We start from the raw sequence: 71,249 nt of genomic DNA, 5'->3' as shown, positions 1-71,249 counted from the left end.
AGTGATGGTCAAGCGTCAACATACTAGCCATACAGTGTACACAGAAAATATTATGGGTTAAGGTACTCCAGTTCAATATATGGATACACTGTGATATCTGAATAATCAATGGTGTCTGCATATATTTGCTTTAAAAAATAACAGCATCAAATATGCTAAAAAAAATAGATGTCTAGATTTCGCTGTTATTGCAAACCGATACTTTTTGACGCATGTATTTACTCTGGTGGAGCAGAATGCTTACGGGATACTGGGCAAATGGGCTAAAATTTCTCAGTAATGTGAATCCAAGTAGATTTAGTCCCAGTTTCTACACTTAAAAATGTTTATGCATCACTAATTATGTACACCAAAATACTGCCCATGTTAAATTCCCATACATCAGTCCATCCCTGATTCGTTACGTTCAAAAAAGACTGCATTCATCGTTCTAGTGTTCCCACACACATATGTAGTATTACTCAATTGCAAGCTGTAATGTGACTTTTACACTGCATGGCTGATAACAAACTCTTTTTTTTTTTATATATTAAAAAAATGCTTTCAAAAATGGGGCGCAGATGTGTTGCTGTTTAGATTGTGACTGATTAGCAAAAACATGCTAGACAGATAAACAACACACAGGAGACCTTCTAAATATCTCATACTACATTTCTCTTAATACCCACAAACAGAAATGATTTGTTTTTGGAGACAATGAGTCTTTTCAGCGGTACATTTCTTAACATGACTAACCAGCTTTAAAACACCAAACACCTACCCACTGGGGCAGTGATTCAGAAGCGCCGTGTTGAATAAAAAAATAAACATAACAAAATAAAAAAACTCACACTTCTGTCAATGTGAAAAGCAGGACATACACTTGTTCCCCTTTTCACACTGACTTAAGCATCGGTACTCTTTGCACTGCAACATTACCCACTATTCTTTTGGGTTTCCCTTTAACTGTGACAATGCTCACTACAAAACAGAGGGTGATAAGTTACCAGAAGCAGTCTGCTCTGAAGCGCACCACAAAGTTTCCACAGCGACTTTGTTGCTTTTGCTTATTTTGAAATCTAATAAATCTCTACTGTCAATAATCCCTGAAAAGCTGCCACCGGGTGTTTATAATGCAATTACCAGGTGGAGCACAAAACATTATTCAGAAATGAGGAAGAGAGATAAAAAAGGGGGGTCGGGGGGCAAAAGGCTTGGAGAACGCGGTTTGGGCGAGTTAAGTGCACAAGGGCATGACGTTAACAATAAACATTAAAGCTGCAAACACACTGAATAAAATATGCCATTAGGGATTAGCTATAATGAGTAGCATTAATCCGAGTTAAATTACAGGCTAACTGTGTCAGTGCAAGATCAAAACCCCTCTAAAACATCAAGTAGACTATGTAAACTGCAAACTCCAAATAAGGCAGAAGTTAAAGACATTGTGGGAAGTGCTGAATGAAAGATGTCCTCCCTTTGTCATGGCAAAACAAGCCAGCGTTAGTGACGAACTCTCTTTGGTCAATGAGATCTTTCTTACAACTGCAAACTCCTTTCGGTGGTTAGAGACACAAACCACACAAACTCTGATCTCTCACATAACAAGGCCTGTATTGTTCAAATGTTCATAACACACTTAGTGATCTGACTGTGGGGATACTGGGTTATAGGCCTTTCTGTCTCTTATAGTGCATGTTCGTCTGAATAGAATTCCAGTGCCTTTAAAATGTGTGAAACACATATGCTATGGTGTAAATAAAATGTTTCATTATGCATTTTTTAGTTTTGATTAAACTCATACTCCTTTACGCTTATGGATTATCTTTTATGTGGCCTGACTAACCCTCATCAAAGCTCTAATTGGACCCTAATTTGAAATAATTGGATTACTTTAAACTATAACTCATTACCACTGTACAGTCTCAGCCAATTCCCTTAGCATGAATGGAACACATATTGAAATCTAATAAATCTAATCTAATAAATCTAAAAAACAAAATGTCAAGCACTGCATTCAGAAGCACACCATGTTTTCAAGTGCCATACCCAAAGCTGCAACTCCAACTCCTGCATTTTCTTTCAATTCAACTTTCATCTTGCATTTGCAATGCAACTTAATCAGATGAGACTGCGATGATACGTGCTTTAATGCACCGCTACATTACCATGTAGCAAAGCAAAAGTCAAAGTTTCTGTTCTGCAGTTTTCTGTCCTGTTGTTAACCACTTTTTGCTCACATAACAAGGTAATAACTAGAATTAAGCATCTAAATAATTGTGTTTTGTCATATCGGAAAACACAGTCAGCTCCACACATATCTGGAAAGTGACTTGCCTATGTACACCACCACAATGGATGAATCAGTCAAGACATTACTGATGTGTAGACTTTCAGATTTAATTCAAGTAGATTAACAAAAACATTTCTGTTTATGAAGCTACATTTTGCATCAGATTTAGCCAAATTCATTTGGTGATGTCCATGAGTTTCAGACCTCGGACAGTCACTGACTGCAAATGGATCAAAATATTAAAAATGATGATTAGGTATTTATAATTATGTTTATTGGTCCAATTACTTTTGAGCTAGTAAAATGGAGGGTCTATGTAAAATTAGCTGTAATTCCTAAATGGTTAATAGTGTTTAACCCTTAAATTAAAGCTGAAAGTCACTGCCTCACTTCATTAGAAATGAGGCAAAATTACAAAGCAAAATGCTACCGCCCAAATAATTATGAACCTGACTGTTCATACAGAGAAACAACATCTCATATGATCAGCTCCAATGCAGCTAGCCACGCAACTAGGCCTGAATTTAGATGACTAACAAAATACGGTCACCACTCACACACCAGGGTTTCAGCCTCCCGATCACTTTGACAGGCCACAGATTATATGCCCCCCTGTTTCTCACAGCTAAGTAAACCGTACGAGGACTCCGCCTCGCTTCCGCTAGGGGAGACTTTCAAAACAACTCGCATAAAATACTCTGCGTTTTCATTAGTCTTTGGACTGGCTATATAAACGAGCTAAACACTTCATTTCCCAACAGGGCAGATATATAGTGCAAATACAAGCACACTATCGACCAAATCCTGGAGTACGTGCGAGGGGAACTGAACAGAAAGCCCTAATGTCATGTGAAGTTCACATGAACGACCAATGTTATTAGATATTGACAACTAGCTAACCTAGCAGGCTCGGACTGTTAGACTCTCTTCCCATTACTCACTAGCGTTAGCTATCTAAACAGGCAACAATATGTACTATATATATATAAATTAATACAAATTAATAGTTGGACAGTCATGTCCCATCATGACAAGGAGTGTTATTCACGCATCTCTTTGTAACTTCAGTTTCATCTGCATGGATGGTCACAGGACTTCTTTTCCTGAACGACAGCTAGCAGTTAGGTTAACTCCCCCGCAGGTGTCTTGAAGCTTTATGTTAGCTAGCTAACAAACTAAGTCAAGCTATACGAGTCAAGAAAGTGTCGACATATCTGGTGCGCCTTATTTACTGTCCTGCTAGCTAAAATGGCCCAAAGGCAGCAGCAATATGAAGACAAAGACTCAAACAGCTTTAGCAGAACTGCAAACTTACTTGGTGGTTCGCCGTCGCTAAGCTAGCTAGCAGGGCTAGCCAACTTGCTTGCTGTTCAGCGCACCTTAACTTGAAATTCCTGACTGAAATATTGTTGTTGACTTAATCCATTTTGCTGTTTGGGAGTCCAAATGTGCCCGTATCTGCCACCTTCGTGACATCGGAGTTTCGCTGCTACACAGTGAAGGGTAACTAGCCCGTCTTGGCGTTCACCTTTACGCTCCAAGAACCTGAGACAGTCCGAACTCAACGGTAAAAGAAAAAGGGGTTAACGTTACTGGCTCAAGCTTACGTTATCCAAACATGACAGCGAGGACCACAGATTCATCCAAACCGACATGCATGTTCAGTAACTCAAGCACGAGATTTCGCGATTTCCAGCTCGAAAAGGAACTTTAACGCTGTCGAGTCTCTTTAAAGGAACCATTCGTCATACGAACTGACAACTAGCTGGCTTTAGCTTAACATGCTAACGCTAACCTAGCTAACTCGCTGCCTTCGCCAGCAGCAGCAGCTCCTAACTTAAGCAACGTCTGTCCTCATAGTAAATTCAGAACGAGTTTCCAGGCAGGACTTCAACGCCTACGGCGAGGAAAAAAGGCAGAGAAAGGGCGGTTATTCATTTCCAGTACGCGGTGTTAATGTTTCCGTGGTCGTCTCGGTAGCTGCGCAGGTTTACAGCGATACTGTTAGCGCTTCAGTCCGACCCACGATGGAGCTTCAGCGGCTCAGTCAGTCAGGTCTGTATGGGCGGACACACGACGCGAAGCTCAACTTCCAGTCCATACTACCACCTGTAGGCTACACTGAATATCTGCAGAGGTGGACTGCGTGAAGCCATGCTCATTGCTAAAGAACTAATAGTTGCTTCTGTAAAATAATGACTCAAGTAAAAAAAGTACCTTTGCAGAAAACAACATGAGTAGGAGGGCAAACGTATCTGTTTAAATACTGAGTAAGTGCAGTGGAACCTTTATCAGCAGAGAAACTGAAGGGTGCTGGCGCTGTGTTATTCTCTTTTTGAAGTACTTTTGGTCTAAAACGAAACGAAACCACAAATGTCAGAGGCGTGAACCACAAATACAAACGTGAGATTGTGACCCACATGGTAACCGAAAACGTAGTTGTTAATAACTATAATGTTACTTCTCCCACAATTATATTTCAGTAAAGGTATTACCATTTTAAAATACTGAAGAAAGTAGAAATTAATCAGAATTTAACTGGAACTTAGCTAACTTGTTACTACCTGGCTGAAAATCAGTATTAGGAAAAATGCTTTCAATAGCACGTCCATATGAAATATAAATTATAGCAAATCTAACCGCTAAGTGCCTGAGAACACAGAGCAAACCACTGAAAAAGATCTATAATAACACTACAGAAATACTACAAGAGGCAAAAATCTTGTAATATATATTATACAAGTTAGTTCCGGCCACACAAGCTGACTGAGAGGCGTGGAGATATTTCGCCATAACATCACAGGTTTTTCACACACACTGTATCACTCCGCCGTTGCTAAGCAACGTGTTTGACAGCTGTAGGAGACGCTCAAGTTTTTACTTCTTACTTTGCACAGAAGCAGAAAATGGGTACTGTCAAGATCACATTTGAGCCGATTTGGTCAGACTCTGAAGATGAGACTACACTAAATTCACAAACTGTCATTACAGCTGAGCAGCTTTCAGTCGGCAGCTGTGACAGAAGAACAGCTAAACAACCAGGAATCGGCCAGAAATTAACCGAATGCCATTCCCCAAACGTGTAGCGTCATCTTCCGAATCTGACCAGGTCAGACTGAGCCATAAAACCACCGTGATAAAAAAACAAAAAAGCTCACTCAGTGGTGGATGACAGTTTGGGAATTTAGTGTAAGGAGCTGGAGAACAATTTAGTGGGTGGAGCTCCTTACTCTGACGTAGCTACATGTCGCTTGTTAAGAAACTAATTTGGCAAAAGTAATTTCTAACAGTATTTTATTGTTTAAATAGCATATCTGGGTAAACAGCTGGCAGAATCTGCAAGAGAGTAAAGTATTTTTAGTATTTTAAAAATGCAGAGATACAGAACTATTTTTGCACAAATGACAGACAGTTTAGTTTTCCATAATACAAATCACAACATGATGTTTTATATTTCATATATGTATTTCATAACAACGAAGGTTTACAGTACTGTGATATGGATATGAGATGTGAGACTTCATAACTCTCTGAGCCATTATTTTCTTAACTAGAACTAGGCTGGTTAGCTAGCTAACAGGGTAAACAACTCCATCATTAATTTCACAGGTTGGAATTAAAGTACTTACACTATGATTCACTGTAAAACACCAGTATAAATGTCTAAAGAATGTGACTTGAATGGCTGACACGCTTCAAATGTCTGTGTTTAAGTCAGAAGTAAAAGTAATAATACTACCTAAATAGTGTGCTAGCTATGGACATTTAGAAATTCTAGCCTATACAGCCAAATAGTGCATAATTTATCAAGATATGGCTGAATCCCAAATGATTGTTTTACTAGCCATATTATGCATGGTTGGCATGCAGAATCCAGTGTTTACATTCCTCCTTAATGCACTCTGTAGGGAGCAAGGAGCTATTTGAGATTAAAGCCTCAGTGTGAGAAGAAGGGTGGACGTGGACTGGTGCTAAATAAAACTCGGTGGTAATTTGGTGACCAACAATTACTTAGTTGTGCTGTTATCCCATGTTCATTGTTATAATGCAAAAAAGGTCAAAAAGTTAACGAAATGACCGCAGTACACTGTGATGGGCGAGTAAACGTTTTTCTATTCAGCAGTCCATGGTTGCTTGACAACGATACCATACCCCAAAGGAATTTCATTTCTTGGCGGATTACTCATTTATATTGATTATTATTATTAATAATTTTTAGTATTTTTTGAGAAAATGTGTATTTCATCATCATTTGTGTTGATTGCTGTTTTATAAAAGCCATAAGCCACTTATTGTGAAATCAATGTAACACACAGTATTATTATTGCTTTAATAAGCCATTTAATGCAAGAAAACGTACTCCTGTAGGTTCCTTCATTTCAAGACATTACTCTGGTTTGTTTGCTGTCTGGTAAGTGCACCTGGCCAATATTCTTTATTTAAAAGGCAGATGTCTTACATTTGTGGGGTTATGTACCTCAAACAGTCACAATTAATGTATTTAAGTTATGTGACCATTTTCACTCTCTCTTTATCTCTCAGAATTAAATAGGTTGTTTTGGTTACCGTGCATTTAAAACAGGTGTCTGTAAATGATCTCTGTTCTGATTGGCTGCCTTGTATTGCACTTTGTTCAAACAGCAGTCTCGGCTGAGATTCTCCTTCAGCGCCAGTTGAATGTAAATGGACAATGTTAAACTGCAGCAGGCTGAACAGGTAGATACGTCTAAACTTGGTTTTGTGACATCACATAAACAGTGAATTGAAAACAGGCTGTTTTGCAGCTCATTTTCCCATGAATGAGCTGTATAGACATGGTACATCTTGAGACTTGAAGAACTCATATTTTAAAACAGTGAAGGAAATTTTGTTTTCCATGATATGGAACCTTTAAATGATTGCAGACTGAAGAGAAATGAGGGAATCATTTTCATTGATATTATGAAAACACATTGTCACTGGCCAAAGAAAAAGTATCTCCAAAATGGTAACTTTACAGAAGGCAAAAATGTTCTTTATTTTTAATGTAAATTTATGTAAAGATATTTTATTCCAAGCAAGCATTTTGGACCATTTCTATTGCTCCATTCATCATGAAATCTTCACACAATGTAAAGGGCAGAGCTGCTGTGCTTAAATGATATAGAAAAATAACAGTGACAATATGCATGCCTTAGGTGCAATATACACCAATCAGGCATAACATTATGACCACCTCCTTGTTTCTATGCTCCAGCAGAGCTGCTGGAGTTTTTAAACACCTCAGTGTCACTCTTGGACTGAGAATAGTCCACCAACCAAAAATATCCAGCCAACAGCATCCTGTGACCGGCACACCACACTCTAACACACCACCACCACAGTGTTACTACAGTGCTGAGAATGATCCACCAGTATAGTTGCACCTATATAGTAAGTGAAGCTGATAAAATGGACAGTGAGCGTAGAAACAAGGAGGTGGTCATAATGTTATGCCTGATCAGTGTAACTATAAAAGGCATAGTAGGGATTGAACAGATACTGGCTTCTTTAATGATATAAAAACCCATATATAAAACCCATAAATGTTATAAAGCCCAATGATAGTTCCTGTGCAGTTGCTGTCTGTTTTTATTCAAATGTCACAGTGTACGTAAATAGTTAAATTCTATATACAAAGCAAGTGTCAGGACAATGCATTCACAATATGCCGTGTTTGTTTGGTAACTAGAGGAAGGAAATAGTACTCCAGTGTTATCACTTATCTAGGAGAACACAGTTATTCCTATTCATAGAAAACAACAAAATGTGAATTTATTTAATTTGAAGCCACATGTTGCTGTTATAAGGAAATGCCAGAAAACAAAAAGAAAGTGTATCAGTATGATGGGATTCACTGATGTTGAAGTGTATTAGTGCTTTTGAAACATTAGCACTTCTGTAATAGTACTGTAAACTGTGTTTGTCTATCACTTGATTACTATGAAACAGAACAATTAGAGCCATGCACTCTGAAAAGTGATGTGTTAAAAAACACCCTTCCATGTGTTAGCTGTCAACACTTTTTATGTCTTGTTGTTTTCTGATTTAACACATTCTGTGTTAAAAGTAACCCAAAATGTGTTATCTGCAAGTGGGCACAGAAATACTTCAACACATTTTGTGTCGAAAAGTAACTCTAAATGTGTCGTCTCCAACTGAGCACACTGATGTGTCTAGTTAGAGACAGGATGACAGAACATCTGTTTTTAGTGTATCATCAGCATCTTATTTATTAAATCATTTTAAGTTGAATACATAGAGAAAATAGTGGAGACAGAACACATCACTCAGGGTTTAAAACTAGCTTATCAGAAAACAGCCCTTTATTACAGATTCTCAGTGAGTAGCCTGTGAGTAGAGTAGTGCAAAACATTTTTCATCCCAGCTCACGTGATCTGAAAAATACCATTTTACAGTCTTGGTAAGCATGCTTGAATGAAAGTATGCCAAATTCCATTGAATGCAATTGAAGCATATCTAATGTGTACCCCAAATGAATCTCATACGGAACATTGGACCCCAAAGGACAGCAATAGAACACCCATAAACATTAAAGACATAAATATCCTGTAACCGCAAACGTAGCGTCCACTAATAGGTTAGCTACAAAGATATTTTTATGAGGGAGGGTATCACCTGGGACTGAGCCTCACTGACAGATAATATAAGGTTATAAGGTTATAAGGTTTGGTTACAAACCTTCCATATATAAAAGGCCTGCAGGCCTAGTAACACACAAACATAATTTAACATGCTACTATTTTATTAGTACTAACAAATAGATTCTGCCCTCGCTATTGAGTGCATCTTGTGACAAATTTATACTGTACTGCACTCACAAACACACACACACACACACACACACACCCACCCACATACACATACATCAGTCATTTGTGCAGTCTTTCCAAGTGCTGTACGTCTCAGGTACACTTTCTTCTCTTTTCTCAGGAGCAGCAGTTGGTGAACCATCGCCGTGGCATTTGCGCTGTGTTCTTTCTGCCCTTTTGTTATTTCCCTTTTTAACCCCCCCCCCCCTTTTATCTCTCCTCTCCCTTCTTTACAGATTCCCCTGGCCTGTCAAGTCTGGCATGATGTTAACACATTTACAGTCATTAAAATATCACAAATGTATTAACAAAATGAAATTAAATAATTAAAAAAGAAAGAAAGAAAGAAAGAAACACTGACAAGATGAGCCTATAATCTATAGTGCTCATTTTGGAAAAGTAAATTTGTTTGGCACAGTAATGCAGTCTGACCATAATTCTGATTGCAAATCTGCCAGACAAGACAGGCAAAAAAAAAAAAAAAAAAAAAAAAAAAAAAAAAAAAAGATCTCTGTTGTGCTGCTACTTTTAGCCTGTATTCACTGCACCGTTAGTTAGTGGTATTGCGTTAAATGATATCTGTAATAGTTGAATTTTTTACTAATTTAGTTTGCTTTTACAAAACTTAGCCCTGAATAAAAGGCCATTTCAGAACACATGGTCATTCACTGTGAAAAAAATCAGTGTACTTGTAGTCGAATGTATTTTAGAATGTGATAAGAATAGAAAATAAAAGCATTGAAATATCTTCTTAGAGTTACAAACGCATAGATGTAGAAAAAACATTATTTAGAAAAACTGAATGTTAAGGATGTAGCAGTCCACATTACTTCTAATAATATAATCCAAGACTTTATGTCTGAAATGTACACTGTATGTCCAAAAGTTTGTAGACATCTGACATTTCAGCGTTTCTTCTGAAATCAAGGGTATTAACAGGTAGTTTGTCCATCCTTTGCTGCAGTAATAGCCTAGAGCTACTCTTCTGGGAAAAGCTACACTGGGATTCTGGGATTTTGGAACACTGCTATGAGTGCAGTGCTTTTCATTGGGATTACGCAAGGTATGTGCGCATATGACTACATACTTTTGGACATAGTGTATTTTATTAACATGAAACTACCTCTAACTCTATGTTCTGTATTGTTAAAATCTTTGTCGTCCTATGTTCAGTGTGATCAAAACTAGTGCATTTGCATAGATTCCTCCAGAGCCACTGTAAGATTTACCTCCCTGTGTACTCATTGAAGCAACACTGTAGGATTTGGGGAGACCTCTCTGATGCAAATAGGTAATTGCATGCAAAGTGCGGGAAAACTTTTTACTACATCAATTATGCTTCAGACCCACACGAGGATGAATCTGATTTTTGTGAGCAACCTGAACCTGAGTATTCCAAGAGACCAAGTCAAAACTTGGTGAAGGATGTGTCTTCGGAGGATGTAAGGGAATTATCTACTATTGTCATCATGTCTTTGTCAGTATAATGCTAATTTTGAGTCTATGCATGTGATTAATATGTAAAGACATATAACAAGGTTGGAAAAACTCCTGCCAAATCTCTCTCTGTACATCTTTGAAGTGATTATTTCAGGCTTTTCAGGGTCACTTGCGGAGCTTGTACATCATGTTTTAGTCTTCTGTTTTCTCCAGGCTCAGTAATGCTACTTCTTTAAATTTGTAACAAAAATATTAGATAGTGCTGCTTTAATATAATTTATTCATATAAAAAACACCTGTTATGTTATCTGGCAAATCAGAGTACCACTTACCCATTTATCTCCTTTCTCCCATTATCCTTCTGACATTTGCAACTGTCCTCAGTTGTGAGTAGGTAATGCCTCCACCAAATGAATAATCTCAGGGATTTTGCCACTAGAGGGAGCTAAAGCTATGGGCTACTTTCAGTGCAGTACTTGGCTGAAGTAGTAAATTTTACTAAATTACCCTTAAGGAGTCGCTGGAGTGAGAACACCCTTAGGACTGACACTGAGTATATACTGCAGAGTAAATATGACTATTTTAGGTTTCGGTGGGTGCATTATTCATTTAAAAGCTCTGCTATGGAGCTGCCACTTTTGTCTCAGAACACACATAATATGCGTTAAATCAATCAGCTTTCATAATTCTTCTAACCAGTTCTGTACCATGACAGACACATATACCATTTGTACCAATGCTGCCATTGACATATACCATTGCACATTTCTTAAGGGTTTGTATCTGCATTGCTTTTTTCTTCTTGCTACATAACTAGAGTGGTTAAGATGATATTGCCCAAGTAATATTGCTCAAGATTTTTGTTACACCCTGTTTGAGGGACCATGGCTGTGGCGAGAGAATGGGTGGCAGGACTAGCACCTGTGGTCTTGCAATCAAACCAGTTGAGAAATCAGAATAGAGAAGTCCGCAAAAGCATTTGGTCACCAAACACGGTTGTCACTGGCGAACAAGAAACAGCTTGGAAAAGCTTTATTTCTGAATCTTTTTTATGTTTGTCATCTGTCTCTGCCAGTTATAATGCTGCATAATATCAGTGCCACATAGCTGCATGCATGTGCAAATGCACCAACCAAATTTTAGCACTGCAAGAACATCCAGGTAAGAGACAGTATCAATGAGATGTTTTGACACACCTTATTTCCTCATCACCAGTTTCCACATTTTCAGTAAAATTGGCTTCAAATCTAAGAAATACAACATATGCCCAAACGTATCCAGGCAGCGCTTATAATTGGTGAATTCAAATACTTTAAGGTGTACCCATTGTGGACACAGGTCTTCAGTTGCACACACAGCTTGTATAATCTTCAGAGAAAAGCACTGACATAAGAATGAGATGCTTTGGAGCGGCCACACATGAGTCTAATGTCCCCTTGCCCAGTGCCAAGTGTCAGCTAAAAGGATATAAAGCCCCTCAGCACTGGACTGAAGCAGTGGAGCTGCGTTCTCTGGAGTGATCGAGCACCATCCAATACATTCGGAATGAGTTGGCATGGATTTTATGATCCCGAATACATCATCCAACATCAGTACCTGACCTTGCCAACATTCTTGTTGCTGAATGTAATCAAATACAACAACAATGTTCGGACATCTAATGTAGCCAGAAAAGTAGAGGCTGTTACTGCAGCAAAGGGGAACAAACTCTCTTAATACTTTTGATTTCAGAAGGAACGCTGTAGCAGGTGTCTACAAACTTTTTGACATGGAGCATAACACATAGGATTCAGTTCCACATTATGTGGCATATACCTACATTTTAGGTATTCTTTTAAGCAGCATCAGTAGGCGCCACCTGAGATGCTTTCTTTTACCACAGACTTGAAGAAGTACCACATAAGCTGAGACCTTGTTGGCTGCTAAAACACCATATTTAAGATTTTTGCTCTGGACATAATTAGGCCTTAAATTAACTGTTATATGTTTCTTACAAACAAACTTTACACATTGAACCACAGGCCTGTAAATGAAAATGTGTTTAAGACTATGGAAACATGCATTCAAGCAGGTGTGTCCAAACTTTTGACTGGTACTGTAGAAGAGAACAAAGGATGGGTTGGTGGATGGGGAACTTTTGGTTTGTTAGGCTATCCTATACCCCCTCTCTGCCCCTTTTTGTGTCCCCCCTCCCCCACCCCATTCTTCACTTTCACCCAAATACTCCCTCTGCTCCCCCTCCTCCCCTTCAGGCTGCCCCTCCACCCACCCCTCCTCCAAAAAAAAAAAAAACCCTGCACCCATTACGGAGTGCCATTATGCAGCAGTGGGTGAAGGGGAGGGGGCATAACAATGCAGATAAAGAAAGCATGCGGTTAGGGCCTTGTGAATGGCTCCATTCAGCCAAGCCAGCCAAAGAGAAAAGCACTCCCAAAGCCCAAAGTTTCACATAGTACAACTGTGCCTTTATCCTCCATAATTACGTGCTAGCATATACATACATATGTTCATGCGTGAGCAAGCAGCCATACACACATAAATGCACGGACAAGTAGTGACACAGACCTGCTCTGAAATCTGCAAGTGGCTTCATTTTAAGATTCTAGTCCACGTATCTTTGTTTGATACAGTTGCACTAAAAGTGTTCTCAACAGCATTACTCAGGTTTAAATTCGTTGTTTAAAATTGCATGGTCATGCATGCAACCATATGGACCTCTTTTTGAGATAGTTAAGTGATCAAAATTGTTGTTAAAAGCTTGTGGGGTTCAGAGCAAATTGCTTCGTCTGTTTTGGAACAATGTGTGAGGGATTTGTTTCTGTCAAAATAATCCGTCTTGTTCTCCTGCATCTAAACACATTGTAGCTTTATAACAATTCAAATGGGTTCAGTTATCTCTGTTCTGCTGCGCGATAACAGTTTGTACATTTAAAGATGCTAGAATGCATTTCATGTAGCAATAAGCTATGAGAGGCTAGGCATTGAAAACCTGTGCATAATTAAATAATTAAGATATTTAAAAAGGCAGAGTGGTTTGATGGGAAACGCACTGTTTTAGAGAAACTTACTGTTCAGAGTGGTAATAGAACCTAGACGTGTAAAGTGTGTAACGATGCTAAAAGCTAGCTCACATGATATGGTTACGAATACACTGCCTGACTTTTGAGACATTGTTTTACAATGAGTTTTGGCCTAAAATATATATTTTTAAAAATTCAATTTATGGCAATTTATCCATGCAAGATTGCAAAAGGATGAAATGGACCATTTCACATCAGACCACTCTGAATGACTCTCAATGACTGATGTTTAAATCTCAACCATTCTCAACCAAAAATCTGTAAAATTCCCCTTTAAGAGGTATTAAGCGTATGAAACACCAAAACACCTTAACCATGGTAAAAATCACTGTAATGCAAGGCCTCTTAGGGTTTTTTCTTTTATACAACAGCGGGAAGACTAAATAAAATACATTCACAAATGTTAAAATAACTAATTATAAATATGTAATGAACTATAAATAATGAATTAAAAATAATGCTCATCATGTATGTCCGGTTTCACAAATTGAATTTGTTTTCCATGATAAGTAACATTCACCTGCCACGCTTATCATAATATAGCAGTGTTTAATCTCATAACCTTCACTGTATAATAAACCTGTTTATACAGTTACCACCTGTCCTGTTATTCAAATTATTCATTTATTCAGGGGATGTTTCTTTGAGAGAGAGGAGAAAATCAAGCTCCACTAGTTTCAGATCTGAAAAAATCTACAGGTGTTTCTGTCTATCCTTCCACTGAGGGAAGATAGCTTAACATGATGAGTCTGAAATGATGTGTAGCTGTCAAGAAGTTGTTACTGAGAAAAGAAAACAGACAAAATAGATCAGATGCTGGATTTGCCTCCCCAGAGTCCAGTCCGGACATCACTGAATGTGTACTGCTTATTGCAGTTGCTGTTATTTTTCATTGAGAATTGGTGTATTTTGCCGTGGCTTATTACTTTAAACAAGGCAATTGTAGTTACACAACTTGAAACATTGAAGATTTATTACAAATGTGTTCAAGTTCAAGGCTGAATCCAAACAAAGTGCATAATCACAGTTACGAAAACAGTCACTCCACACCAAATACACAACATTTAACAACTCCACAACTATGACCACTTACATACTTCACAGGATGTAAGTTCAAGCAGAAAAAGTGAAATAAAATCTTGTGGTCTGAAGCATCCTCGGCAAGTGAAATGTCTCTGAGGTCATGGCCCTTCCACCTGTCACTTCACAGATGTTTAACTCCACACTATATGTCTGCACTGATTAATCAAACACACATACACTCACGTACGCACACACATAGGCCGAGTTATGTGTCAGTATTTGGAGAGCAGGGGCTCCATATGGACACTCCTGCATCTCTTTTCTGATCTGGCAGGCGGGCAGATGTCACATGATCCTGCAGGTCATCGTGCACAGACGTAAGACGAATAGCTGTACAGCAGAGACTGCATGGGGCCCCACCACCGTCTGCCAGTGCAGGCCCCTGCTTCACCCCATCCTCCAGCTCCCACGCACACACCCACACACACATATGTATACTTTGGTGTCCCCTATTTAAGTGTGCAGGATTTGAGACAAGATTATATAAACATGTAACAAGAATTGTTCAGAACAATTCACAAAACAAATATTTCAAACAACAACTAAGTATTCTGCACAGATATTTACAAAGATTATGTTATGTTATCTAATTAAAGCCAATGCATTTATTGAGATAAGTAATAAGGTAAATATATACAAAATCATTATTTATAGAGTATTTTACACTGGGACTCCCACATCCTACATTTTTCCCAATTTTTTTTGTAAGATCTTTTTTAGAGTTCTTTTAAAGCTGAAATATCTGGATTTCATTCAAAAAAACTTTATCCAAAAAAAGCTGTCCCAAGTTTTCATGTCACTACCAAAACACAAAGAGTTTTAGTACATAGGTGGAGCCTTATTTTAGCCACACCCCTACATTTTAGAGCAGGAAGTGAGACTGCATCCCTGTCCCTCATGGACACATGGTGCGCAGTTAGGTCCTATTATTTTGAAGTAAATGTGTTTCAAAGTCTGGAAATCAGTGTGTAACATTACGAATTGTCACTACTGAAACACATTTTCTGCAGTTAAGTAAATATCTTCGTGTTTTAGTGAAATATATTATGATTTTATGTGTGAACAGCGGTTCAAAGCTGTGTTTGCTAGTCATGTTCTGGCAAGTTCTGTTCAAAATGAGTTAAAATGGTCACTACTGAAACAGTCAATCTGACACACTTGGTAAAGTTTCAGTAGTGTAGTCGTTGTTTCGGTAGTGAGAAAATGGTATGTTCAATCGTTAATTACAGTATGAGGTCACACAAAGCAAAAGTCTAAAGTCAGTTAAAAGTAAAAAAAAATTGACACAACAGAAAAGTAAAGGTCACTTTTGACACGGTGTCTAGCATAAAACTCTGCTTTGCATGAACCAGCTGATGCACCCATAAAGACATCTCATCTTAAGTTTTGCTGAGGTTGGAATTAAAGAAATACTCCAGCATTTTTCATCCTAACCTCTATCTGCTGCAACTAGGTCTTTTTCTCAACAGGTCAACAGGTTTTCTTTACATATATCTGTCTTAAAGGCACAGAAACATGAACGGCCCATTTAATCATAAGGCATAAAGAGAGACTGGAACATTGTCATATGAAAATGAATTAAGACTCAGTATAAGAAAATAAAATGCACAACAAATAGGAAATAATATATGGGCCATTTAAAGGGTAACACTGTTAAATGCTTTAGTCTATCTTATGCTAGTGTGTGATTCCAGATTTTGAATCAAATAACACAAAGCCCAACAGATGGTTGAGTGGGGGTCACCTTTAGTACCTCTGACATGCAGAGACCAGTTCATGCAAAGTGGACTTTGCATGAACTGTAAACATATAAACACGTCATTTTCTCGGGCTCGGAGCACCGTGTCAGGGTTACTTTACACACCTTTGAACATGTTTTTTTCAGGGTTCAGTGTAAAATGGATTTCAATGAGAAAGGGGAGGTCAGCAGAGGAGGTGCAGAGGCGATACGAGGAGGGGGAGAAGGGTGGGAAGCCGACAGGAGGGGAAAAGAAAAGGAGGTGTGCATGGGGCAGAGGGATTTTCCATTTGTAAAAAAAAAAACTGGGGCCACTGGTTATTGAGTTGCATGAGAAGGATCCCCCCGTTCTTTTTTTTCTCTTCTCCCCCGCAACCCACCCCAGACCCCTCCTTCTCTTCTCTCTGCAGCCTTCTACCTCTCTCTCGTCTCCCTCTCTCATTACCATAGCAGCTGCAGAGCTGTCTATGTGCTAGTATGCGTGTGTGTGTGTGTGTATGTGTGGGGGGTGTTAGGGTAGGGCAGTGTGACTTGGGCTGGGGCTCCCGTCAATGGTGGGCCGTCTGGAACTTGAATAGGGAGAGCGGAGAGCCGGGCTGGCCGAACAAAAGCGAGAGAGAGAGGAGGAGAATGAACGAGTGAATGGGGCGGCTTGTCACCGCGAGCTAGAGCACGCAAAACGGAGTGAAATAGTGAAAGAAAGGAAGCAAAAAAAAGAGGAGCAGAGGGCATGTGAGGATTGGCCTGGCCACCTGTCTCTCTCTCGCTTCGTTTCTTGCCCCTTCTGTCAATGCAGGGGACCAAAGGTTAGAGTTATGAGAGAGAGCATAGAGAGTGATTTGCGTTTAAAAATTTGTAGTAAATGCACTGTATGTTGGTTGGGGAGGGGGTGCTGGGGGATTTGGGGGTGCTGAATACAAAAACTCTTTGTTGCTGGCTTGGAAAACAGCTGTGGTTAAAAAAAAAACAGTGTTGAGAATCACTTAAGCGATAGTATTCAGAAGTTTATGTATCGTTATGTAGCAAACCAAAGCCTCAGTTTTGGACCTGCACTCTAAAAAGCGAGTTAAAAATGTTCCTAAATGGTTCTCAGTTTGGATGTACGTTCCAAGAGAAAAATCTTAAATTCAGAACATGCAGAACATTTACATTATGCAGCATCTAGAAACAACCTTACTTTCACAAATAAAAAAATTTCCATCCAGTCCAGGTTCTTTGTGGAACCAAAAGTGGTTCTTTTACAGCATCGCTTCAAAGAACATTTTTGGCACAGTGTGTAATGTTTACTTTTCTTATTGAACCTGCATACAACTTTTAAAACTAAAGGTTCTTAAATGATTCTCAGCTTGGATGTACTGTTCTAGGAAAAACCTTTAATTGATATAGATCCAGCTTTGTGTGGGCCTACATGGCCACTCCATGGTTCTTGGTTTGGACATATGGTTAAGGAAAAAACATATTGGTATATTGTAAAAAAAACTTTAACAATGTTCTTCACCTATCTTAGTTATACAAATAACTCTTTATGGATCCATCCATAGCAATGTTTTTTTGGGAACCAAAAGTGTTCTTCTACAGCGGTGCTCTGAATCACCCTTCTGAGCACATTCATTTTGAAGACTGTAATGTTTATATTGGTTGTTGCAATTGCATACACTTTAAAAGTAAAGGTTCCTAAATGGTTCTTGGCTTGGATGTACAGTTCAGAAAAAAACCTTTAATTGATATGGAACTTTTACGTTAGGTGTTTAATCATGTGCTCATGTGTCATAAGTTTTAAACAGGTTTTCACATTTGCACATCTCATGTATGAACATGGTTCTTTAAACAACCTGCCATTCAAACGTCATTAAGGGAACAGTGGTTCTTCTATAGAATTGTTCCAAACAACTGTATTTTTAATTACGTAATACTTATTTTGCTTATACACTCCTAAAAATAAAGGTTCCTCAGTGGTTCTTGTTTTAGACATATGGTTCAGAAGAAAAAACTTCTTCTGGTTGAAAAAAAACAACTTCACATTTTGTGGAGATTCTTTAAAGCATAAGAAAAGTTCTTTACATATGTTAACTATAAAAGCAACTCTTTTAAGAACGATCCATTGAAAAGTTCTTTAGAGAATCAGTAGTGGTTCTTCTACTCCATTGCTCTAAAGAACCATATGTGGCACCTATTTTTAAGAGGGTGTGGCCTGTACAGTCTTGTTATTGCTTTTGCTTTAATTCCTTCATGTAAATTCCCAACAAAACCTCACTATTCCAGGAACTGTTTCATGGGACATTTCACAAGGTGTCTCTCTCAAAGGCTGATCCAGAGTGAGTCATGGAAATCTTGTTTCAAATCTAACCCACTGCAAGCCAAGCATAGAAAATAAGGCCTGCACTGGACAGACAGGAGTTTATATACCACCCAGGTGTACAATGTTCATATCTGCAAACATTTTAGCCTTCTGCTGTAGTTATATATCCAAAGCCAGTCCTTATAGGCCTCACTATAACACTCACTGGCATCAGAACAGATTGTATTGAATGGAAAATAAGTTGGGCCTTAATAACACATTTATTTATCATTTTATAAGAGTAAAGCATTACTGCAAGATTTGACTAGCAATGAAGCTGTCATTACTGTTCTCTGTTACAAACAACAGGCATGTTCCCACCAAGCTAGGTGGCTAGTTATACTTTTGACTTATATATAAATTTGCTGACTATACACCAATATAATAAGATACCACCAATAACACCACGACTATGAGTTTTTCACATAATGATCAATTTTTTGCATATGTACTGACCGTTATATGCTAGCACATGGAATTTCATTTTACCATAGAAAATTAACAGATACGGACAGTCGGCCAGTTTACCCTGAAACAAAACACAGCACAGTTCAGCAAGCATTTCATGCTGGTCTAGTGTTGGTTTGGTTCTGATTTAGCTGGTCACCCCAGCATGGTCATACTGGTTGACCAGCATACCAACAACAAAACACAACATAGGCTGTTTTCGCTGGTGATCAGCATATCAGCTTCCATTGCTGCTGACCAGAATACCAGCATCTAAAACACAACATATTCCTGCTGTTGGAACAAAACTCCATTTTTCAGTTTTTGATATCATTTGAAAATGCCTGTTGCTCTTTACATTGTATGTAAATTTCATGATGAACGCAACAAAATATAGAGCCCCAAATGACTTGGTAAAAAGTCTGGTTACACTGACTTATGATAAAAGTAAACTATATCTTTTTTCTTCTCCTGTAAAGTTACCATTTTGTAGATAGAAGGTTTTGTTCCGAGTAGAGCTATATGCTGCTTTTGTTGGCAGAGGTAACTGCTATATGTTAGCAAAGAAGCTTACTGCTACTGCTAGCCAGTTGCTAGCAATGGCTAATTCTTTCATACAGGATCTTATCTTGGTACAGAACTTCAAATGTAAAGAAATGGGATAGCAAGCTAAAGCTAAACTCAGCTTCAACTTCAGCTAATCTGACTGGCTAACAGGTCAAATTAGCTTTGTAGCATACTCCACAGGCCAAGGCTAAACATACACTTACTGAACTCATAATTCTCTTAAAACAGCAGAATTTAATATTTAAAAAGGCTTTTGTACAAAGATACAAAATACAGCATGTAATATCTTTCAAAATATGACCATTTATAACATTTAAAACATTACAAAAGACCTGCTAAACAAATATAAAAAACACAACATATCAACAATTCACAAAAGCATGACAATGAGAGACCAGTGGTTTGGTCTCTTTTCTGAACTTCTCTTTGAAGAAAATAAGATTTCAAAAGTTGGTCCAATAAAATCACAGTCATTTGACATTTATCTCAACCAAAGAAGGTATTTTTACTCTCATGTCATAAATGTTATGGCATTATCAAGTAAAGACTTGTGCACTGTGTAACCGCTTGTTACACCGTTTTTACCATGTAACATCCCCCTTAAAAAGAGGAGGATGGGACTTCTATAAGGAAGTGCTCCAAGATTTTCCGAACATTTTACTTGAATGTTCACCCATGAAAAGAATCAGCAACGTTTTTTTAAAGTCACTGTGGCTTGAATATTCAAAACAACTTCTTAAACTTGTTTGTGACAACAGTGTTTGTGACAACATTGTGCATGGAGGAACATCAAGTAAAGCGCTTTACAAATGTCTAAAGTCAACATTTACAGACATTTAGATGCCTTTGCAGAAAGTGAGAGAAGACTAACCTACCATGGAGCTTCCATACAATATGATATTTTTTTCCATTTAGAAAAAATAGTATCTTTAAAAGTTGGTTTGACACCAACTATTCATAAAACAGCCATCAGTGCAATATTTAAAACATTCTCAAGTATAAATGATGCATATTTCTACACTGGATTTGAATGATACTTCGTCAGTGTTCGATCACAACCTTTTCCACTTTGACCACAGCTTTCCAGCATTTGCAATGAAACTGGGGGAATACAGGCCTATGTTCTTCAATATGCAGTGCAATGTACAGACATTTGTAATAATCAGAATTCTGCAGATTTGCTCATCTTCTGAAAGTTGAGTGAACTAATGTCACTTTGAGTCAGCAGCCTGAAATTCAAAATGACTATAGCTTAAAAGAATGATGGTGGCTGGCATGCTAGCATGGCCTTGCAAAAAACAGCCATTCCTTGTCTTGCAAACAGCTAAAAGTGTGACCCACATTCCCAGTTGGCCTGATACTAGGCGTTCAAATTTGCTAAGAACGGGATTGTTTTAACATTCTTTTTAAAAGACAATAAAGTCGTTCACATAAAAACATGTGGCAGGCAAAGTGGTAACTGGCTAACTGATGGTGTTTTTACAAGCTTGTGTTTCCATTTCAAACACCCATTTGCAGCGCACAGCTCTTCAAAAGGTCTGGAACGAATGCATATACAGCTGGAGATCCTGATTTTTGACCGTGTGAACACTTTCACACCAATCTTGAGGTAAGCATCCTGGCAAAGTCATCATGATGAATGCATCATAAAGTCATCTCATAACAGTTCCTGCCTTGGGAAAAATAGAACACAAATGTACAGAGATTCTGTATATTTATACATCACTCCAGCTACCTCAGTGTATCTGTCCTCAGAGAGAGTATATTCACAGAGTAATCTTGTACAATCTCAACCATACACTCATGGATTATGTTCAGAATACAAACTTTGTGGGTTGCTGGCACTTTTGACATTATAGCAAACCCAACCCTCCCTGCTGTGTGTTCACAAGGCCATCTTAAACAAACTATGATACAGACCATATGGATTGTTGGCCCTTTTTCAATCTTATATTAAGCCAACACTCTCTGTAGTATGTTCAAAAGGTCATTTAAGGTCTTCAGAATATACTTTACAATACGGACCCCACGCACTTCTGCCCATTTTTTGATGTGCTACCCAAAACTGTAGCATATTCAGAAGTCTTGGGCTCTACAGTCTGGACCCTGTAGACTTTTGGCAATCTCTTGATGTTGTTTCAAGCCAACACTATTTGCAGTATTTTTACAAAGTAATCTTGGACAATCAACCACGTGCTCATTATGTTAATAAGACTTTATGGATTGTTTACATTTTTGATACTGTACCAATGTATCACTATCTGTGGTATGTTTAAATGGTAATCTAAGGCAGTCCACAATTAGGCATGTTCATAATATAGGTCGTTGGCCATTTTTTGACACTGTGCCACCACTGGCTCTTTGCTAGGATCTTTTGATATTGTACCAATTAACTCTATCTGCAGTATGTTTACAAGGTAATCTAAGGATAAAAGACTATGTTCACCATATGAACTGTTGGCAAACTTTTGATACACCACGCCAACAATGCAGCACACTCAGAAGGGAGTCTTGGGTGATCTATAATATAGACTGTTGGCAATCGTTTGACACTGTATCAGCCCTATCAGCAGTATGTTCAGAATGCAATCTTGGGGGAAAAAAAGAAAAGAAACAGGGTCTTTTGATTGTTGGCCATCTTTTGACACTGTACCACCTCAGCAATATCTGCAGTATGTTTAGAACAAAATCTTGCTATAGACTGTTGACTGCTGGTCATCTTTTTTTGCGCTGTACCAATTTAACACTATCTGCAATCTGCATTATGTTTGGAAGGTAATTTAGAGCTACAACTGGGCACTGACTATGTTCATCATATGGACTGTTGCCCATCTTTTGATACACCACCCTAACATATTCAGAAGGGAGTTTTGGGTGATCTACATTGTAGACCCTATAGACTCAAGGCAATCTGTTGGCATTGTTCAATCTGCAGTGTTGTTTTTAGGTTTTCCTCAACCACGCACTGATTGCATGAAAAATACAGACCCAATAGATTGTTGGCCATCTTCACTGAAAAGGATAGACTCATTTGATTGATGGCCGTTTTTTTTAACATTGTACCAACCCGACGCTTTCTAAATGTGGACTCGATCTCTGCTGTGTGGCGCTGCTTCGGTCCTCTTCTTGAGCACACCAACAAAAACCAAGCAGCCGTCCCTCTCAAGCTCTCACTTTGGCACACCGGTGGAGTCCGAGCACCCGAGCAGTCAGAGCGCGCTGGACGAGTACTTGGCCCTCGTGATGAGGTAGAGCGCGATGTCCTGGTGGCCGCCGAAGGCTGCGATGTGCAGCGCGCTCCAGCCGTCGCGGTTGGCCAGACGCACGTCGGCGCCGAACTTGACAAGCAGCTTAACGAGCTCGAGGTTGCCGTCGATGACGGACTGGTGCAGCGCCGTCTGGCCCTCGGGCCCGAACGAGTTCACGTTGAACTCGCAGCTGCTCATGCCCTGCAGCAGCGAGCGCAGGCCCTCCGTGTCGCCCTTGCGCAGCGCCTCCTGGAAGACCCTCTGGCCCGCGTCCGCTTGACTCATGCCTGCAGCGGGGTGGCTGGCCTTCAGCCTTCAGCCTCCTCCTCCTCCTCCAGACCAATACCAGGACCACCAACACCGCCGGGCGCTCGGCTACAAGGGAGGAGCGCGTTTCACCGAAGCCAAAAGACAGTAATCCACTTTGGAAGCGGTGGTCGGCAGGAATAGAGCCCCTTTTTCTCTGGGTGGGATGGCTCGAAGAAGCACTTTAACTTCTTATTCAACGTGGGGCTCTCGTCCTCGCGTGCGTGCGCGTTCACGTGCTCTCCGGAACCTCCTTCCCGGGCTCGAGCTGATCAGGTAAAAGAAAGAGAGTTTAGAGGGATAAAGCTGAACTAGCTGAGCGAGACTGTGATTCCTGAACGAGAGAGAGAGAGAGAGAGAGAGAGAGAGAGAGTATATGTGTTACCTTCGTGGTTCCCACGAGCTGCTGTTGACCACTGGGAGCTGCAGTGTGTGTGTGTGTGAGTGTGTGTGTGATGGGAGCTGTGCTCCTCCTCTAGTTCACTCCGCTCCCCTCAGTAACAATGGTCAGGAATAAAGGGGGCGGGGCCTCCACAGACCACAGTGAACTAAAAGAGAGAAGTCTTTACAGATTCATCTGAACATGTAAAAAGCTACATAGGAAGCAGAGCAATGATCAAATAAATCTGGAGTAAAATAAAACACTCAGGGTGCAGCAAGGGGGACTACAAAGGCCCTTCTTCACTTGTCTTCTTGCCACTGAACTGTATAACTCATCTGCCCTGTGTAGGATGAGTGAGGAGAGGAGCTGTTTTAGCACAGTGCAGACATTACCTTTCACTTTGATGTGTTTCCATCTACATACTTGCTTACCTCAGTTCTCAGTGCTTAGTTTTTTTTGTCTCAGTGCCACTGGCACCTGGCCTGCACCCTTTTTATACTCACCTCATTCACTGTCATTTTAAAACGCAGAATGCCACTTCATTTCTTCATTATGTTTATCTGGACACATTCTGTATAGTGCTGCTGTTGGAACAAAACCTTGTATCTCCTTTTTTGTCATTTTTTTGTTTTTGTTTTTGACATAATTTGAAAATGCTTGTTGGCCTTTACACTGTGTGTAAATTTCATGATGAATGTACAAACGCAAACAGCCCAAAATGAAATTTGAAAACACGTCTGGTTCCATTGACTTACATTAAAAGTAAAGTATGTTTTTCCCTTCTAGTGTAAAGTTACCATTTTGGAGATATGAGGTTTTGTTTCTGACAGCAGCGATATGTTGGTATTAAACATTAAAATTTACACTCTGCTCAAATGCTTATTGTGAAAATTAAAATTTTTTTTTTAAATTGGGTCACACTCACATGTTGCTTTGTAACTCTGTGTAGTCAGTGTCATTGTAAGTGATTGTGCCTGTGTATACTTCTGCAAAAAATATTTCCTAATCTAATCTAATCTAATCTAATCTAATCTAATCTAATGGAAAAATCCAAAACTTGCTTCCACATAATAGACAACTTTTGTCATTGTGATGATAACAATAATAATAAAAATAATAATGATGATGATGATGATGATGATGATAATAATAATAATAATAATGTTAAAATGTACAGTTTACTGACAGAATACAGGTCATTTTTATTTCTCCTCTTGGACCAAAGGAGATAGTCTACTAAGCGCTCCTTGCAGCACGAAATGGCCAAACGTGATGTCTTTGGACATTATTCAAGTATTTTTTACAACCAAGATTTGTTTGTTCATTAAAAAAAACAACTACAATTTACAGAAAAACAAAAAAGAATTTACAGAATAATATTAAAATGATAAATATCCACAAATGTGCTGTTATTGAACAAATGAAACAATTTTAAGTAAGTGAAATAAATAAATAAGCGGCTTAGATAATGATTAGATCTGTTTTTTTTTTTTGCTGTTGTTGTTTTTTGGACAAAGAACTGGATTAATTTTTTTTGCAGATCGCAGAGAGAGCACAGTAGAGCACACCACAAAATCTGATTCAACAGAGCAGTCATAAATATAAAATTATCACAAAGCTACAGGTTTGTGTTTGTTTGTTTGTACGAATGCCATGGTAAGAACCAACCTTGGGTAAGGAAAGGAGCACCTATTTGTTGGTCTAAGCCTTCAGTTTTTTGTCAACTGTCACTGGTTTCTCAACACAAATAGGGCTATGTGGTAGAGCTATTGCAGAGGAGCGATTACTTCATCTCTGTTTGAGATTTTGCAGGTTCCACGTATCCCTACACACCCACTTCCCCTTTTATATTCATGGTTTCATCTATAGAGAGAAAAAAAATAAGAACAAAATATGAGCTTCCCTTTTAAAGAGAACTTTCTGGCCTGTTTCAGGACACTGCACACACAACATTTGTTTATCAGCAAGTCCATTTGTTTCGTGTGTCGGTGGCAAATGGGAGAGCGACTTGCTGGCCATGTCTTTTGGCAACAGTAGGAGCTCTCATAAAGTGACACAGAATCCAGCGTCGCCATGGGAACTGGGCTGCTGCATGCTGGGTTTGTATCGGCCCGCAGACGCAATTTGGCACAATGACCAAGCTCAAAGTAGGCTAGTGGAAGACCAAAAGAGGCAACTGCTTCATTAACAATATGGATGTATATGCTGTTAGGGCAACAATAAACATGAATACTTGAAGGATATAAGATGAGATGAGAAAAGATGAGAACTTCACTGCTTTGCATTAGCTTTTGCTCAATTCTTCTCATTTTCTTTTTGTTTGTTTTTTTCCTGCTTTCCAAAGAAAATTGTTTTGGTTACACTTTGCATACTGTCCAAGATCACATTCTGAGTTATAATCACTTGCAAGGAGGGAAAGTGACACCTGATGGATTCTCACAAGATAATCTTGTAGGTAATCATCCATCCTGCTCATTTTGTTCCAAAAATTCAATAGACTGTCGAATGAAAATCAGATCCAGTTTTCTCAACCTTCACTCTCCACTATCACTTTGAGTCATCAATTAGAATCTGCTTTGAAGCAAAACATCTTTAATAAAAAAAAGTACTCTTCACTGGGAAATAAAAACACCACTTCGAGACAGGTGTTGACAATTCAAACTTGACTAAACTTGTCCACGGATCCTGCGCCTTCTTAGAATTTATCGTGCTCTCTTCCCTCCTGTTTCAATAGGCTTCATTCAAATGCCTTAAAAAATCTCTGGCGGTGTGACAGGATCTCAGTGGTCGAGTTTCAGTGACGTTTCAATAGCGAGGGTGGGTCAGCCGGGATCCAATTTTAAACCACGTGCTCTAGGACCGTGGGAAAGAGTTGAGCCTTTCTTCCCAGCATAGGCGTATGCACAGTTTGAGAGAGAGAGAGAGAGAGAGAAAGCAAGAGAGAGTAGACTAGGTCCAAAACAGTTGCCTGTGGAAAGTTGGCATGTAGTAAAGGATACCAGAGACTGTGTGGAGGTTTGATAACCTTGACTTGGTTAACAGAAACGTAGACAGAAACAAAATCAGCAACACTGAAAGGCTTATAATGGCTAATGACGTCAGATCTTCTATGTAGTGTCTTCAAAACAACATATAGTGTCATTTTAACATATCTGAATACCTAATTTAGGACACTACATCTTCTGTTACTTTTAACCCAATTGTTATTGGATTATTGTCTTACTGTCTTCTTCAGTCAAGACACTGCACTTAGATTTTTAACCCTTCTTCAGAGCAGTATCCTGTTTTTAAGCATTTAGCCTAAATGCACCACAAAAAGCTCAAAAAGTAGACAAACTCAAAGAATTTGCACACAGTTTATGTGATTTCCACAAAATTAACATTAATTAATTAAAACACCATTTCTGACAGTCTGGCTGCTATTCTTACAAACTGAAAATATGTTGGCATGTATTACAATTGCCTTTGATTTAAAAAGCATTTTAAGTTCATATATGCTAACTCTACTCTATTTGACTAAATAGAATGGAGCTCAAAGGAGAAATTAGTGGTGCCTTTGCAGGATGGGAGGGGTATGTTAAAGGTGAAGGGTTTCGGCCCAGACTGCCTGACTGTGACCTATCGATTTTGCATGGGAACTGACCCCTGCTGCTCAAACCACCGCCCCCCATCCAAACTCAAATACCTCATGACTGGTCAAGCTTAACAGATAACAAGCATAAAGCAAGACTCAATTACCTGGGACAATGACTGGAGCTGACTGCTCGGAAAGTGTACTGATGTTATCGGCCCAAGAGTGGCTCTCGCTTTTTTCCTGCAGAAGAAGCCCTGCTGCACTGGCCATTTTGGGACAAAACATTATCTCCATCTTTCAGTTTTTGTCATAATTTGAAATTGCATGTTGCCATTTATATTGTGTGTAAATTTCAGGCTGAATGTACCAAAAGAAATGGCCCAAAATGATGTGAAAAAAGTCTGATTCCATTGACTTAAATGCAAGGAAGGTTTTTTCCTTCTCCTGTAAAGTATTTTGGAGATACAAGGTTTTGTTCTGACAATAGTGATATATACTACTACATACTTTGTGCAATAGTGTACCAGTGAATCACCATAATATAGTGGCCATCATCACCTACAAGGCAGGTGGGACAATCGGAGTCTGTAGCAAACAGGAGTCCATAGAATTGGGGTTGTGGGAGGGTAAAAACCCTTAGCATCTGTATTGAACTCCTTATATTGATACTTTTGAAATTTTACACCAATGACTCTTTGGTAGCTACAGTAACTTAATAAAATGAAACAATAAGCCTACATCAACTATAAATCAGCCAAGCTGGTGTTGATCTATAGCTGATGTAGGTTAATTGTTTCCCAGTTAGTAAACAAGCAAGCTACATTGTCATTTTTGGTAATTAAAGTAACATTTTTTGAAGGGCATCCTTTGTAAGATGACAACTAACGTAAACCTATGTAAACATTTCCAAAGGCTTGTTCCAAGAAGCATCAGTTGTCATAAAGGCTGCTTTGTCAATTTGGATGTCATTTTATCTCATTAAGAAGCCTGCTGGAATAGGCCTTTATGTTGGTATGATGTTTATAGGACATATAGCTTTATGAATATTGCACTTCAGTATTATCAAAATTGTTACAGCTTTATACATCATTTTTAGATTAGATTTTTTTTTGATTGACACACAGTTGGGTTAAGAATGTTTTTTTCACCTGTAAAGTTACCGTTTCTGAGACAGGGGGTTCTGTTAGGACAATGACGAGTGGTGCCTGTACCATCTGATTCATCCATCCGGATATTGTTCAGCGTGAAGGAAGATGTCAGGTGCTGTGAAAAGGGCAGCTGTTTTTACATTTGGGGTGAAAGCCTTTGGTAATGTATAGCGTACAGACAAGCAGTACCTCTGTGGGCTGCAGTGTCAGAAATGTCCTGTTTGTCTGGTGTGTGTTTGTTCACTGTACTGTGTGTTATGCTTACAAGGCTGGCATTTCTACTGCTGTGTGTGTGTGTGTGTGTGTGTGTGTGTGTGTGTGTGTGTGTGTGTGTGTGTGTGAGAGAGTGCATGTGTGTATGAGAGAGAAAGAAAAGAGAGTGTGTGTGTGTGTATTTGTGTGAAAGAGAGAGAGTTTGAAAGAGAGAGGGAAAATGTGTGTGTGAAAGTGAGTGAGGGAGAATGTGTGAGAGAGAGAGTGTGTGTGAGAGAGAGAGAGATAGAGAGAGAATGTGTGTGTGTATGTACGAAAAAGAGAGAGGGAGAATGTGTGTGTGTGTGTATGTACAAAAAAGAGAGAGGGAGAGTGTGTGTGTGTGTGTGTGTGTGTGTACGAAAAGGAGAGAGGGAGAATGTGTGTGTGTGTGAAAGAAAGAGAGAGAGAGAGAGAGAGAGAGAGAGAGAGTATATGTGTGTGTGAAAGAGAGAGAGAGAGAGAGAATGTGTGTGTGTGTGGGGTGTGAGCCAGTGAGTCTGTACCGGTCTGCGTGTTCGATACCTTTGTGTGGGAACCAAGCTGCTTCCTGCCCTCAGACCACAACAGCAAGCTGCTACTGCCCACACACATAAGGTCAGGAATGAAAGAGAGAGAGAGAGAGAGAGAGAGAGAGAGAGAGAGAGAGAGAGAGATAGAGAGACATGCAATTAGTGCTATATTTACATTGAAAAAACTGCATCAAAAGCATTGAGATTTTTATATCATTTGCACATATGCAAAAATGTAAACACCCCTGTCAAATGACATTTTATTGATTTTGAAAATAACACATCCTCCAGAACTTAAATATGATTGCAAATTTTGGAGCATAATTTCTGTTTATTTGCTGCATTTAATATATTGGAAAAAATTATAAAATGTGCTGTAACATTTGCAGAGGCTACATTTTCTCAATATGTCAAATTCAGCAAATAACCAGTAATTGTGCATTAAGATGTGCACAGGTATGTTCTCTGTAGGGGATGTGTTACTTATATTCAAAAGATTTCTACTTATTTGACCAGGGGTGCACAAACATTTGCACCAGACATTTTTTATGTCAGTACAATTATTGGTATGTGGACGTAATAGACATAATGTGATTCACACTATGATTCATTTATGTACCAAGTTTGTTACAGATGTTTCTATTCTAAAATGAATGAAGAAAAATGTCATTAAACAAAAAGGAGTCATGAGATAATAATTATGACTGGAGACAATGGAGATATTAGTTATGACTGATGATAATGGAGATAATTATTATGTCTGGAGATAATGGAGATAATATTGATGAGTGGAGATGATGGAGATAATAGTTATGACTGGAGATAATAGAGATAATATTTATGGCTGGAGATAATGGAGATAATATTCATGACTGGAGATAACGGAGTTATCAGTTATGATTGGAGATAACGGAGTTATCAGTTATGATTGGAGATAATGCAGATAAAAGCTATTCTCAGCATCAAGACAGAGAAGGCACTTAGTCTTGGATGAGGAATGAGTTCCTGTATTTAGTGTAGTTGCAGATAAAAATAAGTGTTAGTATCTTGGCAAATCTGAGCACAGTGCATAACTATTAAGATTCCTGTTAAACAGGAGATGCATGAGGTTGCTCAGATCTTTTGCTCAGTAGAAATATCTGAGCAACAGGAGAGACTTAAGTCTCCTCTGTTTTTCCATCTGGTCTCATTGTTGTCCAGGAGAAACTAGAGATATTGAAGAGATGTTTTTTTTCTTTCCTATGGGACTGAAAGACTGTTGTGAGATTTCATTGCTGTCCAAAGATAAAAAAGTATTTCCAAAATGGCAGCTTTACAGGAGAGGGCAAAACAGTTTTTATGTTTAATGTATGTTAATGTAAAGAGATTTTAATCTAAGTGATTGTGAAGCATTTCTGCTGATCATTTCATCATCAAATATTAACACAATGAAAAGGGCAGCTGCTGTGTTCAAACAATGCAGAAAAAAAAACTGACAAAATGGAGATACATATTTTTCTTAGGGCAGCAGCGATTTGGTCACATGACAGGATTCCTTGACATGACAGTAAACACAGCAAAATTACATCTTGTCCATGCACATTTGAAAGGTTCTTTAGAGGACGAAAAGTGGTTCTTCCATAAAAAACATTAAGAGTACACACTTTAAAAAGATTGTTCTTCAAGGGATCTTTAGTAAAGAGAATGGTTCTCAGAAAGGGTTCTTGAAATCTTTAAAAGATTGACAAAGCACTTCTTGTAAGTCGCTCTGGATAAGAGCGTCTGCTAAATGCTGTAAATGTAAATGTAAATGTAAAAGGATCTTCATTTACAAAAGTGGTTTTACTGTGGCATTACTCAAAGAACCATTTATGCCATTTTTTAAAGTCTTTTTTTTTTTAACTAAGAGCTGTATTTCTAGATTTAAATGTTTTAAAAACATTCCATTTTTTTTAAAGACCAGTAAGGTCTCAGCATATGTGGATCTTCTTCAAGCATGTTGGAAAAGCACATCAGATGGATCCCTCTGGAGCTGCTTGAGAGAATATTCAAGAGTATGTAAAACTGCATCAGCACAAAAGGGACACAACTTTAAAATGAAAAAGTAGTTTAGCATTTTTGATTCAATCATGTCCTTTACTGAAAGAAAGACTTAAAAACATGCTTGAAGGGGAATTCTACCTTTTTTCAACATTACTGCATAAATAAATTAAGATGTAAACAAAGTCATTCAGAGTGGTTTGACGAGAAATTCTCTATTTTAGAGACATTGTCAGAACTGATACAGTGGTGGTGATAGGAACCAGAAGAGTTTAATGCCTCTAAAATCTCCCTCATAGAGAGCTATTACATAAAATGATTGTGAATGTGCTACTTGATGCCTGAGGCATTGTTTTACAATACATTTGAGCAAAAGATTTTGGCTTAAAATATAATTTTAACAAAAAAGGATTAATGGTGGAGAGGTTCATACAGGGCATTATAAGGCAAAATAAAAAGCAGCCTTTTCAGATTTGCCACTATTTTACTGATATCAATATCATATATAAAAACTGGTGGTCCTGGGTACTACATTAAACACGTACATTTAATGTACGTATGTGTTGTAGACGTTGTGAGTCCTGGTTCCCATCACCATCACTGTAAAGAAAAACCGTATGTCTGTATGTTTCTCTACAAATGAACTATTTCACATTAAACCACTCTGACTTTGTTTTCATCTTAAACACTCAAGTATGCAGAAATTTTGAAACACTGTGGACTTCCCTTTTAACTGTAGCATACGTAGGTATAACGAGGATTCATGACTTTTTTTTTTTAAGTTTTGATATGGCAGGTACAATGTGTCATTGCATAGCTGGTACTCTAATACTCCAAAATATGGGAAACTAAATAGAAAATAAATAAGAACACATTTTGATAGGCCCTGATAAGTCTTCTCAGTGCTATTTCACATGGTATGCTTTTAAAGATTGTGTACAGAGGTCAGGTTCCACATGACCCCCAGGCCTAAAGTCTAGGCCATGCTGTTGTATAGGGAAAATAGATTATGATCTTCATGTATGGGACTGCATGCACATGGGCTGAAATGTCAGTGGTGTAAGCAGAACCCACCCTCCTCATGTGCGCGCTTTCCTGTTCCCCTCCCATTCCCAGCCTCTCTGTTTGGCACGGATATCCCCAGGAAAAGGCAACACGGATTGTGATGTCAGCAGCTGTGGTGCAGTGGCCCTCCTCGGTGGGAATTTAAAGGAATAGGACGTGCAGCTGAGGCTCTGACTAGTCCGCTCCAGAGTGTATTTGTGTAGAGATAACACTGTGGATATCGTGTGAAAGCTGTTGAGTAACAGGCCTCTTGCTCAAGAGGGCTACCTGAAAGCTACTTTTACAGAATGATACTTCTAGAGGTGTGTTCAGCAAAGCTGTCTTTAGGCTCTGCGTTCCCACGCCACTTCACATGACTCACATGTAAGCAGATGTCTTTAAAGATAGGGTTTCGTGTCAATTTAGCATCTGCTGAGACAGTGTTTGTATACAGCAACTTTCTCAGACCTGTTTTTTTTTGTCCCCCACCCCTCCAAACACAAATGCATCCACTTTACTGTGGATCCCCTTGAAACTGTCTTAAATTAAAGTCTTCCACTTTGTCTTGTTTGTATATGCATGGTGTACATAATTAAGTATTTTTATTCTGTGTTCCCTGTTCTTCTGTACACAAATAGTACATCCATTTACATGTACAGAGGGAGGAACTGAAGTGAGGGCCTACATAAAGGACCAAGTAGCTGTTAAGCTCTTAATTATCTTGCTCTTACCATCAGTGTACACATACAGTACTGGAAGGACAGAGACCACCCTTTAATTTATTTCATTTCCAATCAAAACGGCCATGAAGTAGATTGAGTCTTTGTTCCTTTTCCTCATTAATCATGAACATATACAGAACTACTCTCAATAATTCATTTTTAGTATTGTGTTCACCCTTTTCCTTTATTATAGGGTCTATTCTGTGTGAGAGTTGCTTTCAGTTTTTTTCCAGTTACATTTGCAGTGATATTATTCCACATCCAAAGTTCAGTCTTAGAAGTTGGTTGATTTCCCTGCTTCTTATTATCAAAGTAATCCTCAATAAAATTTAGAGTGATGAGTCCATAAAACTCAGTCCTCACTCCACATTTCAGGTGTTCAGTTTCAGTGTTCTAACCTTTTTCTCAGTAAGGGCTTCTAGAAAGCTACACATCCTTTCAGACTTGTAGTGTTGTCTTCTCACAGTGGAAGGATGAAGGACAGAAACATGTGGATTTTTTTCAGGTCTGAAGCAAAAGTGGAGCTTGATTTTCTCTGTCTCAAAGATGAAAGTACTGTGTATCTGACTGGGACAGTTTTGGTGGTCTACCAGGTCTTTCTGTATCTTTTCTGTATCAACTCCAGTTTTTTCATATTTTTTCTTTTGATGTTCTCTTTCTTCACACTGTTAGAAATAAAGGTGCTGTGTAGGTACATTTTACACTCATCAAGGTACAAAGAATGTAAATATACCCTCAAGGGTGCAACAGTGGTTTTAAGGTCCAATTGTGTCCCTTAAATATCATTTTCCAAGGTGCAAAAGTACATATTTGTACCTTTTCCTAACCTAATGTTTTAAAACAGAATCAAAACAATAGAAAACCTGAAGACAAGATGGGGTGTGTGTAGTCAAAACAACTTAGAAAATGTAATTTCAGTGGATTATGGTACAGTTATGTTCCCTCACTATAGGTACACAGATACCACAGGGGTACTGCCCCAATGACAGTTTCATAACTTATTTCTGAGAGTGCATGCAAGTGGATTAAGCACTTAAATGAGCATTGAACTATAAGCTGCACTTATTTTATTGTACTGCACTCTGTATTGTTGTTTATTGTATTGTATCTTATTGTTATTGTATTGCATTGAATGGCACAGAGTTCTGCGTTCAACTCTGTTTCTTTTTCTCTTGGTGTCTGCAGTGACATTTGTTTCTAGCAGTATCTGAGCTCAGGACTGTCTTTTTCTCTAAGTTACTGGTAACTAGCAAAGATACTTTCTCTAGATTGACAAAGCACTTCTTGTAAGTCGCTCTGGATAAGAGCGTCTGCTAAATGCTGTAAATGTAAATGTGGATTATTTTATCTCGAAAAAAATCAGAAAATCAGTGGTGGATGGTAATTTAGTAAATGTAATCAGTTACTGTACTTAAGTAGTTTTTTTCGTGTATCTACTTTTTTGGGCAACTTTTTACTTTCACTCCACTACATTTCAAAGTCAAATATTTTACTTTTTACTCCACTACATTATATGAAATTTGTTGTTCCCTTTGGCTTGTGTGTATAAAACATAACATCAAAATGAAAGAAGTGCTAAACAAGAACACCAATCAGGGCACAGTGCACTTTATTTTGACCTGTTGGACATACAGGTTCAATGTCAGCGCAGCAGCATAAAATTTTCTAAGAATCTATTCAACATAAATGATGGAACTAACCTAACTGTGTAAATAGACCACAATATAGAAATATGTACACATATGCAGATGTGACTGGCATGTTTCTTTTTTTCTGAATTTATACAAACACTCATTTTTTAGTAAATTTGTTGTTGCTACTTTATGTTTATGGACAGAGACCTACAGATGCAATATAGTAAAGGAAAATTTCTGAACCTGTATTTAAAGCAACTTTTTATTAAACTTAAATTAGTAACTAAGCTGCAAATAAATCTTACCCTGAAACTTTGCTTGTTTACAAAAAGTTATTTCAGAGCCTCTCTGTTCTACCTGATGGAAGATGTTTGCCTTCAACTTGTACTTAATGGCCCTTTTGACTGGAGATGAAATATATTAAGGGTGGTCTCTGACTTTTGCACAGTATTTTATATATGCAAATGAGGATTTTGAGTGATTCATCACTTCTCGAAGTTTAGGTTAAAATTTAGGTTTCACTTTATTTCAGAATGACGAGTGCGTCTGACTTTTACAGACTTAAATTAACTGCACATACACATATTAACCCTGACACACGTGATTCACACAGCTAAATTCCACACACCTCTAGTGATGATTGATGTGATCAAGACTGTCCAGAAGAGCTGAGCTTGTTTGACAGAGTGAAATGAGTGTCATAAGAGTTTAACAGCAGTGCCCTCTGCTGGCAAGAATGAAGCATGATGTATAACCTTTACTATTAAAGCCAGAACAGTAATCAAATTAGAGCAAAACAGTAGATCCAGGAAAGTTAACAGAAAATGGCATTTTACAATGACTTCAGTATGAAGTCTCTTTACTGTACATGCTGAGAAACATTAGACGTCATAGGGGGTAAACGATAATAAAACAATAGATAATGTAAGTATGAACTTCTCGCAAACATCTGCATCACATCTGGACATGAAGAAACAAGACTAATCCAAGTCTTGAACCATACTGTGACGCTACACTGGCTCTTCTGTTAAGTTGGAAGGAGGTCTGGAAGTAGGAGGTTCTGGAATAGGACATGGATCTTGGGGGGGAAAAAACAGAAGGAATAATTTCTCTCAATTATAAAAAGAGTAACACATGATTAAGGTGTACTATGACAACTAGAATGTCCTTCAAATGTGTATAGACATTTCAAAACAGTTTAGGTCAATGTTCAAATGGTCATTTTATCCTGATAGAGGGTCAGCTACTGATATCCAGATCCAAAAATTAATCATTGCAGTAGAAATGCTGAACTGATCTCAGTTCAATTTCTAAGGGCAACCATTTCCATCCTGACTTTACTATTCTGAGTTTGGACTGCGCTGTATTTGCTCTGTAAACAGAACAAGGACTGTGATCCCTCACAGCACACTTATCTCAGTCTAATGTCTTATTTACTCTGCATTGCTTTTTTACACTGCATCAGACTTACCCAGAATAACTGGTGTTACGATGGACTCCGGAGAAAAGCCTAAAGACAAAGCATATGATCTAAATTTTTCTACCACCTCCGGCCCGAGAGTTGGGGTTCGACCTAAAGCAGATGTACAGGAGGATTAGGTGGAGTCAGGTTTATTTATGAAGCACACTTAAAAATGACAAGTTGCTGAAAGTGTTACACAATAGATTTAAATGAATTAAGGTGTAATTAAAGCTGAAATTAAATCCAAAATCACAGAAGCCACTAAAAGACAGTACAGGACATTTTTATATGAACTACATTACATATTGTCGATGTTTTGTTCATTTGGTTATTTGAGATTTAATCAACACTTGGACATTCCACTGTAACACGTTCAAGACATGTTTTTGGTATGTTCGTTTTAGGTTAGGTTTTCCAGCATTTATTGCACTTGGATCATTTTGCTAGGCTCACTGATTGGAGATGGGGGTACTAGGAACTGACCCTGGGGGTGTGAGAGGGGTGGAGAGAGAAATGTGAGCTCATTTAGAAAATTAGTTGTTAGAGAGAGAAAAGCTTTGCTTATGTACAGCAGATATCTATGGCTGACAACAGCTGGAAATGCATCAGGACTTGTGCAAAACACACACACACACACACACACACGTACAATTTGCTACAGTTACACAGAACCAGTCAGCAAGTCAGTGACTCAGTAAAAGAAAAACTTAGTAAAACTGCAACTCAAGTAGGCTGGCTTGCTGGCCAGTCCAGCAAAAACTTGGGCAGACTCAAAATGATTGATTACTGTGTGTGCAGCAGTGGGCCACATGGTTTAGATATAGTTGGATATATGCAGGTGCTTCTTGTACTCACCATAGAGAGCTACTTGAGTGTACTCTTTGTCCATCTTCCTGTATTTTAGGACCATAGCATAATCAGTGTAGTTGGCCTCCACCACTGTGATGTCTTTCATCATCTTGTGTCCTTACAGTGGAGAAAACAGCAGGATGAGTGATTGCGCTCATCATCATCATCATCATCATCATCATCATCATCATCATGTGCTGAGAAGTACCTGCCTGCACTCTGTGTGAAGCCTTATAAACTGCAACTGGCAATGGTTTATGGTCTAGGCCCACAGGATGCACATTTTTAAATTAGTTGAGGCTTTGGGCTTCTGAGTGGCACAACTGTCTAGACTGCAAATAAATGATATTGTGGCATTTCTCATTTTTAGATTGTTGTAAGAATATTATGAGATCATGTTATTTCTATTCCTTTTTACTTAAGTAATTTTATTAAGTGAAATTATCTCTTTATTATGCTTATTTTCAGAAGTAGGCATGAAGTAAACAAAATTATCTGCCAATACAGTAATTTGGTACAGAGTAATGCAGAAGTAAAGTAATGACTGAGATTCCTTTTTCCAGGAAATAGTAGCAATCAGAAAAAACTCGTACAGTAATTCGTACTGGATTCCTTTTTGCTGGAGGTTTTTTATGGCAACAGTAATGCTACATTTATGTGTGGTCTGAGGAGCCTGTGCAGCACCAGAGATGTTATAAAGGAGGAGGAAACATGTCACTACTTCAAATATGAATGGGAAAGCTCATAATGCTTAACATGGTGTTTGTTTACAGAGAAAGCCCTGCCCTTTAATAAAAACAGGAAATCAGCTTTCTGGTTACGCCATGAGCGGCAAAGCCCCCCTCGCTGTTGACATCTGCACAAGCACAATAGCCAGAACAACCTGAAAAAGCATTTAGCCAAATGCTACAAAATATTCATGAAGTTTTTGACAAATATCTGAGTGTTTAGGTCTCTCCATTCAAAGAAATAGGAGGCTGGTCTTATGTATACAATATGGACGAAAGTATTAGGACACATCGCTTAATCATTGGATTCAGGCGTTTCATTCAGTCCCATTGCCACAGGTGTATAAAACAGAGCACCCAGCCATGCAGACTGCCTTTACAAACATTTATGAAAGAATGGGTCGGTCTAAAGAGCTCACTGAATTCATCAATTCTCTGTGACTCAGTAACTGAATTCCAAACCTGCTCTGGCATTATCAGCTCAAAAACTATGCACCTGGAGCTTCATGGCATGGATTTCCATGGCAGAGCAGCTGCACACAAACCTTACATCACCAAGCACAATGCCAAGCATTGGATGAAGTGATGTAAAGCATGCCACTGTACTCTGGAGCAGTGAAAACGTATAACAGAATACCAATCATAGAGCAGTGACGAATCATGCTCCTCTATCTGGCAGTCTGATGGACGAGTCTGGGTTTGGCGAATGCCAGGAGAACATAACCTGACTGCATTGTGCCGAGTGTAAAGTTTGGTGAAGGAGGAATACTATGGGGTTGTTTTTCATGGATTGACCTAGAACCCTTAGTTCCAATGAAGAGAAATTTGACAATTTCCAACCTGCTTCCAACTTTGTGGGAAAAGTTTGGGGATGGGTCTTTCCTTTTCTAGCATGACTATGCCTCAGTGCACAAAGCAAGGTTCATAAAGGCAAGGTTGGATGAGTTTAGTGAGGAAGAACATGACTAACTCACACAGAGCCCTGACCTTGACCCCATCGAACACCTTTGGGATGAACTTGAACCAAAATTGTGAGCCAGGCCCTCTCATCCAACATCAGTATCTGACCTCACAAATGCTCTTCTGGACGATTGGGCAAAACTTCCCACAGACATGCTCCAAAATTTTGTAGAGAGCTTCCCGGAAGAGGGGAAGCTGTTATAGCTGCAAAGGCAGACCAACTCCATATCAATGCGTATGGATTTAGAATGGTATGTAATAAAGGCTGCTGTGGGTGTAAAGTGTAGGTGTCCCAATACTTCTGTCCATATAGTGTATAACTGCCCAGCAGCATTGCCTAGATGTCCACTGAGTGACATTTCGCATAAGGACTTTGGCAGTGCTCTGTTGTGACCAAAAAGAAAAAGCTAGCTTTGGGCTAGCTACCATAGCTTGTATAGCGACAAATGTTTTGCTTTCCTTCTTCTTTTTGTATTTCTTTACTGCATTTAGAGGACTTCATTTAACTTTCCCTCTCAACACTGAAGAACTTCCTCTCTAAAATGTGGATTATTGCTAGATCGCTTATTCTTACCAGACTGTCTTTATGCAGTGGTATCATCATGTAACAACATAGAATGGTCCATTATTACCAGGGACTGGGGCAACACAAAGTAATGAAGATAACTGGTACAATTGCATATAATGCAATAACAGTTGTTTTCCAAATGTATTTATATCATGGAATAGGCTACTTAAAACCAACAAATACAGTATATCTAATTTGTATTTGCATGGATTTTTCTTTGCATTTGTATTTTCATGGGGTCTTTAGGTGGTTGCCTGCCATTGCCTGTTGCAAAGACCACCCCAAACACATCAAGGCTATGAAATAAAGAATCACAATTATCTCATATTTTTCATTACTAAAAATAATTGCTTTGACTTCTTTAAGCAATGTGTTCACTGCTTGGAAGCAAATCTGAAAATTTCAAGCAAACTACCTGAAAATCATTCTGTTCCACATATAAGATGACTGTCAGAATAGGATTTCAGTCCTACCAGCAGTCTTCAATACGAAGGGTTTTCCACAGTCTTACTGAAGTGGTATTTCTCTTGTGTGTGCAGTTTTCTGCTGCTTACATGCCATATAAAAGCAGGGGAGACTTACGTCGGCTGAAATATGTGAACAGTCCAGGAACATCTGTCTTCTCATATATATAAAAATTGCTCAAGCAGATCTTTGGCCTGAGTGTAAAAGTAAAGAAGACTGATCAAACAGAAAAAAGCTTGATTCAGATAAAATACAAACAATTCTGAAAACATGGATGTGTTGATAAGATGTTATATATGCTAAAGTGTGAAAAATGACAGTTATCATGGTAGTTGGTAGCATGTAAATGCATTGTGCTAACTCTACATATAAGATCAACTCTTTTCCAAAGCAGTAAAGACTGTACTCAGTCATAGTCCACATGGAGAGGTTGGCACTGCCGTTTTCATTAGCAACCACGAAACCCTTGGAGATCAGCGCTCTGTCTTTGTATTTAATAAATGATGGAGATTCGTAAGCCATGCCAACACGGTACCAGGAGCCTGAAAACTAAGAAGAAGAGTGACTGGCATTAGATTGTTTATTTCCAGTGACACAGAAAGTAACTAGTTACATTTGCTTCTCAAAGCAACAGAGTCTCCTTACTCTTCATAACGGGGTTATTTCATCTTAGTACCCTCATACAACTATTCACACAATAACTTAAAACACTGACTGACCAAGACATGTTTAGTTTTTGAATTGTTAGTGTTTGTTTCTTTAGTTTTGCACTAGAGTTACAAGGCTAATATAACAGAAGTCAAAGTCACAGAAAGAGATCCCATTCCTAGCCACCTCATGCGCTGCACATGTTTGCACTTCCACACTCTCAACATAAAAAACAAGAGTTCTATATACAGTCATATCAAATGTTTAGGTACCTGTGGTTAAGTCACATTTTGTTGATTTGTGAATATAAGTACATCCTTTTGTAATACACACATAATGTGGCCTATTTTATGCTGTATTTTTCTAATATGCTAAACTCAGCATATCAGCAAGCAAACAGAAATTGTGTACTAAAAGTTGTAGAAAATGTCATATTTAAGCATGTTCTCTGTATAGGATGTGTTAAGTTTCACATTTTCACTTAGAAAATCAACACCACGTGTAATTTCTTCAGGGAAATTCATATGTTTGCATATGACCGTAGTACCGAAAAAGGATTCTTTGACTTGTAACAACAGTGGAACCCTTTTTGGTACTGTACTACATACGATACTCTAATGTCAGCAAAATTGTGAAAAGCATTTACCAGTTGTCAGTCGTCTAGTTCCAATGTATACACTGTTAGAAATGAAGGTACTGTGCAGTTACATGTTACAAGGTACATTTTTATTGTTTGTACCCGCACACCTTCATTTCTAACAGTGTAGAAGTTGGAACTAAACCACTGATGTACTTTTTTTTAACCTAATGTTTTGAAGCAGAACAATAGAATAAAAAAGCCTGGAGAAGAGACAAGATGTGTGGAGACAGTAAAACGTAAAAAATATAATCTCAATGTATTTTGGTATAATTATGTCCCTTGAGATGTAGCCTTGAGGATACCAAAGGGGTACTGCCCCAGTGACAGTATAATACCTTTATTTCTGACAGTTTACATAAGTATAAGTGTTGTCCTTAGCTGGATACATGGATGCGTCTAAGGGGGAATTCCACCAATTTCAGTGATTTATATGTAAACAGAGTCATTTAGAGTGGTTTGATGTAAAATGCTGTGTTCTAGAGAATCTTACAAAGTTGTTCACAGTAGAGGTGACAGCAACCAAATGTCCAAAGAGTTTAATGCTGCTAAAAGCTACATCACACAAAAGTATTACATGAAGCTTTAGACGTTGTTTTTTTGAAAGCTTTGAGAAGATTTTGGCCTGACACATAATTGTTTAATAAATTCATGGTGGAGATGTGCATGCATGGTGAGGCAAAATAGTACTGAAAAACTTTTTTTCCTTTTTTTTTTCCATTTACCCTTAGAATTCTCACAATTATATATAAAATAAATCAGACTACATGTACTGGTTAACTGGTCATTTGGATAGCAAATAAAAAGGCCTTGCAGTGCAAATTATTTGTAGACATCAGGACCTAAAGTTCCGCTCACCAGAAACCAAAAGAATCAAAAGAAATCTGATCTGGTAAGTTACTTAACAATATACCATTTCACATCAAACCACTCTGCATGAAGTTGTTTACATCTGAACAACTGAATTTTGCAGACATTTAGAAAAATAAGTGGAACTTAAAAGACACAATGTGTTGTTTTTTTCCCGACAGCACTATTTTTTTAACATTGTTTAGCTGCTGACATGACAAAAATGCCTCTTGTCCTTTACAAATTTCATGATAAATGAACCAAAAGAAATGCCCTGGAATCACTTTGAAAAACATCGGGTTACACTGACTTACATTAAAAGTAAAGCACGTTTTTTCCTTCTTCTGTAACATAATTTTAGAGATTGGAGGTTGTAGTACATAGCACTGTTGGTAATAAACTATGGTAAAACTTTATTTTGATGGCTGACTGTAGACACTTTCCTGTATTATTTCTAACGTTCACTCATCTTCAATTGAGTTTTGCCACTTAATTTAACAATTAAATTAGCTAAAGGACACCATCAGAAAATGCATTCTTTACATCTATTTTATTTTATTCAGTGTACTTAATAAAACATGAACTACTAATATTTTGTTCTGTACAATCACAGCATGTTGCAATCCTACATGACCTTAGAACTGTTTGCTTAATTTGACAAAAACCTTGCTAACCCAGATTTTACTCCATTACCTACTCAGATTAACATACTCACACTAGACTATTCTTAGTGGCATATTTCACTCACCTGCTCCACATCAAAACCCTGCTGTGGCTGAACATCAGTGTAGTGGAGACAGTGTGTCCACAACACGACGCTGAACAAAACTGCCAGAATCATTTTGGACTGCAATCCAGAAGCTGTGTGTAAAAGCAAAGCTCACACAGTGCAGTGGTGATCTGGCCAGAGTGTGTAGGCTGTTCCAGGAACACAGGGGCTTTATGTGAATAACTCTGAGCAGACCAGGCCCCCAAACAGGATTCATACATGATTCCACCACTATAAAAGTGAAACTCGAGTAACAGCACATTCCACACAATAAAAATGTGTCTAGGCAAGTAGTGCTACTGATACAGATCTGAGCCAAATCCTGCCAGGAATACACTTCAGATAAGACTAGTGATTTTACTGAAATGACAGCATTTCCTATGTGACATCATCACATTACTACTGTTTTGGTAATGATCCTGAACAGATGGACCTGGTTCATCTAAACAGCTAATTACCCTGTTTAGAAGCTGTTTTTAGAACTGGAAAATCAGTTAACTGCTGGACTGCATCCACTGCAATTACTGGGGCCTATAGTGTGAAGCACCTCCAAGTCTGAGTCTGCAGATAAAGGGAAAGGACTTGCCCCAGGTGGAGGAGTTTAAGTGTCTCAGGTTGTGATGGGAAGAGGGATCGTGAGATTGGCCTGGGACAGGCGGCAGAAGTAATGTGTTCACACTACCAGACTGTAATGGTGAAGAAGGAGATGAGCCATAAGGCAAAGCTCTCCGTTTACTGGTCGGTCTGCATCCTGACCCTCACCTATGGTCATGAGCTATGGGTAATGACTGAAAGAATGAGATCATTAATACATGTGGCGAAAATGAGCCTTCTTTGCAGGGTGGTGGACTACACTCTTACTTGATGGGGTGAGGAACTTGGTCATCCTGGAGGAGCTCTGAGTAGAGCCACTACTCTTCCGCATTGAGAGAAGCCAGCTGAGGTGGTTGGGGCATCTGATGCCCCCTGGGCGCCTCCTGGTGGGGGTGTACCAGGCACAACCTACCAGGACAAGACCCCGGGGTCGTCCTAGGACCTGCTGGAGGGATGATATCTCCAAGTTGGCCTAGGAGCAGCTTGGAGTCCCCGGGAATAAGCTAGAGGAAGTTGCGGGGGACAGGGTCGTCTGGGATTCTCTGCTCTTCCAACTGCTACCGCGACCCTATCTGGCCCTAAGTGGTTGATGATGATGATATAGTGTGAAGCAGTGTAATATCTTGGGGCCCCTTGCAATTTTACAACTCGTGGATACCCATCATAGCTGCTCACAGCTTCTGATTAAAATTGGAAAAAAGCAAAAGGGGCTATATGGTCGGTTTGCTGCTCTAAAGCCTGAAGTAAACACCCTCTAGGCTTGAAATAATCATTTATTTGTTAGAAAATGTTCTTCTGCACATTGTAGGCAATTAAACATTTCCATCACTGAGGTCTCCAAATCCCCAAACCTTCCAGAATGCACTCTTAAAGCTGAATCTTGCATGGAGGGCCATTATTTATTGATTTATTTATTTTGACTTGGGGCCCATCTGAATCTGATTATACCCCTTTTCTACTTGCGGACACATTAATTTAGAATTTAGATAGATAGGTTATTTAATTCCACTTAGAGTCTCTTAGGTTTCCTAGCCTTTAAACAACACTTCTCGTACAAATCTGACTAAGCTTGGAGAGATATTCTCTGTAAAATTCAAGCAGCAACTTGTTTTCCTCAAACCAGCTATAACAGGAAAAAATACAGAAACGAATTACAAGAAGTGAAAGCAGGCTGCAAAAAGATAGCAGTAAATCATGTTAGAGCAGAGAAATATAGCATGACTGTTGGAAACATCAGCACAAGAAAGTTTCAAGGAATTACGCAAACTATTTCCAATCAGTGGAACGATGTTGGAGGGCAACAGTGTTTGCACAACTGGAAGCAAATGTGCAATGAACAAGAAATCAGCAGTCAGTGAGTAAAATGCAGTAAAATGAGTAAAATAAAAACAGAAAGCAGTCATTTCCAAACCCACCGACCTGCATTTAAATGAAAGCAATACAAAGACAAGATATTTAATATGTTTTAACATATTTTAAGCCCATTTTAAACCCAGTATAGTACTATGAGTACTACATTCTGAGAAACTTACAAAAAGCACAATAATCTTTGGTAAGGAGACATTTTTTTCTGTCTTCTCATGTACTAGGTACCATCATAATTCCATCATAATTAGGCATTTGTTTCATCAGAATTTGGAGGCTTATATGGAAAGGAGCATGGTTAGTCACTTCCCACCCCAAGTCTAAAAAAAAAAAAAAAAAACACATTGAAAGGAACAATTACAGCAGCTGTAAAATGTATGTATGGAGTCTATGAAAAGGTTTGAGTAATCACTACTGAATTAATAACACTGTTAGGTTCATTTGGTTTTGTTCCTTGTAGTGGCATTTTTTTTAAAGGTAAATAAAGGGGAAGGGGTCAAAGTACGTGTTGGGATAGTCTTTCTCTCAGTCATACACAGACAAATTTCTGAAAACTCATGATAAAAATACAGTTTATTCAAGAATCAAGACAAATGCACAATGCAAAGATAAATTACAAAAAAGGAAAAAAAAGAAAAAAGAATGAAGAAAAAAAAAACTATTAAAAATTCTAACCACAAGAGTGATTTGTTCCGTCTTCAGTGTGCAATAAGGTGTTTTTGGCATTTGGCTGAGTGAATATTGTGAGTATAGCTTATTAGGTCACCTTAACGTAAAAGAAGCCCCTTCATTTCATTCATCATATGACACTGAAAATTAATGGCAGTGTAATGTTATAAACGTTGTATTGAACTGTGATTTGTTAAACATCCCTGAAAAAGGACTCAAATGGTAAACTTCATGGTATATAGTCCCATATTAAACTAGTGATATCATTCCATATTATATATATATATACACATTTTCATTTTATTCTCCAATATTTTTGTTAAACAGTGCTTAACTGCTTGTCAGTTCTCAACCGTCATACAACCTCCATTCCTAAATAATATAAACATTGTAGCACTGGAGGTGGAGCTACACAGAATACTTTGTGGCTTTTGCTTCTGTTAATTCATGTTAATAAGGCACTACATAACAATGCCACTAATTTTTTCAATGTGTTCTCCTTGTCTGATCCTTTAAACCAGCCATAGTAGTTAAGACTGCAACACAGCTGCTCATATGCTGTTGCTATAACTCCATGACTAAAGCACTCTTGCTTAAATACAGCTTCTAAATGCCAAGGTAAATGAATGGCTCTCTTGATAAAACCAACGATATTTCCAGTTACTGCAGTGCTGTGGATGTTTTTACTGAAGTGAGCTGAGTCTGAAACATTATCTACAAGCTAAACAGAAAGCTAATGCCAGCAATATCTGTAATATCAGTAGCACTGGAGAATGCCTACAGCGGACTATGCTGGACTGTACTTATAGGAAAACTGGATAAATCAACAAGCAGCAAATGAACAAAAGCAACAGCAAAGTGGAAGTACCCCTCAACAGTGTTCATTGTAACAAGAATCCACAAAATGTATAAACAAGAAGGAGAGGGCTATAATCATGGAGGAGTTGGAACCATTCACTGTACAAATCTATACTTATCAGTGGCTGCATGTTTCAACCAATGAGGGTATAATGGTATTTAAATTCATTGGTTGAAACATGCAGCCACTGTTGCTCTCAGTGTATGTCGATAATGAAAACTGGAAATTGTGTTCACCATAGTTTTTGTGTTCAGCTTCATGTGGATACTCTGTTCACATGATGAAAATGTTATTTTCTGTACTTCAATAATATTCTGACGAAGCTTTGTTTATGCAAATCTGTAACAAACTTCACTGCTTTTTAAATGAAAAATTCTGAGCATTCGAGAAAATGAATTGTTATTAATTGCCTATTTTAATTGTTTGCCAACCCTAGATGCATGTTATTCTCATGCTACAGATCAAGGTTGTATATATTGCACGTTTTTATCATTCTTATTGTGATAATGTTTTGTGTTCAAATTCACTAGTTCAGTATGCAGTTCTGTTATATCAACAAGGGGTCACTTACTTTGGGCTACCCAGTGGCACAACTGTCTATGGTTTCCGGTTACTACTGAGAGATTGAATCCCAGCTGAACGCACTGAAAATACAGCCAGTATTTATCAATGCATAACTAGCAATATTTGTTTCAGCATTGTAAAAACTATGAGTTGTCAACATAGGCTGATATTATTGGCCAACCAATGTATCTGCTGGGCTCCATTAATTTCTAAATATTACTTAATGTATGAACATTTTGAAAGAACTTCACTGTAAATAGCTTACTGTATCTTTGTTTAAAGACCAGTTACTAACTTCAGACATCATAAGACATCAGTGTTAACTCATATAACATCCGTTTACATTTGACTTTGGGATTGGCTGTGAGATGAAAGGTTAGCTTTAGCTTAGTGGGTTCTTTTAAAATGGGCCTGAATCTCCTCCAGTGTTTTTCCTTTAGTTTCTGGCACAAAGAAGATTGTGAAGATGACATTGAGGGCACAAAAGATGGAGAACATCCAGAAGGTTCCCGCACTGGTTATGAGATCCTGTGGGATTACAGTTAAACTATTACCATCTCCAAAACTTTGTCATATCAACAGGCACACATATCTAGTTGTGTTCATCCAAATGCACAGTGTCCCAAAAGTTAAGACTGTCCAATAGCAAAAGAGCTGAAGGACTTTCCTATTGGACAGTCCTCATCTTTGGGCATAAGTTATCTGGCTAACTAAGAAATCCTTTGTGGAATACTAACAGTGGACATATATTAAACTTGATCTGTGACATTGCCACATGTAATGAAACTGATGACTATTTCATTACATGTGATTGTTGAGTTGTTAAGTCAAACATGGGACTCTACTTTCTGTTCCCATTACCTTAATGTTCTTGCAATTAAGCACAGACAACTGATGTATAAAAAGTGTTGATATCAATATCATTAATAAATACACAAATAAAAGGCATTAAATAATTTGGGACCACTGGTTATAATGCAAACTAGTAGTTTTGTAACAGTTGCAAGGGAAGAACTTCTTACTATGAGGTTGTGGAAGGACTTGGTGATGATGAAGGCACAGGTCCAGTTGGTGAGGACACAGACAGCACTACCTAAACCTCGCACTCTAGTAGGAAAGATCTCGGACATCACCAGCCATGGCGTAGGGCCCCAACCAAGTGCAAAGCCTGAGAAACACAGGTAAAAAATGTAAATTCTTTCAGGAGATAATGGACAGTAACATGTTCATTAACATAGAGCAAAAGAGCTTGACTAAATGTCTGCAGCAATAGTGCACAAGTGACAAACTTAATTCTATTGCAAGCCTAATCATATATACCTGACTCTCAGATTCAGATGCTCCTGAAAGCTTAAATAAAGCAGGTGCATGATTGCTCCCATATAATACATTTGAAGAAGAGAATGTCGCTGCAAAGAAATTAGAACATATTTTGGAAAATCTCTGCTTAAACTAGTGGTCAATACACATTGTGTGGTTGGCAAACGTCTGTAATGTATGTGCAAAAGTCAGAAACCACCATTCAGTTATTAAATTTCCACTTAAAACTGTCATTTTTTTGTCAAGTACAATTTATTCATTTTATAGCATTAGGAAAAACTGAATATGATATATATTTAAAAGCAAATTACAAAGAAGCCTCAAACACTAAATTTAAATATCACATTTTCAGGAATTTAATAGCAGATGTTCAGTATTTAGTCTGTCCACCTTTGCCTTTACCTCCATTTATTTCAGGAGAATTCAAATGACAAATTTCAGTTTTCCCAAGAAATCTGCAGGGATATTTTTCCATACCTCTCAAGTTCAGTCTTAGAAGTTGGTTGCATTTTCTGGTTCTCACAATTTAAGTTATCCCAAAAACATTCACTGATGTGCAGGTGTGGACTCCTGGTGGCCAGTTCATTGTTCTGTTCAGCTTTTTGTTTGATTTTACTTCTTCTTTTGTTTCCTTTTCTCAATAACAGTTTCTTAACAGCTGCACATTATTTTAGACCGACAGTGTTGACTTGCTTTCTCACAGTTAAAGAATTGATAGAAACTCTTGTGGATCTGAGACAAGAAAAGAGCTCGCAAACATGAGATTTTTAAGTACTATTTACCTGGTGCTGACAGTTTTGCTGGCCAACCAGGTGTTGCACATTTCCCTCATTATCTTTATCTTGTTTTGTCATTAATTTTTCTTTTTACTTTCCTCTTACTTTTTACTTTCCTCTAAGTGAAAAATGAATAGCTTGTACCTAATGGCTGTTTTGACTGGAAATTAAATAAATGAAATGTGTTCTCTCTAAAATGAACTGCTAGATAAACAGCAAACATACCAAAACCCAATCCAATAATAAAAAAAATAAACTAATTGAAACATCTTGAACACAAAAACAGACTCCCAAAACAAGTAAGTTATTAAGTGAGGTACCTTTTCACTACTCAGCAGAATTACACAAACCTGCTATAAAAATGCCCATGCTAGCAAGGGCAAGCCAAGCCAGATCAGGGTGTGGCGCTTCGCTGACTGTGCCCTCGGCTCCCATGAATGTGCTCACCAGTGAGGAGTTACCTTGCTTCATTGTGAACAGCTTAAAGTAAATGCCTAACACTGCTTCACTCACACACATGGCGACACCTGTAGGGCAAACAAATAGACAATACAATGACTGAAGATCTGTGAATATGGTAAATACTATGTTTCTGGCTTTTGTTAGGCAGTGTAAATGTATTACAGGACTTATCACAGGGGAACAATACAAGGGCAATGCTTACCTGATAAGATGAGGAGTACCTTCCTTCCAGCTCGATCCATTATTATAGCTGCAACTGCTGTGAACACCACTTGAGTGGCAGCGACAACGACTGTGGCGATATTGCCATTCTGAGACACAACAAACATTTTAATATCACAAATGTTTTGCAGACACAGTTTTTCCTGCACCCTATATGAGACAAATGCCAGCAGTTGTTTGGTTTGTTCAGATATGTATTAAACCTGGTAAGTGGTATATAACAGATAGAAATTTGACCAATATAGACTAAGATAAATATAATACTATATTTAAAAGAAATGTCCTACCTTGAAATGTGCTTGCTCAAATATATTCTCTGCATAAAACATGATGGCATTGATGCCAGTGAACTGCTGTAACAGCATCATCATGATGCCAACTCCTAAAGGCTTATAGACTCCAGGGTCTTTTAGATCAGCCAAACTGAAGTTTGCTTCCTGTAATCAAATTGCATTCGTCACACTTTTCTTAAATACAGAGCAGAAACATGTGCATGCACAACAATACAGCAACATTTTTATACGATTTGCAGACACATTAATTTCACTTTACACAATATATGTCTCAGAATAGGAACCACTTTACCTTTTTAAATAGCTTAGTTTTTTTCCTCCAAACTGTAGTTTAGTACATAGTGAAAACCTTTTTACACACAGGTGAAAGGTTTGAGTGCCAATGAATGCTGATATCACAAGAGGATAAAATGTGAAATTTTCTAAGTGTAAAAAAGTTATTTCATTGCACAATTTCTATATTTATTTGCTGAATTTAGCATACTGGAAAAAAATTACATAAAACATGAAGGCGTACCATAACTTTTGATTACACAAATTTTAGACTGTGCAAATAAATATTAAATGTGTATGAAAATACACAGAATGTATATTTGACCTGTAATTTGACAAGGGGAGCCCATGCTTTTATAAATGTCTTTAACTGTACAAACTTTCGACAAGCAGTGTTCATCATGCAGGTTCATTAAAGCCTACCTCATCCCGAGATGCCTCCTCTAACTTGGCACACTCCCACTCTGCTGGAGCACTGGGTCCTCTGAGGAAGCGCAGTGCCTCCTCGGCCTCCCTCCTCTTCCCCCGTGACAGAAGGTAGCGGGGGGTTTCCGGCATAAAGCACATGAACACCAGCATCAGGGTTGGGGGAATAGAGCAGGTGATGGCCAGCCATCGCCAGTCCAGGAACAGACCTGACAGAGCAACACAGTTAGTTTAGAGCCTATTAGAAACATTCTTCAACTGGATCAAAACAATTCATTTAACTGTATTCCAAATATCAACTTTGAAGGAATAATGTAACAAATGCACAGTATGCTGGCTGTTCTTTGAGGTACTTTTCATTTAGCTGAAACTGAAAACTGTACTGTACTCAGACTGGCACGGAGTACATGGATTCCTGTCTTCCTGAAGCATGTTGCTGGATGACAAGACGTATTGAAAAGCATATCTTACAAGAGCTACTGCATTCCAGAGCTAGCTCAGTCTATTTTATTAGTGTCATGTGGACAGCCTTAAAAAATTAGTTCCTTTATCTTTAAATAGGACAGTCTTTGGCAAAATCTGCGGTATGAGATGCACAGCCTGTCAAACTACAACTCGATTACCACAGAAAAAGAATAACAGTTTGAACAGATAAATGAAAAATGAGCAGTACCATGCAAACGTTATAAAACACCCTTTATTTGATTAATTTTCAGCAGAAATGTATTTTTTTTTAGAATAGAACTATTAATTATATTATTTAACAGAAAATAACAGTAGATTCAACAACTAAATATAATATGAAATGTTTCCGTATTTAGTGCATCCATTCTTTGCCTTCATTATAGTTTCCATTCTTTTTAAAAGATTTTCTTTCAGTTTTTCAAACAAATCTGCAGGGATATTTTTCCACACCTCCAAATTTCAGACTTAGTCATTACCTTAAGCACTAGACTGTTTAGAGTGATACAAAACTGTTCCGAGGTTTGCAGGTCAGTCTTATAAAAGATATTTTTATAACACTTTAAAGGAGATTGGTGGAGGGGATTTTGTCTGATCCATCACAAGTGGTTTTGTGAATACAACATTTTGCTAGTCAGAGCAGGGGTCCACAACTCTGGTCCTAGGGGGCCAGAGTCCAGGACAGTTTGGTAGTTGCCCCTACTCAAACACACCCACTGGCAGTTAAGTATAATCAGGTGGGTGTGTGCTGTGAGTTGTGCACCCCAGTTTTAGAGTAGTGAAGTTAAGACTTAATAGGTTTACAAACTTATTGATTCCTCAGTTTTGATACTTGTGGTCGTTATGTTGCCACCGTGATGCGAGACAAAGTGCAACATATGGTAAAAAATAATTGCCATTGTTAGGAGTCCCATTTTCTCTACATCTCGTAATAATATTTTAAACTCCAGTTTTGGAAAATGGAAAAATGAATGATCTTATATTTAATTCTCAAAATATCCTTATTATTGAAAAATAATTTGAATCAAAGCAATACAATTAAAGAAACAAAGAGACATCACTGACTTCTGCACTGTATTGTAGGTCAAGAATTTTTGACATATTCAACAATTAGACCACATCCTACTCCAGCAATGTTACCAAACTGGACTGTGATAGTTTGGACTATTAGCATCCATGCTGAATGCTGTTGTAGTGTCTTTGTGACACATACAGAACTAAGCCAAATTAATTTTCTTAGTTGTTTTATTGATTTGATTACTTGTCTGTTCCATTAAGGTCATTAGGATGTCTGTCACAAATCAGAAGACATACAGTTCACTGACATCACTCTAAGAACAATTCCTTTTGTAAACAGTGTATATGAATGAAGTAGTGTACAAAAAAAATGCTACCAGCTATGTAGGCTCCCATGATTCCTGTCACTACCATGAGCTGCACACAGGACCCCATTGTTCCTCTTACACGTTCATGAGCCATTTCTGAGATGTAGAGCTAGAGCAACAAAAAATAAGCAAATACGGAGTATTAAACATTAAAGGCATACTTTGAGGATTAATTATCACGGCCATTTGCACAACTCTTTTAGCTGCCATGCAGTATTAAGAACATGAATGCAAGGTCACAAGTACAGCATTTAGATTTCAGAGATTTTATAAGGCTATAATCCAATAGTCCACAATGGCATCCTCATGAAAAAATATGCAGTGCAGCCTTTGAGATAGTGTTGTTACTATTCAGTACTTCAAAATCAAAACACTGGTCAATACATTCATACGTCCAATACATTTAAAAGCTTAAATTTAACTGCTTTTATTGTTTGATTTTCAGAATATCACTTCGCAGAATTCTAGTTTTGTACTAGGAGTAGCCTCAAGCAGTAGGATAAGTCAATGAATCTCACGATATAATGCCTTTTAGCCATGCTTAAATATTAAAATAAAACTGATCCAAGTGTGAAATAGTTATAACATGGGCTCACTTACAGGCACAACAAGAGATGTCACTCCACTGGCCAGACCAGTAAGCACTCTGCCTGTGTATAGCATCCAGTGATTCTGAGCAGCAATGATGATGGTGAACCCAAAGATGAAGGGCAAAGCACAGAACATTAGGCTCAGCTTCCGCCCAATCTTTTCCACAATCCATCCTCCCAGCAGACCTCCAACACCTGCTCCAATTGTCACCACAGACTGCAAAAGACATATTATGCTGGACAGTGAAAGTGTTCATTTGAAGTGGCGCAGAAGCAGCCACAGTTTCCCAGATCCCACTTTAACACTTGACCTCAGCACAGGTTTAAAAGACCTTCCTCAAAAAGTTGGAAGTTTGCAAGTTCTTTAGTGGGTAGTCTAGTTAACAGAGCTTAAATTAGATTAATGCCTTATCAAAGCTTGAAAACTTTGTGACTATTCAACTTACAATGTGTACCTTCACTTCATAGAATCAGTGGAAAGTTCTTACCCCAAACCAAGAAGCCTCTTCAGCGCTGAGCCTCAGTCTTTGATCAGTGCTTCTTTGTAATTCTGGTATGGCAGGGGAACTGTAGCCAAGTACGAAACCAAAACTGAGAGGACCCAGAACGGCTGCAAAGGTGGCCAGGTACAACTTCCCATTCTTTACTTTGCTGAAGATCAAAAAGCCTCAAATAAGCCTCAGCTTGTCATGAGATGTAGACCTAGTCAGTTAAATCTACTCTAAGACAAAGGCTGCTGGCTACCATTGTAAATACCTAAGTAGTTTGCCACCACCATTAGCAGTGCTTTCATTACTATAGCACAGGGGCACTCAAACCTGGTCCTGGAGATCTACAATCTCAAAAAAGGTACTCAACTTTCACAGGGGTGGTACCTTAAGGGTATGTCTTCAGTACCTTTAGTTAAGGAATATAATTTCACCACAAACTACTGCAATTCATTTTTTTTTAAGTTGTACTGACTCCACACCCTCTGTCTTTACTCCAGACCTTTTATCTTGTTCTATATTGAAACATGTTAGGAAAATATACAAACCTTTACCTTTCTCCTGGGAAAAATATTTTGAAGGTACACAATTTGACCTTAAAACCCTTTGAGGGTTCGTTTAAATTGTTTGTACCTTGATAGACAAAAATGTAAGTTACCTGCGCAATATCTTCTTTTCCGACAGTGTACCACCCTGGACAGTTTCGATCCAACAAACCTGGCTTTAATGTTAAGATGCCCCTAAAGCCTTAGGGTTTAGATTAGGCATGGCGCTAAACTCTGCAGTCCGGGAGATCTCCAGGAGAAGGCCTCGACACCCCTGGTATAGCATGTGCAGTGTGTTACTAACTGTGTAAGAGTTATGCGCTTTTAGACATCGATAAGCAGTCACAGACTGATAAACCTATACCAACACGAATGCTTTGCAACCTGAAGATTCTCAGTGAACTCAGTGGAAGGTTTTGATTCAGTGAATGAATGAATGAATGAATGACCAGTCCAGGAAACTCTTGTTGAAAATGTAAAGACCGTTTCAAATCACCTGAAAGCTGTATGACTTACTCCAAATAGGCGTCCTGCTCTGACCTGTCCGCCTCTGGTCTTTGCCCATGACTCTCTGCCAGCAGTGGCCTCGACTCCTCTTCATGATTCATTGCAGGCTTCTTTCAAATCTTTCAAAGCGGTCAACCAAACAGGATAAGCAACGACAAGCCCTCTTATTTTCTTAGACTACTTCTAAAGTCGAATGCATAACGTTTTAGCCACAATGTTCAAGCCCGTTTGCCCGAACATGCCGTGTGCAACTGCCGAAAGCAGAAATCCAGACCGCACAAAACAGCTCGTATTGTTGTCAGCTGATGTACACACTGCTAACAATAAAGTCATGTCCGCCATAGCTTTCAAAATAAAAGCCACTTTACCGCTCACGTAAACTTACTGCTTTCTAAACTGCCGTTTATCGTTTACAAATACATCTAAATTAAACATATATGTGTATATATACGAATATATTTATTCTTTATACTTTTAAAACCTCAAATTCAAGTGGGAGACATCGTATCTGGCGTGGTAAACGCTTTCCTTTGCAGTTCCCGGATTGGCGTTTCCATGGTTACTGTGCGGCGCGTTTCAGCCCGGGTGTTGGGATGTTGGAGGATTTGGTTTTGACAGAGTGTGATTTATGATTTTTGAGATCTGTTTCTCCTCTTTGTCTAACAAGACTTTTTCCATGACGATTTCTGAAGACCAAGAAATCTGTTTATCAAGCGAGTGCTGAAGTCAACATGAACGCACGAAACTTTCCTGAGGTAAAAAAAACAAACAATTTAAAAAGCGTAGGTTATTAATTCTATGCTGTTTATCTGATAATGTCCAGACAGGTTGCCAGCCAGCTAGTTTAGGTTAGATTAGCCCATTATATCAAGGAATAATGCAGTATAAATATGTTTCCTCAATAGAAATTCAGGGCTTTAGCTAGCTAGCCACTGAGCTCGTGAGGTTGGCTTTTAATAAACGTTTAATAAACTAGACACTTGGTAAAAAAAAATTGGTCATTTTTATACATATCAAACGAATTTGATAAATATAGCTAATTTGGTCATTGCTACATCTACATTTTTATGTGTTTTACCGAAAACGCCAGCTGCCATGTAACTACTGAGTTAAAATTTTATGGTGAATATAAGTTAATTAATTAAAAATGTTCTAAAACTACCTGTCGTGTTAGAAGGTGAGGCAGAGGAAACCGAAACGATTCGGCTTAATTGTGCTCTTTTATTTAGCAGAGAGCTGAAAAGTCAGCGTCGCCAACGGGGGACGTCACCCCCCCCCCCCCCCCCCCACCCCGTACTGCAGAGTTTTGTGATATAACTGGCCAGGAAGTTTAGGATAATGAGCGTTATTTCGTTTAATAGCAGCTAATTTAGCGATAAAGCCTATAGCTGGTGTCTTGTGTTAAAGAAGCAGTGTTAAAGAATCCGGTTTGTGGGTGCTGATTCCTGACTTTTAGCTAATGGTATTGCGTGGAATGTCTAGGATGACGTGAAGTAAAGTAGGTTAGCTTGTTTTTGGATGTAGGACACGCAGGACATTAAACACGATAAAAACAAATAAAAGCCTCAATACGTGACAGTGGATTAATGTTGGCCCATGTGGCAAAGTTAGGGATTTTTAATGAGCATTATTTCAGCAAGGGGAGCACTTTTGGCAGGGGCTTGTTGAGACATTCCATGTAATGTTCACTTGAATCCGTACACTTTGGCCTTGTGATGGTCGTGCAAATGCCTGATAAATGTCAGATATAGGTAGTCATTTCTACAGAAGCCACGAAGAGCTATGGATTTGCACTGTTTTGGCTGTTTTTGAGTGTTATTTTCATTTGTTTTCTAGAGAAATTGAGTTCTTTACATCATTTCATGACATAACAAATGTCTTCTGGAGATATTATGCCATTGTCATAACTGTCATGATAATGACAAACATCTCAAGATCTCAAGAAAGCAAATTAAAATAACTCATTATAATGGAAAAACCAAGTGAAAACATGCAAAGCCATGGCCATTTAGGACGTCTGTGCATTGCTACTGTGGACTGACAGATGCTCTAAATCTATCTTGTCTTTGAGGAGCAGTACTTAGGCTTTATCTAATGTACTCCACCTCCCACTCCCAACCTACATGTTTGTAAAACTGTTACAAATATCCCTTTATGAGTTTAATTCAAAACTGAGTGTGAGGGTTTTGCTTTTTGCACTTTTCCTTTCCAGCCCAAAATGGTCCATGATATGAAAACCCAATTAAATAGCATGAAAGTAATAATATTTATGTCTGTGTTGCTCGAGGTGAACACCTATAGGTCAGACTTAACGAATACATCTCGAGAGGCTGCAGTACGAAAATTATTTGGCTCCAGCAGCATTTTCCTGACGCCAGAGTTAAAATGTGACAGACCAGATTTACGAGGCAACCTTGTAATAAAGGAGAAGGCAATCACACAGTAAGGTTTCGTTTTCAATTTTTTTTTGTTTATATTTGATTCTTTTGTTTTTGATTGATTCTAGCATATGTAAATATACTGTCCTGGCTCATGATGTGTTTTTCAGTTATCAAGCAGGCAAGGAGGCTGTGACACAGTTACAGTTTGAGAGGGCTGTCAGTTGTTTCTCCAAAGCCATAACACTGCAGCCGGACCAGGTAGGAGAAAATATTTTGATATGGAAAATATAATAATATTCTGTCGAAATACAGAAAGATCTGCACTACTGCTTAAAGATTTAGAATCAATATTATCTGTAAATTATGAAACAATTTTGGTTGACATTAAAGAAGTGTAATAAAACCTTTAAATGTGTCCATAATAATTAAAATATTTGCAATATTCTAAAATGACTAACAAAGCTTCATAATAATAAAGTTAATATCCAGTCTTTTGTCTCTGCAGACTCAGTTCTATGTAGAGAGGGCAGAAGTGTATCTTCAGCTGTGTGACTTCAATTCGGCAGCCCTAGACTACAAACATGCCTGCTACTTGGAACCACAGACCAAGACCCATTTTCATCGCCTTGCATTCATTTATTACTTGCAGGTGACTGATTAATTGGTCTGATCCAATTTTTTAAAGGGACATATATACACATAAATCAGCACATACATACACAAGCAGTACAGATTAAGAGAAAGCAGATCTTGGGACTCTGGTGATGCTGTAAGATAATGTATATCTGACCAAGTAAATGCTCAGTGACCAAAGCTTGGCCATAGAAAAGGGCAGGTTATAAAAAGTCCTGGCTGACCAGAGAGTAGAGACTGTGTGGTCACTGTGTGACAAGTGAGGTCGAGACAGAGATGCACTTACTTCTTCACTTTCTTAGACCACAATGAGAAATTCTCACAAACAAATTCAACCAACTGATCACATATTTTGAGAAATATACACTAATGGAAAAATGACAAATCATTTTTGGAGAGGGGCACACAGCCCCCTTCAGTGCTAAATATGTAACAACATGTCACCACTTGAGAGACAATGGGTAACACCCACCATACCCACACCCTACTGAGCCCCTACAACTACACACCATCCATCCATCCATTTTCTAAGCCGCTTCTCCCTCAGGGTCGCGGTGCTGGAGCCTATCCTAGCAGTCTTCGGGCGGAAGGCAGGATTCACCCTGGACAGGTCGCCAGTCCATTGCAGGGCAGACAGACACTCACATCTAGGGGTAGTTTAGCATGTCCAATTGGCCTGACTGCATGTATTTGGACTGTGGGAGGAAACCAGAGGAAACCCACACAGACACGGGGAGAACATGCAAACTCCACACAGAGAGGACCTTGGTTGCCCAGCCGGGGAATCGAACCCAGGCCCTCCTTGCTGTGAGGCGACAGCGCTACTCACCATGCCACCGTGCCACCCACTACACACCATATTACAAATATATAATTAATTTGTTAAAGAATTTTATTGTAATGAAAATAATAATAAGTAAGAATGTTATTTTAATTATTGTTATTGTAATCATAGTCATTTAGTTATTATTTGTTTTAGGTTTTGCAGTTTTTTTTTTCATTTTTCATTACTACTGTAGTAATGCTTTGTCAATATTGTACTTCACACAGCTAATAATGTTATTCTGGATTGAGAATTGTATGCTTGACAGCAGGTTTACTGAAAGTCCATAATATGCTTTTGTATGGGTAATCTTGGCTTCATTATGTTATTTCTTTATACAACAAGGGACAGTGTCTGTGTGACCAGGGTATGTTCTTGGATGCGCTGGAGTCTTTTGCCAAAGCGACTGAACTGAAGCCCAACTTTAAACCTTATCACATGAGAAGGTCAGTACAAACCTGGCACTTTAGAGGCCACCAAGAACACCTCTGGTTATTTAACCTGTTCTACCCTCTGTTCTTGTACATATTTTAACGTTAATGATCACTTATAGACGTTACAAATTACTGTATGCTTCTGAGCTATGCTATTTTACTTTGTCCTAATGTATAGCTGCTATCTACCAGCAGAGGGTGCTGTGCCTTTATTCAATACAATTATAGTTCCTCCTTTAAAATGTATCAGAATAGGGAAGATTCACTATAGCTGCTTTGCATCTAATAAGGCATACCTTGCCAAATAGATCCTGGTTGTATATAGGAGTCATCATTAAGATTTGGTATATCTGGTATTTGTATGTGTATATTTTAATTAGAATGAAGCAGCATATCATTACTGTCAGGATGAAAAAATATCAATTTTTGTGTTTTTCATATTTTGACATAATTTAAAATGGTCAGCTGCTTTACATTTATCGCCAGAATTTCATGATGAAGAGATCAATGAAAGTGGTCCAAAACTGCTTGGAATAAATCATTTCTACACAACTTACATCGAAAGATAAAAACATTTGCTCTTCTCCTGTAAAGTTTTTTTTTGCTCTGACTTTACTGATGATTTGTGTGATAAGTAATTGCAGAATTCCATATTCTCTCTCCACAGCTTGGCATGTCTGACCGCACTAGGTCGTTATTCTGACTGCATTCGGCTGGTAACTAACTGGCTGAAGATAGACCCTCCATCGGCTGATCTCTTCACTCTCAGAGCCCGCTTGTACCACCAAATCAATCAGGTTAACTCTGATTGGAGTTACCTAAAACTGAGTTATTAAAAATGATGGGAAAAGTAGCTGGAGCAACTTTTGATTGCAAAAACCTCTCTGTTGCTCATTTGAATGTTCATGTTCCTTTTCAGGCTGCACTGTGTTACTATGACCTAAAGGCAGCTCTGAGGCTCAACCCCAGTTGTGCAGATGCACTGTCCTTGCTGGAGGAGATGAAGGAGGCAGCAGAGTGTTCTCGACAGCAAGCAGTGTCTAAAGCGGTGGAGGGAGAACTGACTAACGCTCTGAGCAAGATTACCACAGCTGTGGAGAAGAACCCTGAAAAGGCTCAGTATTACCTCTTTAGGTGAGGTATAGCGACATGTTTTTGGATGCTGTGGTTTCTGAACATGCTAAATGTCTAGTGAGAATGCAGTATAGTGCATGCTATTATACTCTTGGACCTTAATGGGTTGTGTTAAAATTATGTCTTATTATTCAGAAAATAAGGAGATCAGTTAACCCCCAGTTAGTCCACCTAAATCTAAATAAACATGTTTTTCAAATGTTTATTTTCCATTTTTAACAATGTATATTATGGTGAAATAAAAGATGAATCTCTCTTTTTAACATAGGCAGGTTTTTGTTGAAAAGGTAATGAGATAGAAAAAAGCAGCCTCTTGAACACTTTAAGCTCATGTGTTTCCATTAAACCTAGTCATAGTTTTATTTGGGAAAAATGGTTAATTTTATTAACCCCTTAGCTCAACTAGTTTGCATTGGTGTCCCTGCAGTTACTGAATAATAAGTCTTAGTATGCAACAAGTCTGGCATTTTAAGGGGTTAATTGATAGTTGATTGATATTAGCAAGATAAAAATAGAATGCTTAGTAACAAACATTTAAACTGTGAGCCATTGCTAATTTCTGTAAATTTGAAATGTACATTTCAACATTACACTTAAGCTGGACCTGGCATCTGTAACTTGACTGGTTGACAAATTGTAAATACTTGGGTATTTCTAAAAAAATTCTGTTAGTTAGTGAATCTCTATATCAGTAATCTCCTGTTTACCTCCTGTTATTCATGTGTATCAGTTTTGCACTAGGAACTGAAGAGCAAAGCAGATGCAACATGAAAAAAAATTGTGTGTGTGCACTTCAAAAATGTAAAGATGATTGCTGGTGGAATGTAAAATCTGCAAATGGCATTTGACTCAAAGTACAACTTTGATTGATGTAGGTTACATTTTAATTGCACCTTCTGTAGTCCAGTTCTTAGCTGAGGATACTCTAAATCTATGACTATAAGAGCATTAAAACTGTGGAACAGTATGAGAAAAAAAATTCAAGATGTTATATTTTGAATTTATATTAAACAGAGAAACAGTAAACAGATTAGGTACAACATACTGTAATTCCTTTCGGTCCTACCAGTGCTCAGTACATGTATATTCACACATGCCATACAAACATGTAGTGGGCTTATTGGGTCCAGCAGTATCAGTTAAGAATTTACATATTTTCTATAATTATACACACAGACACACATAGAAAGACCATGGAATCAAACATTTTATTGTTTACATATATCAGAAACCAAATTATACAAATTTGCATTGATAATTCAGTTACCCGTGGCTACCCTTAAAGCCCTCATCTAAGTAATTGTTCATTTTAAAACACAAATAAATAGCACAAAATTTTGTACATGGAAACAAATAACTAATGTCAGATAAATCAGTATCAGTAAAGACAGAACTGAAAAGTTTATGATGAGTTTTTGCGTATTTATTTTTAAGTAATAGCCCAAACTTTTAGACTTCCATTGGCTGTATGATTTCTGACTTTAGCTGCTTCAAAAGATGTTTGTTTACTAAATGAGATTGATGTTTCTGACTGTTCTAGTTTTGTAATTATTTCACTTTAAAAGTGCAAGTGAACTTATAGGGTATATCGGCTGACTGAATGTATTATGCATAAACCCTGATTATATAACATCATAATCTTTACCAGTATTTTCAATACCATATATTATTCTTGGAAATCTGTATCTCAGAGGGATAATCTACCGCAGACTGAAAGACTTCATCGCTGCCATAGAGGACTTGGTACTTGCCGTTGAACTCTGTGATGCTGTAGCAGAATGTTCTGAAAGAGAGAAGCCTGATAACTCCAACAGTCTGGAAGAAGATGCACAAGCCCAACTGGTGCTCACTTACAATGATTTCGCAGTCCACTGCTTCTCCCAGGGCTTCTACAGTGAGGCCATCAAGCTTCTGACTAAGGCCATCCATGAGCAAAGAGATGAAAGTGGACTCTTCATCAACCGAGGCGGTATGAGATTGTATGAGGCTGTATTCACTCAAGTGGATCTCTCTGTGTACAATGTGAAGGAAGGACAGAGAGGTTTTAGACATTGTACTTTGACTGCAGAGTAGATGTTTTTGTAATAATTCAGTATTGCTGAATTAGAACAAAAGTATCAAAAGGATCATTATGTATAGCAAATATTTGTTTGTTCATGCCATCTAAATGTTGGCTTCATGGTTTTCAGATTGTTTTTTGAAGCAAGAGGAGTGGCTCTTTGCCCTGGCTGACTACCAGCAAGCTGAGGAGCTGGACCCGCAGAACAGAAGCATTTGGTTTCGTCTGGCCTTAATTCACAACACAATGGGACTGCATAGTTTTGGCAAACTGTAAGTTTCACTTATCAAAACGTATCTCAATTATAGTCATATCAGGTTTATAGTTGCTTTTGGTGTTGTTTATGACACTGAGATATGTTGTTGTGTAATTCACAATCTGAAGGAACTTCCAGGATGCGGCAGACAAGTTTTCCCTGGCTATTAAGTACAAACCTGGAGTAGCTCAGTACTATGGAAATCGGGCTAAGGCTCACACCAGAATGCACAGAATGGAGGAAGCCAAGCTGGATGCCCTCAGTGCTCTGATTTTAGGTTCCACTAATGATGAGGCAAGTTCACCTGCTTCTGTTTGTGGCCAATCAAAGTACCCTCAAAGTGAAGGACCGGCTAAATTCAAAATCTACAGTACTATCATTGTCCACTTACATATTTTATTGCTTTGGCTCTGTGCCCCACACTGGATTTGGATTAAAATGCAGAATGTCAGCTTTATTTTGAATGTTTTAGTATTAACTAAATAGAAATCACAGTCCTTTTTATAAACAGTCCCCCCATTTGAAGAGCTTAGATAATATTACCACCACAGTTAAATTAGTACTTGGTTGCAAGTCAGCAAATCGTAAACATCACTGGATGTTGGGCATCCTCCCTGGTGATGCTGTGCCAGACCTTCAGTGTAGCCATTTTCAATTCCTGCTTGTTATTTTTTTGTGTGCCTGTAATTGGTGAAGCAGATGCTCAGTGAGGTTCATGTTAGGCAACCAATTTAATTAACTAAAGAACATCCCACTTTGAGGTTCTTAAAAATTTCATAATTGCTTTAGTAGAAATTTTGGGTCATGCAGCAAGATGAAACATCATTCGTTGAGTTTTGAGGTATTTGGTTGAGGCGAAGCAATTAAAATGCTTCTGTATTCCTGAGAATTTATCTTTCTGTGCTGTCATTAATAAAGACAAGACAGACAGTTCTTGTGGACAAAAACTACTTATGAATCAGAGGGGTCAAACAAAAATGGCGAGTATCATCCAAGCAAACAGTGACCACAGCTAGGCACATCTGAATTCACATCTGAATTCAACATTGATGTGTAGAATGCCATCTCAGGATATACCACAAATCTCAAACAAGTACAGCTTCTTTGGGATGAGTCTGAAAGGGCTGCTGGCAGAAAGACTATGCATCTGCACAGTACAGTCACATACAGCATATTGTAGAATCGATACACAGACAAATGCTGTTTGAACCCAGCCAAATGCTGTGTTAAAGGCCAAAGGAGGTGCTCCAGTAATAAATGTCTATACTTAATACTTAAACTTCACACAGACAGTGCACTGAATGCCTGCCTTATCCAGGTCATATGTGTATCATGTATTATACTACTTATGTATTATTCTTAATGTTTGTGGTCAGTTGCTGAGGCTGTTCCCAGGCTGCTCTTTGTCAGATGTCATATCCAGTGCCACTGCTCAAACAGTCAAAGCTCAGTTGATGGAGCAGACCCAGATGTGGAAACTTGCTGGCCGTCCTGCGTCAAGGTGGAAAAAGACTTCCTTCGTCACACTAGTATATTCACACATAACTCACAGGGTTGTTATTGTATTTTGTAGCATAATTCAGTCTAGTTACCTGTATTTGCTGTCTTCTGTCTCTGCTTTTTTTAGGCTTTCAGACAAGCTTCAGAGAATGGCCCTCCAGCATGACACAGACAGCCAGTCTGAAACAGCCTCTCAAAGCTCATTAAGTGTGGAGAATGTGGAAACAAAACTTAAACCCTGTGTATCTCCCCGAGACCTGCTCAGCAGCAAGGAACAGGTACACAGGCTGAATGACCAGCTGCTGCTCTAAAAGAAACACACTTTTCTGCCTGTTAGTAATGGTTTTTAGTAAACTTGCTTTGCCTGAGCACAAAAGACTTCCCTTCCTTCTTGCATTTGCCATTCTATTGAAAAGTGAGAACTTAAACTGCAGGTTTAATTCAGGTTATTCATCTGAAAGGGGCCAATATGTTAATTTTTCATGTCAGTAAAATGGACTCATCAAACCAGGTGGTTCTTGGCCACACCGAGTGACGAAACCCCCTCAGATGTTTGCCAGTAGTCTGTTTTAGAGCTGTTTTGGAGCTTAAGTACTTTTACAGCATTACTCTGTTTTAGATCTAATATGAGATGATGTCAATTTTAATCACCTGGTACAGTCCAAATTAATTTCCTACTGCTTCCAATTGCTAGCCAGTTAGCGTGTTCTTATGACATTTATTTCTGAGAATGAAAGTATTCTGGCTAGCATGCTGTCCAGATGGGTAAGAAACTTATTTAGATTGCACCAGGCATTTAGCCTGGGTATAAAGTGGTTTTAAGCATATATATTGAAGAATAATACACACTGATAGTAGTAAATAATTGTATATTTTTTACATGGTTATAATAATAATAATAATAATAAAATAAATAACAATCAGAATTATGAAGCATAGTTTTTAATTAGTCATTAAAGTGAAACTTGTCTTGAGTGTCTTGAGCTGTTCTTATCTTTATGGAATGTTAAAATATTCAATTTCAAAAATATTTTTATAGTAAACCATTTATCATGAAATTTTAACCCAAGGTACGTGAAACTCTTATTTAGCACTTTGAAACTAATATGTAAGTTATGTAGTTCTGTGCTTAAGGAATTGAAGTATAGGTCCACTTACAGGCTCTTGCTTTTTAAAGCAATTAATTAATTAATTAATCCTGTGCTTTATAAGTGGCTGTGCTATATAAGACTTCACTCTACAGTGATCAGAATTCCTCTAAAAACGTACTAGATGCAGCAAACTCCATCCTAATGATCTCTCTGCTTCAAACTCAAGTCATTATATGCATTTTTCTTCCTTTTATTCTTGGGACAGCTTTGTTTTGTAGGGCCGTTCTTTGCACACACTGGAGCTAATTGTCTTGTGTTGTCTGTGTCAGGTGACCGAGGCAGTAAGGAAGGTCCTGCACCAGAGGCAGTCTCTGTATCGTACCGGACCTCGTCTTTCTCCACTTCGCCTTGCAGATGCTTCAGAGGCTGCCCTCTGTGCTGCCAAGCATCCATACGCATGGAGGAATTTCAGAGGCTTGGGCCTTAACTGTTGATGGCTTGTCAGAATGGCTCTGTAGCAATCAAACTGCAAAACCCTGCATATAATATCTTGAGTTTGACCCAAAACAGATTAATCACTGAGACAGAGTTTGTCGAATCTTGCTATTATTAAAGAACCTCACATATATGTAGAGTGCAACAACATAATAGTACAGAAACACAAACCTATTCACAGGAAAGCTGTAGCATTTTTAGTTGGACTACTAAAAATATGTAACTTGTAGATGACTTAGAAATAAAACCACAATTTTCTGAGCATTAGTTTGGCTCAACTTAGGGAAATGTCTAGAGGGGAAGTTTATTATTAGAAGACAATAACTGTAGAGTTGAATTCATTGTATTTCAATTTATTGATATTAATATTAAAAAATATTACTTATATGCCAAAAAGGTGCAATACTTTCTACAGTATTGGTAGTACAGAGTCAGAATTGGTTCCACATTTTTGTGTTACTGCAAGTAGAAGAAACACTTAAGAATGCCCACCAATGTGAGAGCTAAACAAGGTGACAGTGGCATCTGAATGTGTGGTTGCCGAAATGGTATAGCTAAACAGCACCAATCAAGAGGAAAAGCAGCAGAACTCACAAATTGAAACACTCTGCATTTAAAACAGATGATGTAGGCAATGTTGACAATGCACAAAAATGGACTGCAAATATGGATTATATTATTTTATATTATAAGGAAAAAGTAAAGGAGATAACTTCAAATTCAGCAACTAAATTTGACAAGTAATTCACTGCTAACATTAAAAAAGTGTTCTTATTCAGAACAGTTTGCTGTTTATGTTTGAAATAATGGGCATTGCTCTGTTTTTGGTTCAAAATGACTGGTATGCAACATTATATTTTTGCATTGTTATGGATTACCTAACTCATTTAAGCACTGTAACATGTTTTACTACTCATAAATATAATGCTTTTTTTGGTAATGGTTCCCAAAATTTGGATAATGTGACATTTTTATACTGATCGAAATCAATATATTTGACTTTAGACAAACCAGCTAAATCTTTTTTCACTGCATTGCTAGTGTGATTATGTAAGGCACAGTTGAACTCAGTGCAGGTCATTTTTAAAGAGTGCTGTTTATGTGAAGACTGAGCTAAATGAAGGACAGCTGCTATTTAGACACCTCTGAAGTGATAAGTAGTGATCCACAGAGTATATGAGTGCTCTAAATGTTTGTTCAGAGGGAGGCAGTTATGTAGAAAAATAATGTAGGTTTTTGGGAGATTACTTCTTCATAACGTTTGGTCCATGGCTCAGGATGATTGCAAAAGTGGTTGTTTTGTTCGCAGCAGCTGTTCTTCAGCAGCTGGGAGAGCAGCTGAAAGAGAGAGAGTGAAAGACAGAGAAGGAAAGGGAGAGGGGCTGTGATGCTGTCTAGAAAACACCCCAACAGCTGATCCCAAGTCCCTGTCAGAGATTTCCATACAACCTCACTCAAGCAGTGCAACACATACTTCCGAGTCTCTAGAGGAGAGTCCTAGACTTTTTGGCACACTAACAATAAAACATCAGATGTTGTATGGTGTCTGTAATTCTGATATTTAATGTCTTTGTCCAAAATGATAGCGTGTTTATCTGGAATATGTAGACATCGGTTATAATCTGTAATTGGCCATTCAGTCCAGTCCACAGCCGCTGACCGAAAGGGACTGAACAATTGTGCAGCTGTCAGGAGAATAACGACACACTTCATAGACCTTAATGTGTCTGCTGTGTGCAGTAGAGTCAAGAGTCAGTGCTTGTTAAAACGCTCTTATAAACTTTGACCGCAGCAGCTACAGCAGCATAAATCCTAAGAACCATAGCATGAAGCATCATTTTGGCTTTGTTCCATCCTTACTGTCACATCCCAACAAATGTTGCCTCAGTGAAATAGATTTAGGTTGAGTGGAGTATTCTGCAGTGTTTTGCAAAATTTTTAAGACAAGGATGGAGGAGTACACATTCAGGTTCATCATAGCTAAACAAGAGTAATCTTGTATGATAGTCAGTTAAAGCATGGATGAAAGCTCCTGCTTTTAGGTTTGTAAATTCTGAGAGCCATTGCAGTTCATTGCCTCTTCAGCGGTCTTGGTCTGCCAGCTCTAGTCTTCATCTTGCGATTTGGGCAGGTGTACCCATCACTTGGCATTAAATTCAACTCTGATTTTAGAATATGGGAATATGAAAAAATGATTGCCCAACATTTGCATGTCTGACTTGGGTTTTTTTTTGGGGGGGTGACCTGTAGCACCAAATGTATGGACAGTCTGTCAAATGAACAATTATGGGAAATACTGTAGTTCACCAGTGAAAGGATAGCACTTATGAAAAAAGCAGATTGAGGGGCATTGACAATTGCAGACTGTCAAGTAGCTCTAGACCCTGGTGCCACCCAGCAGTCTCAATAAGCTTGACACAGATTGAACTTTGTGGTTCTAAAGCTTGGTGGAGTTTCCTTAGACCGTGTATGTGTGGGGGCTTAAACCACGAACAAAGTGGTTTCAAACAGACAGAGGCCATAAAGGAGCTCAAAAGTGCTTCACACTAGCGTAATAAAAGTGTCAGGTTACTCTTTTTGGCAAGGGCTGGGACATGCAGCCAGGAGAGACAGGAGCTGGCAGCCTCCCCCCCAGACAAAAACACCTTTCTCTGGGCATAAGAGCCGGCGGCCTGGCCCCCTTTCAAAAAATGCTTTGCGGACCGAAATTTCATTCACGTTTGGCAGGAGACTGTTTTGTCTAAAACATGTCGCGTGCGTTTGTAATTTTTGGATAGCGAAAGCAGTAGGTTGATGGATCCAGCTTAAATGGATGGAAGTTTGACATGCGATGAAAAGCAAGTCAATGAAATTGCTGCTAAGGTTTCTTTTCTCCAAACTTTGTGGATTATTCAGATGAATTATCCTGAGCAGTCAAACGATAAAACACTAAGACAAACTGCAAAAAAACATTTTTAATTCAAAATAAACATTTTCATTTCAAACTGTACATTTTCAGTATAAAAAGATCCATTGTGACAGCACAAACTTAAATAGTAGTGTTTTTCAAATAAATAAATATATTTAAACAGAATTGCTGGCATTTTGGATATGAAAATTCAAGGAAAATATGACCTTTCTCAGTACGCTAGAAAAACACACCATTTTCCACCTGCTGCAATATGCATCATACTGATTGTTTGCTTCTTGTTGCTGGAACATTTTAGTTCCTTTTAGCTGCGTTCAGATGGCAAGAATAGTATGTTTTTTTACAATCCTGCTATTTTTCAGCATTTTTAAACGCATTTAACGCCCCTTCTTCTCGGAGAAACATAGACGGGTGGTCCCTCTTGAGGTACATCTTAAAAGACAATTTATTCTTTCTGGAGAGATAAAATGTCTGCAATATTTTGTGACTTGCAAACTTTCCAGCTGGAGGTTAGCAGTCTCAGTAACCCTGTGTTTACCTCTTGTAGTGCAGCCATGTGTGATGCACTTGTACACATATGTAGATGGAGCTTTCAGTTCCTTTTCATCCTACATTTTAGAAGGTCATGGTTTCAGCTCTGAAAAGCGATAACATGGCTATATAAACTGCGTGCATTGTCCAACACATACTTGGCTTGCCTGAAGGCCATATAACTGTCCTCACTGTTGGATCTATGGTAGCAGACATCGTTGCTTGTGTTACATGGTGCGTGGCCGTGAGTGATGAAACGGTAGGCCAGGATTGCAGGCCCGCATCCATGGTTTTTGAGCTGTTGTCCAAATGGTCCGAGTGTTCTCCTTTCCTGGAGCTTGTGAAGTCTGTGACCAAACCAACAAACAACCAACAGGTTAGGATTATTTAGTTAAAGATCAATTAATTAACATCTTCTTGCGCACTACTTTATAGCAAGTGACATGCATTCTAGCCCTACCGCTACAAGAAATGAGTGTCATCTTAAAGGGACTTCATACACAGCAGCAGAGAGTGTAGCAGTTGAGTTTGGCAGCGTTGCGACCCGTTCCCGCATAGCGGTTCTTCTTGGGAAGTAGCAGTACAAAGGACACAGCCAGTGACAGGTGGTAAAAGCTATGCACATAAGGGTAGTCCCACTCCTGCAGGATCAAATAGAGATCATTAACATGAATTTGTACAGTTACTTCATGGTGGTATACTTTGATAGACAGACAGTAAGTGCCTGTAGCATTTATTACCTCAAAATAGAAGCGAAGCATCAAAGCCAGCGCCCCAAAGCAGCACCCTGGCCCCACTTGTTGAGTGTACACACTTTTGTCTGGATAAAGGCCCTTCTTCTCTTTCATCTTTTGTAACTGGAACAAGTAAGTGAACAATTGAGTTTAGCACTTTGTTCTATTTTAGTGCAGATGTAATTATATATCATGAAGACTAACCATTTTCATTCTCGTTTTTATTCCAGGACAAAAAGAGTATCACTCTTGCAGCTTTTATCACATGATACAGTTTTTCTGAATCCAAGACCCACTAATGAGCAGCATCTGCAGTTATTCCTCTCACCCATTTGACTGTGATCATCAACACAGCTGTGCCGATGGGGCCGGAGTAGATCCCATAGCCCCAGCGATCCTGGTATATCCTCACAGCAGAGGTGAGCACTCCAAACATGGTGAGTGTGGAGCGCTTGGGCTCGTCAAAATCCCCCAGGGCTGGATGAGAGTGGAACAGGAGAAAATGAGTACACACTCTTCACACGACATGCTGGAATCCCAGACATAAACACATGTCATATTGTTAGCATGACTCTCAAAAACTAATATTCAACTGTCTTCTGCAACAAGTGGTTTGCCACATTCTGGAGAACTGTACAACTCTTGATTTTGATACAGGATTACTGTATGAACTTTGCATGCGTCCAGTTTCAAACACAAGTCTGAAGAGTTCAGTTCCACTTTTCTGTTTATCCTGTTACTTGAAAAGCTTTAAGATGTGTTTCAGATCATAGTTCATTTTTACTCACCTAATAATGTGACCCATATAGAGATTGATGTACCATACACACTGAAGTACTCCAAAATCTCATACTTCATGAAGCACAAAACAGACAGGCCTGGTCCATCACACGCATGATAGATCTAAAATATGAATGACAGCATGCTACCATTAACCCCTTAAATTCTACGGACCCTTTTGTGGACCCCCACTTTAATTAAATCCTCTTGTAACAATATAATGCCATATCATCATAAATTTTAAAAATTGCTATAGCAAAAAATAGAAAATATAGCAGTGTTTAAGTGGTCTTAATAACTGCATAATACAGTCCCAATATAAGAATATAAGAATAAAATAGTTATTAAAAAATAGTTTTTCCATAATATTAAGCAAATTAAAAGAAAATATTGCTAAAGGTGACTGTGTAATGTTAAACAGTACACAATCCATGCAACACTATATCACAAGCCTCTTACCGATGTGAAGAACATGGTAAAGAAGTAGACCATGGCCTCCATGTGAAAGCCTCTCTTGGTGGCAACACTGGCTGCTGGCAGAAACACCAAACTGCTAATGGTAGGCAGCAACATTTTAGCGATAAGGGCTCCCATTTTCCTTGATACGAGGAAAGCTGCTAATCTCTAGAGCAAGTCGAAGAACACTTAAGAGACTGTGTGTCTTTGCAAGTCCAAAAGATTTGGAGATGTGACAGAGCGAGTGAAGAGTTGTCCTACTGCACACTCCTTCTCAGGCCTACAGCTGGCCCTTTGGAGGACCTTTAAAATTTAAATGGCTCAGAGAGCAGCACATTGGGGGCTGCTTGTACCCTGTGATCAGCTGAACAGCTGTTAGTATGCAGCAGTTGGAGAGGGTGAGCAGTCACCACATTGTCACACATATTTGAGATTCTAGAAAGTGCAGTGCAGTGGCACTAAGCAAGACTCTGGGCAACTTATTTTTTTACAGACTCAGAGTTACAGAGTTACAACATCTTAACACTGTTAAAACTTCACCCAAGTGCTGTCTGCCAAAATATTCCAAGACTACCTCATGGTTGGGTGTGAACTGCAAAATTGAATTCTTCAAAATATGTTTTTTCTTCTTTGTTGGTCAGT

The 71,249-nt window shown here is 38.4% G+C and overlaps 6 protein-coding genes across 7 annotated transcripts in view; 1 reads left to right on the top strand and 5 right to left on the bottom strand.

Annotated features, from left to right (window-relative positions):
• The window catches only part of jak2b (Janus kinase 2b), a 24,860-nt gene extending 20,517 nt beyond the window's left edge, over positions 1-4,343 (bottom strand). The window contains exon 1 of the mRNA XM_017684752.2: positions 3,588-4,343. The gene's annotated coding sequence lies outside the window, so the exon portion shown is untranslated. The remainder of the gene's footprint in view (positions 1-3,587) is intronic.
• Positions 4,344-20,099: 15,756 nt separating this feature from the next.
• nrarpb (NOTCH regulated ankyrin repeat protein b) lies at positions 20,100-29,275 on the bottom strand. 2 transcript variants are annotated; one of them, XM_037531323.1, is made up of 4 exons: positions 29,252-29,275; positions 28,475-28,589; positions 23,756-23,918; positions 20,100-23,638 (listed from the first exon to the last, which is right to left on the bottom strand). In XM_037531323.1, the coding sequence occupies exon 4, from the start codon at positions 23,347-23,349 to the stop codon at positions 23,026-23,028; it is 324 nt and encodes a 107-aa protein (XP_037387220.1). In that variant the 5' UTR covers positions 23,350-23,638; positions 23,756-23,918; positions 28,475-28,589; positions 29,252-29,275; the 3' UTR covers positions 20,100-23,025. The 2 variants fall into 2 exon arrangements, with proteins under 2 accessions (XP_037387220.1, XP_017540245.1); XM_017684756.2 differs by lacking the exons at positions 28,475-28,589; positions 29,252-29,275 and adding an exon at positions 25,421-25,594.
• Positions 29,276-35,155: 5,880 nt separating this feature from the next.
• lcn15 (lipocalin 15) lies at positions 35,156-42,875 on the bottom strand. The gene is made up of 6 exons (XM_017684755.2): positions 42,572-42,875; positions 40,096-40,238; positions 39,807-39,883; positions 36,975-37,085; positions 36,129-36,230; positions 35,156-35,735 (listed from the first exon to the last, which is right to left on the bottom strand). The coding sequence occupies exons 1-6, from the start codon at positions 42,662-42,664 to the stop codon at positions 35,668-35,670; spliced, it is 594 nt and encodes a 197-aa protein (XP_017540244.1). The 5' UTR covers positions 42,665-42,875; the 3' UTR covers positions 35,156-35,667.
• A 2,226-nt stretch (positions 42,876-45,101) lies between these two features.
• Positions 45,102-54,691, bottom strand: slc2a8 (solute carrier family 2 member 8). The gene is made up of 10 exons (XM_017684753.2): positions 54,402-54,691; positions 53,341-53,503; positions 52,863-53,069; positions 52,272-52,371; positions 50,413-50,624; positions 49,711-49,860; positions 49,404-49,512; positions 49,090-49,266; positions 47,666-47,811; positions 45,102-47,171 (listed from the first exon to the last, which is right to left on the bottom strand). The coding sequence occupies exons 1-10, from the start codon at positions 54,491-54,493 to the stop codon at positions 47,031-47,033; spliced, it is 1,497 nt and encodes a 498-aa protein (XP_017540242.1). The 5' UTR covers positions 54,494-54,691; the 3' UTR covers positions 45,102-47,030.
• A 305-nt stretch (positions 54,692-54,996) lies between these two features.
• Positions 54,997-66,723, top strand: LOC108412637 (tetratricopeptide repeat protein 16). Its single transcript, XM_037531568.1, has 13 exons — positions 54,997-55,147; positions 56,680-56,834; positions 56,941-57,031; positions 57,279-57,422; positions 58,575-58,675; positions 59,331-59,460; positions 59,583-59,797; positions 61,489-61,766; positions 61,987-62,128; positions 62,241-62,406; positions 63,489-63,613; positions 63,740-63,890; positions 65,033-66,723. Exons 1-13 carry the CDS (start codon positions 55,124-55,126, stop codon positions 65,195-65,197), a joined length of 1,887 nt encoding a protein of 628 aa, XP_037387465.1. The 5' UTR covers positions 54,997-55,123; the 3' UTR covers positions 65,198-66,723.
• A 2,408-nt stretch (positions 66,724-69,131) lies between these two features.
• Positions 69,132-70,745, bottom strand: mymk (myomaker, myoblast fusion factor). Its single transcript, XM_017684751.2, has 5 exons — positions 70,611-70,745; positions 70,160-70,274; positions 69,700-69,848; positions 69,378-69,494; positions 69,132-69,278 (listed from the first exon to the last, which is right to left on the bottom strand). The coding sequence occupies exons 1-5, from the start codon at positions 70,743-70,745 to the stop codon at positions 69,132-69,134; spliced, it is 663 nt and encodes a 220-aa protein (XP_017540240.2).
• Between the last annotated feature and the right edge of the window lie 504 nt (positions 70,746-71,249).

The sequence above is a fragment of the Pygocentrus nattereri genome, chromosome 20 (genome assembly GCF_015220715.1).
Source record: "Pygocentrus nattereri isolate fPygNat1 chromosome 20, fPygNat1.pri, whole genome shotgun sequence".
Classification (NCBI taxonomy): domain Eukaryota; kingdom Metazoa; phylum Chordata; class Actinopteri; order Characiformes; family Serrasalmidae; genus Pygocentrus; species Pygocentrus nattereri.
The sequence above is the reverse complement of the archived record's forward strand: the minus strand, read 5'-3'. Positions and strand labels throughout refer to the sequence as shown.

Excerpts from the sequence above, each read along its gene's own strand:
- LOC108412637 (XM_037531568.1), top strand. The coding sequence starts at position 55,124 with ATGAACGCACGAAACTTTCCTGAG. Across the intron at positions 57,423-58,574 it reads CATTCATTTATTACTTGCAG|GGACAGTGTCTGTGTGACCA; the intron begins GTGACTGATTAA and ends TTATACAACAAG. Across the intron at positions 62,129-62,240 it reads CTGCATAGTTTTGGCAAACT|GAACTTCCAGGATGCGGCAG; the intron begins GTAAGTTTCACT and ends CACAATCTGAAG.
- lcn15 (XM_017684755.2), bottom strand. The coding sequence starts at position 42,664 with ATGATTCTGGCAGTTTTGTTCAGCGTCGTGTTGTGGACACACTGTCTC. Across the intron at positions 37,086-39,806 it reads GTTCACATATTTCAGCCGAC|GACACAAGATGATGAAAGAC; the intron begins GTAAGTCTCCCC and ends CTCCACTGTAAG. Across the intron at positions 35,736-36,128 it reads CGTAACACCAGTTATTCTGG|ATCCATGTCCTATTCCAGAA; the intron begins GTAAGTCTGATG and ends TTCCCCCCCAAG.
- nrarpb (XM_037531323.1), bottom strand. The coding sequence starts at position 23,349 with ATGAGTCAAGCGGACGCGGGCCAGAGGGTCTTCCAGGAGGCGCTGCGC.
- mymk (XM_017684751.2), bottom strand. The coding sequence starts at position 70,745 with ATGGGAGCCCTTATCGCTAAAATGTTGCTGCCTACCATTAGCAGTTTG. Across the intron at positions 69,849-70,159 it reads TATATGGGTCACATTATTAG|CCCTGGGGGATTTTGACGAG; the intron begins GTGAGTAAAAAT and ends ACTCTCATCCAG. Across the intron at positions 69,279-69,377 it reads TGCTTCGCTTCTATTTTGAG|GAGTGGGACTACCCTTATGT; the intron begins GTAATAAATGCT and ends TTGATCCTGCAG.
- slc2a8 (XM_017684753.2), bottom strand. The coding sequence starts at position 54,493 with ATGAATCATGAAGAGGAGTCGAGGCCACTGCTGGCAGAGAGTCATGGG. Across the intron at positions 53,504-54,401 it reads GAGCAGGACGCCTATTTGGA|CAAAGTAAAGAATGGGAAGT; the intron begins GTAAGTCATACA and ends TTTGATCTTCAG. Across the intron at positions 49,861-50,412 it reads AGGAGGCATCTCGGGATGAG|GAAGCAAACTTCAGTTTGGC; the intron begins GTAGGCTTTAAT and ends ATTTGATTACAG.